This window comes from Choloepus didactylus, chromosome 10, assembly GCF_015220235.1.
Source record: "Choloepus didactylus isolate mChoDid1 chromosome 10, mChoDid1.pri, whole genome shotgun sequence".
Lineage (NCBI taxonomy): Eukaryota > Metazoa > Chordata > Mammalia > Pilosa > Megalonychidae > Choloepus > Choloepus didactylus.
In genome coordinates, this window is record NC_051316.1 from 78,304,896 (window position 1) to 78,376,984 (window position 72,089).

The window sequence follows — 72,089 nt, forward strand, 5'->3', positions numbered from 1 at the left end:
GTCACCACCTGGTTAAGTTTAGGATAATCCATTTTCAACCTCTAAGATACACCTCTTTTCTGCACAGGCTGAATAGGTGAGTTGAGTTGGATGTGGTGGGAATCACCACCCCTGCATACTTCAAGTTCCTGATAGTGGTACTAATCTCTGCAGTCCCTCTAGGAATCCAGTATTACTTTTGCTTTACTATTTTGCTAGGTAGGGACAGTTCTAGTAGCTTCCACTTGGCCTTTCCTACCATAACAACCCACACTCCACAAGGCAGGGAACCAATGTGGGAATTCTGCCAGTTGCTGAATATGTCTATTTTAATTATGGATTCTGGAGCTTGGGAAATAACCACAGAATGGGTCTGGGGACCCACTGGACCCACTGAAAGATGCTCCATAAGCCCCAACTCTGACTGGTGGACCAGAGTGATGTTTTGGTTCTCCTGGTATTAATGCCACTTTTGATCCTGTGTCTAGTAATCTCCGAAATGTCTGATCATTTCTTTTTCCCTAATGCACAGTTACCTTGGTAAAAGGCCATAGATCTCTTTGGGGAAGGCTGGGAAGAAGATTAACAGTATACATTTTTGTCAGTGTAATAGGGTCCTTCTCCAAGGTGACACAGGCTTCCTTTCATTCACAGGGCTCTGAGTTTGTAAACTGTCTCAAGTTTGGAAATTGATTAGGGGGCCATGATTCTCTGTTTGGTAATTCAAGTTAGACTTTGGTTCCCTTAACCTAGACTCTTCTGCTTATACAGATCAAGTAAGATTTGATAGGCATAAACATTCACTCAAAGTGCAGCCATGCTTATACAAGGGATGGAAACATTTTTTAACACTTTGGGTTTTTTAATCATAAAAAAATATGAAAGTACCCACATACATCTTCCTGAAGTTTGTTTTATAATTGATGACAAGGAAGGTGTTCCAACCTAGCTTAGCCCCCAAACTGAAGAACATGCCAGGCATGGAGTTAGAAAAGAGTTTAATAGGACTTACTTACAGGAGTTATGGTTCCATGGTGGCAGCCAGCCAGGAAAGATGGGAGTTAGCACTCTGCAAACGCAGGGGGTGCCAGGGGGTGGTTTATAAGGGTTAGGACAGGAGGGTGTGAGAAGGGAGTCTTGTGGCACAAGGGGGTGGAGATTTGTTATCAACAGTGATCAGGGGAGGAAAGTTTCAGTGCTCTGTTTACAATGCATTTTGTTTTTCCTCCCCTGGGGAGTTCTGATGACTTTTAATGTCTGTCCAGGTCAAGCAAGTGCTATGCAAAATCACTGTGGAGAGGAGGGGGCCAGGGTCCTGGATCCCCACAGAAGGCCATGCAGTTAGATGGAAAAGCAACAGACCAAGGATGCAAGCATTTGAATTGCCATATCTGTTCTTTCTCCTACTTATGTGGTCTGCCTTTTATCTATGTCAACCTCCCCATGTGTAGAACAGAAAATGACATCCAGCCAGTCAATTCTCATTGATGACGTATGTACAAAAGGAAATAAGAGGCCAATCCCAAGTCCTATTGTGGCCATTAATTTCAACCCCCTAGCTTTTTCTTCAAGCCTTTCTTTAGCTGCTTAAAGCAGGGAAGCTGCTACTTCACTATGTAAAGTGAGTTTCTCACAGTTTCTGAAAGTGCCACAGCCAGACAGGGAACTGCGAAGGGAGAAGCAGAGGCAGGAAATGGAACAGACTTGGTTTATTAGTTAAACTGCCAAATGTGGCTATGCCCTTAGTGTGCCTTGCGGGAACATGAATGTCCTCAGGAATGAGAGATTTCTGGGTTGTTGTTCCACTTTGACTGTAATTTCCTTGAGTAAGAATCTGCTTTTAATTCATCATTATGTCCATAATATTCCACTATATGGCACAGTACAGGCACCTAATAAGGGTTGTGTAGAAGTGGAAAGAATATGGAATCCCAGCTCTGCTGTTTGCAGGGGTGAACTTGGGCAAAATACTTAGTTTTCTCCATTGCAAAATGGTACAAATAATATTTATTTCACAGGAATATTTTAACTTTTAAATGCACTTGGCATTTATTTGAAGCTCAGTGTTATTTCCCTTCCATTGATCTTGAGTCAACTAATGAATAAACGTCATTTTAGACAGGATTTTTTTTTTTAAGCAAAGATCCCAATGTTTTAGTGTGCACAAAATATTCTGGAAACAGCAAAAATGTTTGTGAATCCAGTGTAGAATAGTTAAAAAAGGTGATTGACGAAGGGAAATAGGTTAAGGATCAGGCTAGATGGATACAGTAACCTCATGCTGTTAAAGATTTTTAATTTCATACTCAGTAATTTTGACTTTTTCTTCTTTGAAATGGGCAGCATGGAAAGTATTGTAGTTGACCAGGGTCAAACTTAGATTTGTGATTTAGAAATATTCTTTGGTCTCAATTAGAAGGTTAACTTCAAGGGTGTCAGTCTTCATAGCTCTCCAGACAAGAGATGATGAGGGTCTGGACTGGGGCACAGGCAGTGGGGATAGATCCAAGTGGGTGGATGTTAAGGACATTTAGATGATATCTCCGCAGGATTTGATGACATTAAATATGGAAAATGCTAGAGAAGAAGGAGCTGAGGATGGCTCCAAGATTTCAAATTAATGAAACTAGATGAACGACTGGTGTTGGTATTCATTAAGATGGGAATAATTCATATGATTATTTAGCTAAATGAAAGTTAACTGGAGAACAATGACAATGAGTAAGTAAAAAAATAACTATATAACTATCATTTATTAAGCACCTATCCTGCCACATGCTATGTCTTATTTAGCGTTAATGCTGTTGCTTTGAGGTGGGTATTTTCTTCATTTTACATATAAGAAAAAGAGGCCCAGAGATGTTAAGTGATTTGCCCAAGTTCATGGTGCAGAGACAGAATTTGAGTATTTGTCTAATTTTAAAGATTGTAAAGATTACATGTCCTTAAATTCTGTGTTATGTTATGTGTCATTAAAGACTTGGTAAATCAGATTAATGAGGAAAAGCAAAGTGTTTGGCATTATTTAGCCCAGAAAAGTAAAGTAAAGGAGTCTCAGAGTATTGTCAATAATATGAACCTTTTTTATGTAAGTGATGGGGAACTGCTTTTAATATCTTTTTCTAGGAAGAAGTCAATAGTTCGACCTAGGCTGAGGTCATAGTAATATAGTTAAGTAAAAAGAAGTAATTAAAAAGAACTCACAAAGTGAAAGAGCTAACTGTAATACATTCAAATTCAAATGAGAATTCAAGAGGTTGAGAAACAACACTTTCCGGAGTGGTATATCAAAGCTTTAGAAGTGTCCTACTGGATTCATATTCTCTCTCACAGTAGTACTCTATGAAAAATGTAGGAGGGAATACATTGCTATTTTTTGTTTTAGAAATCATTGTTTAATGCTATCTACAGTTTGCTTAAAATCACATGAGAGGTTGTTGTCCTATAGATAAGAAAGAAGCAGCTCTTATGCCTCTCAATAAGTAAAGAAACAACTGCAGCAGAAAAATGAGGCTGAAAAAGACCAGGAGCTGGAAAGCCATAAAGGAGAAAATACAAATGGCCAATAACTATATGATAAACATCCCACCTTACTATTAATCAAAGAAAGGAAATTTAAAGCAACAATAAGTTTATTAAATTTGCAAATGTTTTTGTGATAATATTGTCATCTAGCATGAGGGTAAATACCTTCTGCTGAGGAGAATGTTAATTGGGAATAATACTAAAAAGAAAAACAATTATAATAATAGTAAATCAAACATTGATGAGGGTTTCCTTAATGCTATTCCTTAATACTATTCTGAGTATTTGCATTTAACAAAATTTTATCTATCAAATTCTCATGTGATCACACAAAGTAGTTTCAGGAATTCCATTATACAGAGGATGGTGCCAAACTACATCATCTGAAAGACTCTGTCCAGGGTAACACAGACAGCTTGACTCTGCAGCCTATATTCTTTTAGCTTTCTCCAGAAAGTTACATCTGTCCGGAGGGCACTTAATTGATTAATATGCAAACCCTTTGATTCAGTAATTAGGAATTTCTCTGAAAGAACTGATTAAAGCTATTACAAAAAAAATATAGCCTGATAAGAGACTGAAATCTTGTATATAGAAAGAAATTTTACAACTTAATGACAATAGTACAAATAGCCCGATTATAAAATGGGCAAAAGATATGAAAAGACGTTTCTCTGAAAAGGAAATACAAATGGCTAAAAAAACATGTGAAAAAATGTTCCTCTTCACTAGCTATTAGGGAGATGCAAATCAAGGCCACAATGCAATATAATCTCACACTAATAAGAATGGCTACCATTAAACAAACAGGGAAATACAAATGCTGGAGGGGATGTGGAGAAATTGGAACTCTTAGTCATTGCTGGTGGGACTGTATAATGGTTCAGCCACTCTGGAAGACAGTTTGGCAGTTTCTTAGAAAACTAGGTATTGAGTTACCCTATGATCCAGCAATTTCACTTCTCGGTATTTACCCAGAGGACCTGAAAGTAGTGACACAAACAGATATTTGTACACCGATGTTCACAGCGGCATTGTTCACAATTGCCAAGAGATGGAAACAATCAAAATGTCCTACATCAGATGAGTGTATAAACAAAATGTAGTAAATACATACGATGGAATACTATGCAGCAGTGAGAAGCAATGAGATCGTGATGTATAAGACCACATGGATGAACCCTGAGGACGTAATGTTGAGTGAAATAAGTCAGATACAAAAGGAGAGATGTTGTATGTTACCACGAATGTGAACTCTGTGAAAAATGTAAAACAAGCGTCTTATATTGTAGAATATAGGCGACCCAGGGATAGATAGCAGCTAGTGAAGGGGGAACAATGATCTAATAACAACAGATAAGATATTGAGAGTAATCTTAATGATATGGGAATGCTCAGGAATGACTAGGGTTTGTTAATTTTCTTGTGGTATGGGAGGAGCATATTGGAAGCAATGAAGTTATTTCAGGATATTTGTTTTTCCTATTGCTTTGTTTTGTTTTGTTCTGAAATTTTTTTTTAATTTTTTGATAAATAAAGTTAATAGCTTAAAAAATATGTAAAATAGTAGACATTGCAGCAAGTAAGAAATTGAAAATATCTTCATGCCCAATAATTGAGAATTGGTGGTGATATAGCAATACTGTGGATGCAATCTGTAGCAAAATACTTAGAAGACTATTTAATTATATGGATATGATTATAACATTTAAATGAATAATCAGGGTTCAGAAGAGTCTACACAATATAATTATAATCTTCATAAACACAATCCTAAACAACCTCCCACTCCCACCACATGCACATATTTGTGAAATATTTGGAAATTTGTTCACAGAAATTTTAACCTGTTAATCCCTGGGTGGTTGGAATATTAGTGATATTTTATTGCCTAACTGTGTATTCTAATATTTCTATAGTGATTCTCTGTCACAATCACAAACTCAACACATAAGTTTCTTTATGGTACTTGAGAAAGAGTTGAGCAAGTCCAACACAAACTTTGCCTGGAGTCCAAAAGGAGTATAGCTCAGTCAACTGGGTGAAAACCTGCATCATTTAACAAATACTTGCACTTTTATTCAAGGACAGAAGATTTCTTCCAAGTTGTATTGAAAGAAGTAAACAATAAAAATGTGACGCTTTTTATTTCCCACTAATGTGTCTGTTAACTTTGCTTTTAGTGGTTCTGAGAGTCTTCTCCCTGTGTGTGCTACATGATGGCAGTTTCACAGCTTCCTGTGGTTGATAGTTCTAGAATCTGTTTTAACAGTCAGAGAAATCCTTCCTGAGAATCCATTCTAAAGGTGTCTCCTCAGTTTCCTCATTGTCAGTCTTCCTTGCATTATGCTAATTATTGATTGTCTCTATCTTTTGCACTCTGACTCATTCCTTTAGGTTTTATAGTAGCAGCCTGTTGTCTTAGATATCTTCTTCATAGTATAACTCATTTGTGCCTTCATCACCTTAGTTTGACTTCTCTGTATTTCCTCCAATTGATTCATATTTATTGGTTTCCCATAGTGCTTAATGATCTCATTCCTGGTTAAGATAATTTTTTTTTTAAGAAAATGTGGAGCTGGTCAGACCGCAGCAATTTACATGTTATCAACATTGTGGTTCTGAGAAAATTTCCCCCAAATATGAACATAATTAGTAAGCCTTCACTTTGTTTAATAAGCAGAAATATTAGCAATATATTTTCCATGGATGACTAAAATGCTTTACTGTGAAGCTTATTGACCTTTTAAGCTGATGTTCTGTCAGACAATGTGACATTCTGCCCAAGTCTATGATCCATGAGATTTTCCCCATAGGTTGTCATTAGGAAGAGAGAAGGGAATAATAGTGTGTCAGTGGCGCTAAGGTCTAGTTTCACCTGCTCTTTCTAGCTATGAAACCTCTGCCTACTAAGGAAATAAGGCTACTAGAGCCAGGTAAGCCTGGATGGAAGGGCAAGTCTGCCATTACCAGCTGTAAGGCCATAGGCCCACTGCTTTAAGTTTTTGAATCACTGTTTCTCTATTTTTAAGAAAAGGATATCAGAATCTATCTTATAGTATTGTTGTGATGATTAAATGAAATAATATTTTACAAACTATTTTGTAGTTAGAAGAAGCTCCATGAAAATTTCTTGAATTAAGTAAAGAAGTAATTAATTTTACTCTTCGGTATTATAATGACAGCTCTTAGACACTGATTCAGATTTTGTTGGTAAATGTTCCAGTGATACTTATTCATAAACTTTCTGGGGTTTTAAATGTTTATTTTAATTTGAATGAACATTATGTCTCAACAAGAAATGACATTAACTTATTGTATTTTTTTATTAGCATGGATCATGAAAATAATTAACATCCAATAATCCGTATTGCGAACATGATCTTCGATAAACTAAAATAGACATATAACTGAGAACTTGGTTATTTGTCTTAATTAGTCATGTCACCATATTAGACCTGCCATATGATAATCTCCCACTGTCCTTATCAGAAATGCACCTGTTTACTTTCCTAATGCTGTGATTAAGAATGTCAGCTTGTACAAAATTATATAATTTGACATTATTTCTTTACTTTCTCTAGACTTTCTTATTTTAGGCTATAGATGCCCATTTAGTGCCTTTTTTTGGGGGGGGGGGGGTTGTTGTATGCTAGTACACTCCATGGGCTTTTGGCTAGACAGACCTGAGTCTGCCCTGGTGCTATCACATATTTGCATCCTTGGCTGAGTTACTCACCCTGTCTAGATTGAGATTCTTCACCCATGAGAAGTTTATAGTAATAGTCTCTAAATAGTTTTTTTAAGGATTTGTTTAGATAATGTTAATAAAGCACTTAGCACAAAGCTTGCCACATTTTAAGCACTCAATTTTAACTATTTCATTATCATTGTAAGACAATTTAAAAGGTTATAGTGCATATATCTATTATAAAATAAATGAGCAAGATCTAATATAGGATGAATTCCAAGTTTTGCTATAAAGGAACAGTTTTCCTAAGGAGTATAATGATGTCAAGTGCCAAGTAAAATTTTAACCTATATATGATTTGTATGCAAACCAATCATTCAGTTACTTCTGGAAAAGATATATAAATAAAATATGACATAAGAAACAATGTTTTGTAAAACTTTGGATTGGAGCATGGGAATACATAAAGGATAACAGTATGACAGGAAAAAATATCAAAAGACTTTTTTCCTAGAAAAGCTAGAAAAAAGAAAATTTATTTACAAGAAGCAGAACAAATAAGTGGAAATTTTATGACATAAAAACAAAAATTATTATTCTATCTGGAGGCTTTGAAAGCCAAAGAAACACTTTATATCTCTTTTTTCTTTTCCCAGCCTCCCACCCAGTTCCATTTTTCTAATTACACCCAACAGCATTAGTATCATTACTGATGACTATACATTGTTGATTCCGTGGGAAGCAGACTCTGAGACAGACTTCAGTGTTCAGAAGAAACCAGTTGGTAGATTCTTATAGAAGGGAAGAAAAGGAAGCAGGTTTGGGGAGCAGGATTGGTAAATTGGGCTGTGGAACCTCAGCTAATCCCTCAAGGAGATCTTGAACTAAAAAGGCTGATCAGAGTCCAACATTGGGCTGCAATGGCTGCGTCTTTATACCCATGCCTTGATCAGTAATTGCACTGGGGCTGCCCCTACAAGAGAAAGACCTTGGATGCAACAGCTTTCTGCATCTGGGAAAATTCCTGAAAGGGTTGACAGCTGGCAGTACTAGCAGAAGCTGGACCAACAAGTAATTCCTTGAAGGTGATCTGGATGGTCCTTCTTCATGTTCGCTGTATTAACCCACGAAATTCCTTAATCACCTTCACTCAGAAGACCTCCATAACCAAGCATTGGAGGTGTATACTACTCTAGCTCTGAAATACAGAATTTGGATCTTGATTTTTAGATATATGGCCTAGATTATGCTGCAGTAACAATGTATCTCAGTAGCTCAAAACAACTAAAGTTTATTCTTTTGCTTTGACTGCAATGCATGGAGGGTTAGCTGGGAGTTGTCCTCTACATCAGCCTTAGTCTAGGATCCAGACAGCAGCCACTCTCTGAAACACTGATGATTAATATAATAGAAAGTCAGAGAGAGAGAGAGAGAGAGAGAGAGAGAGAGAGAGAGAGAGGGAGGGAGAGGGAGAGAGGGAGGGAATGAATTACTGCACACTGACTTTTAAAGATTTCAGTTTGAAGGGATACATAGTACTTTTATTCATATTATTTGTCCAAAAAACAAGTCAAAAGGTCACATCTAACTTCAAGAACAGATAATTGCAATAATTCTATAACACTAATATGTGATCAGAAGGAAGAAAGGAAGAAATATTTGGGGGAACTGTACAAATAACTTTTACAAATTCTCTGATGACATCTTTATTTGACAGGTATTCTGTCTCCCTACAACTGTTGAAAGTGCTTTTCCCCTTGATCTCTCTTTTCAGTCTTAACTATGCTAATCTATGCTGCTAACCCTAGCAGACTTTCCACAACTCTATGGCATTTTCATGGGCATCTTAAATTATCCTTATTTATAAAATCAGTTCCCAGACTGATAGCATTCCTTCTTCTACTTTCTCTCTCTCTTTTCTGAGTTTACAAAGTTCCAACCACAGGATCATGCAGAGTTATGCAAATGCATTAAAACAAAACAAAACAAAACTTTCTTCCCAAAGCTCTGTTCTCGATTTCCACACTGCTGACCACTGCTTCTTCACATATGAGGCTATCTTCAGCCCAGGTTCTCTTTTCCCCTCCTCTGTCATCTCTCCCAGTTATTTATCATAAATATCAATACTTCTTATGTTGCATTTTATTTTAGTTTTTCTTCTCTTACCAAGTAACCTGGATTCTATATAACAAATATGGCAGTGGGTAGCTGATCCAAGAAGCAATTTTTTTCACCCATAAGACTCTGAATGGGTGGTGAGGGGACTGTGTGTGTTCATTTATTTCTTTGAAAAACAGTTCTTCCTTGTCATATATGCATCCATTCTCATGTGGACAGTATGATCATTTCACTCAGCTCTAGTGGATTCCATGTAAGTCCTCACAGAGGATCTAGCCAAACTTCTCCTTTCTCCTCAGTCCTTCAGTTCTCTTAAGTCTCTCTTGGAGACTTAAATGATTCATTCAGAATAAAGCTATTTTATATAATATTGTAATTTAATGTATACCAATTGCAGCACATAATCAAATTTATTTTTCAGTGGTCTCTCTAGCCTCAGAGGAACAGTGTTTTCTTTAAACTTATATTCTCCACTGACTTGGTTCTAAGCCTCAGATTGAAAGAGAATGGACAAATGAGAACAGAAATAGAGAAATAACAGATTAATTTTCTCCCCATGCAAGTGACTTGGAGTCAAATGTTTTGCTTACATGGATCCTTTATCCACTTCTAATCCCCCTGAATAAGTTTTAATAATCATTTATCTTTAGAGCGTGTATGATCCTTAACAACTCCTGATGTTCTCAGCACCAGAGGAGCATCATGAACCTGTGCTCCCAGGCGTTAAGGACCCCCTGGCACCCCCAGGGTTAAACTGGTGTTAAGTAATTCCAGTATTTCTATTATAGGAGTAAATCTGAAATGATATTAGAAATTATAGAACCTACATATCCAACTTAATTGAGAATTACTGGGAATAAAATATATTTATAGTTAAAATTTGTTGGTTCAAATACCTGCATCATCAAGAATGGAATTTTGACCTATTTATGGCTAAAATTTCCTTGGCTTTTGTATACAAGTCAGTTTACCACTAAGCAATCTTTTAGTCCTCAGGCAGCTCAACTGTACTTTATAATACTGTTCCTAGAAGTGATAAAGATCAGTATGACCAAATGGAAGGCCATGATAATGTTGTTTGGAACTAGAAGGAGAGTATCCACAAACTTTTGGGAAGAATATGATGATCCCAGGGCAAGATCAATCTTATATTAAGTCTATAAACCATATATAAAAATTCAATACTTACATGTCTAGCCGCTTTTGTGGAAGTTACTTCTTTTCCTTAATTTCCAGAACCCCTCATTAGCACGAGTCCCACGCTCATACAGCTCTAACCCTTTACTACAGTGGAACTGAATTTTTAAAAATGTATCATACCAAATTCTATAGTATTTGAGATTTTCTTATTAGATAATTTTTCGTAAATATACTTATCCATATACATACACTTACCCATATATTTATAGTATGTTGAAATGTTCAATTTAAAATGAAAAATGCATGTAAAGGAGATAGAACTATTGAGTACACAAGTAACTAGACTAATAGTTTATCTCTATGAAATGGAAAATTTAACACTGATGATAGTACATGAACTGGGTGATTTAAATTCAGTTGTATTACTAATGTTACGAACAAAATTTATTTTTCCCTAAAATATGATACTTATATTTTATTATGTTTACTTCTCCATTGGAAACAAGGAGAGCATTCAAAGGCTATTTCATAATAGATTCTAAGATTTCCAACTGGAAACCTTGATGGATGGTCTATGCTGATCAAACTACTATATTTTACTATTTCTAAAATCCCAAATATTTTAAAGGAAGTTTCATTCAATATGTTTGAAGTATTTCATCAGTATCAGTGAATATAATGTGTCTTCTGAGTCTGGAAGAAAAACATTTTGGTTATTTTTTAATTTATTTTTTAAAATGTAAGCTGAGATGGAATGTATCAGGAGGGCTCATAGTTTACTCTAGGTTTTTAACTATTTGTCCATCTATGGCCTACCATGACTTTATTACTGTATCTGAAGTAACATATTCCTTTATCCTTTAGAAAATTTCTTTGCTCCACACATTTGTGCACCTTTCTTAAAATTTGAGGGTTTATGTTTTATTCATGACACAGTTTGGGGAAAATCTTTGATGAGGACTGTGAAAGCTTTGGAAGTCATGATTTAATATAAACATAAGCATTTGCCAAAAAAAAAAAAAACAGACAATTCATATCTGTTTCTAAAGTTGTTTCTATACAGTAAAAATGACTTCAGGAGACACTCTAGCCTGAATGACTTTTCTGACAAATGAACTTTACTTTTAATTATCTCTAATATCATTTTAGATAAGTACATGTCACAGGTAACTTGGTAAAAAAAATGAGGTCTTAATAACTTAAGACCTAATTCTAGCTATGTGTAAATGAATCTTCCTGATGAAAGAAATCATCTAGATTTATTCTAAGAATTATTACATTTATGAATTCATTGAAATAAAAAGTCAGATTTTTTGTTTTTTTTTCTTTTTGTTGAAAATTTGACAACTGTCAGTTACTATAAAAACAAGAAGTTTTATGCAATTTTGAGATTTTATTCTCATGGATAGTGTCAGAGAATAAATTATATAAATGATTCATATTTTACAGTCAATACCAAATTTACTTACATTTTAAAAAATAAATTAAAAAATAACCAAAATGTTTTTCTTCCAGGAAAGCAGGGTCCCTATATCCCTAGTGCCTAGCAGACTCTGACATTTAGTAAATATTCAATGAATGTCCTAGTCTTGTGTGATGAATGAGTTGTTCTTAAAAACTTTTATTGTAAATAGATATCAATTCAAGGACTGGTGTTTAGGAATCTTGGATTGGATTAGTTTTTATAGATAATAGTTTTTGTAGATAATAACTGACACCAAAGGAGATGTAATTATTATGCCTGTATTCATACAGTTCTGGGACAAGAACTTAGATCTCCTCATTTCCAATTCAGAGTTCAGAGTTTCATCTTGCATCAGTTTTTATGCCATATTGGCTTTTTTGGATATGTTCCTTGTCATCAAATCAGTTATCAAATTCCCCACTCCAGAAACTAAGGTTTTAACCCAGGATTTGTAGGTTGTGAAGCTTATACAATTCCAGGTGCCCTCTTTAAGCAAAATAAAGCAAAAATTGCAAAAACAAAATTGGCTATAAAACCGAGTTAGTACAATAGGTGGTTAAATATTCTGGATGTAATTGCTATACCAGGAGGGCTTGCAATAAATTGTATAAAGCAATAAATATTTACTATTTAAAAAAAATGACTGGGAAGATGGTGGCATAGAGAGGAGTGGAAGCTAAGTAGCTCCCTGGAACAACTAAAAAAACCAGAAACAACTAGTAAGCAATCCAGAATAACTGCGGGGGGACAAACGAGACTGTCCACTCATCATACACCAACCTGAATTGGGAGGAATGCCCAAGATAACAGCATAAAATCTGTAAGTAAAACCTGTGGATCCAAGTCGTGAGACCCCCTCCCCCATAGCCCAAGCTGCAAAGCCTCGTGGTGCCAGAGAGAAGCTCTCTCCCAGCAAGTGAATATAGCTCAGCTGAGCTCCACCTGGGGTTTTAAGTAGCGAGTATGAAACTGCTCACTACAGCTACAAATCCCCCAAAAACAGACAGAGGCTTTGAGTGATGACTGACCTTGTAGATCTGGAGGGTCGCTTTGGACTAGGTCTGAAGGGGACTGTCTGTTTCTTTTTCGGCTCAGTGGAGAAAGCCCCAGCCATTACAGTTCCCAGTACTGTGACCCAAAGAAGGGTGGAGATAGCACAAGCAGAGAGAAAGGGACCATTGAAATGCTAATGACCTCCCCCTAGGGGGTCTATCTTCTCTAAGAGGGAAGGAGTGGGGCCCTTTCCATTCAGAACCAGACCCCAGAGCCTGGGGGAACACGGCCATACCTCCTCACACCAGTCAAGAATTATAGGCTAACAGGAGCCACCTGCTGGGCAGAAAAGCACAGTGGCCTGAGGCATCACAGGGTGGAGCAATTTTCTAAGACACACCCTCAGGGAAACCAGACACTGAATATTTCTTCCCTCTGGGACCTGAGCCTGTTCTGGTCTGGGAAAACCTGATTTGGATAACCAAGGAAACCATGCCTAGACAACAGAAAATTACAACCTACACTAAGAAAAACAAAGTTATGGCCCAGTCAAAGGAACAAACGTACACTTCAATTGAGATACAGGAATTTAAACAACTAATGCTAAATCAATTCAAAAAGTTTAGAGAAGATATTGCAAAAGAGATAGAGGCTGTAAAGAAAACACTGGGCATACATAAAGCAGAAATGGAAAGTTCAAAAAAACAACTAGTAGAATCTATGAAATGAAAGGCACAACACAAGAGATGAAAGACACAATGGAAACATACAACAGCAGATCTCAAGAGGCAGAAGAAAACCCTCAGGAACTGGAGATCAAAACACCTGAAAGCCTACACGCAAAGGAGCAGATGGAGAAAAGAATGAAAAAATATGAGCAAGGTCTCCAGGAACTTAAGGATGAAACAATGTACAATAATGTACGTATCATTGGTGTCTCAGAAGGAGAAGAGAAGGGAAAAGGGGCAGAAGCAATAATAGAGGAAATAATTAATGAAAATTTCCCATCTCTTATAAAAGACATAAAATTACAGATCCAAGAAGCGCAGCATACTCCAAACAGAAGAGATCTGAATAGGCCTACGCCAAGACACTTAATAATCAGATTATCAAATGTCAAAGACAGAGAATCCTGAAAGCAGCAAGAGAAAAGCAACTCATTACATACAAAGGAAGCTTAATAAGACTATGTGTAGATCTTTCAGCAGAAACCATGGAGGCAAGAAAGAAGTGGTGTGATATATTTAAGATACTGAAAGAGAAAAACCACCAACCAAGAATCCTATATCCAGCAAGGCTGTCCTTCCAATATGAGGGAGAGCTCAAAATATTTTCTGACAAACAGACAATGAGAGACTTTGTGAACAAGACACCCGCCCTACAGGAAATACTAAAGGGAGCACTCTGTACAGAGTGACGGAAGACAAGAGTGCGTGGTTTGGAACACAATTTTGGGAGACAGTAGCACAACAATGTAAGTACACCGAACAAAGATAACTATGAATACGGTTGAGAGAGGAAGGTTGGGATCATGTGAGACACCAGAAGAAAGGAGGAAAGATAAAGACTGGGACTGTGTAACTTGGTGAAATCTAGAGTGTTCAACAATTGTGATAAAATGTACAAATATGTTCTTTTATGAGGGAGAACAAGCAAATGTTAACCTTGCAAGGTGTTAAAAATGGGGAGGCATTGGGGGACGGATGCAATCAACATAAACTAGAGACTGTAACTAATAGAATCATTGTATTATGCTTCCTTTAATGTAACAAAGGTGATATACCAAGGTAAATGCAGATAAGGGGGGGGGTAGGGAAGGCATGTTAGACACTTGACATTGGTGGTATTGTCTGATTCTTTACTTTGATTTAAGGTTATTTTTCCTTTTGCTGCTTCCTAGCTGTCATTTTTTTTCCCTCTTTCTTTTTCCTCTCTGCCTTCTTTGACTCTCCCTCCTGCCGTGTGGAAGAAATGTAGATACCCTTATATAGATAGTGGTGAAGGTGGTGAACACATAAATATATGACCATACAGAGAACCATTGATTATTTACTTAGGATGGAATGTATGGTGAGTGAACAAAACCATATAAAAAAAAATGGGTTGATGACAAAACCTCGAGGGCAATATACTGAGTGAAATAAGCCAGACACATAAGGACAATTATTGCAGGGTCTCACTGATGGGAACTAATTATAATATGTAAACTCACAGACATGATATAGGACGAGGCTTAAGAATGGGGAGCGGTTGCTTAGTATGAGCAGACTGTTCAACTAGGATGAACTTAAATGTTTGGAAATGAACAGAGGTGTCGGTAGCAAGATGTGAGAATAACTAACAGTGCCAAGTGGTGTGTGATTGAGGTGGAAAGGGGAAGTTCAGAGTCATATATGTCACCAGAAGGAAAGTTGGAGATCAAAAGATGGGAATGTATAAAACTGAATCCTATGGTGGGCAATGTCCATGATCAACTGTACAAATACTAGAAATTGCTTCCATGAACCAGAACAAACGTATGACAATACAATTAGAAGTTAATAATAGAGGGGCATATAGGGAAGAAATATATACCCATTGCAAACTATATACTACAGTTAGTAGTATTTCAACATTTTTTCATAAACAGCAACAAATGTACTATACCAACACTACGAGTCAACAACTGAGGGGGATTGGTTAGGGATAGAGGAGGATTCGAGTTTCCTTTTCTTTTTGTCTTTTTTCATCTTTCACTTTATTTCTTGTGTGGAGTAATGAAAATTTTCTAAAAATTGAACAAAAATTAAGTGTGGTGATGGATGCACAGCTGTATGAGGGTACCCAGGGGCAAGTGATTGTACACTTTGGATCTTTGAATAATTGTATAGTATCTGAACAATCCCAATAAAAATTAAAAAGGAAGAAAAAAATGACTGGGAGCCAGTGGCCACTATCCTTCTTAAATCACAAATCTGCAACTGAACTTCCTGCTAGCTAGATCCCAACAATGCCTGAGGCCACCTCAAAGCCACCTGACCAGACAGGAGGAGGGGACATGTGACAGAGGACAAATTGGAGAAGAAAGAAACAGTGATCTGAATGAATTTTGGTTGAAATAAGTTACATTTGCAAATTTTACAAAATATATCATCATATGAACACATTGTTTTGCCTCCTCCCAGGGCATTGGAAGGAGCCTGGAGAGCCGAGAAGCCTTAAAAATTAAGCTCCATTTAGTTTTGTGATAAAATCTCCTCTGCTTACTTTTTTTGTGTAACAATTCTTGAAGCTTACATTCCTAGAGCTACTCTATTTGTTCCTATTCTGTATTGTGTATTCTCGGCAAATTGAATTTATCAAACTGCCAAGTTCATAACACCATCTTACGAGCTGGTCCACTATTTTCCCCACCCACTATTGATTTTATTTTGGTTTCTCTCCTTGGGGATGTTGTCCACTTTTGGAGAGAGAGAAAAAACATGCCCTGAACTTTGAACATTTAAAATCTTCTCTGGAGAGCCTTTTCACCTGTGAGCCAAATTCAAAGCATTCAGTGCACTTACAGCTTAAACTGGCAAACTAGGGTATGATCAGGGCTCAAATGCCACATATATGTGCACTCAAGGTACAACAGTTAATATTCTAAAAGGCACACACCTCTTTTCATGAGGAAGGTAATTAGAAGTTAGAACAGCCAGAAGATAAGCCTAGCTGTGCTCTTGTCACCAGGTCTTCCTCTCATTTTTTAATGTTTTCCCCTCCTGCAACTATATTTTTCCTCAACGTATTTCTCTGCCCTTGGAGAGCAGTTTTAAAACTCCAACTCCACTTGCATCTCTTCCTATTGCTTTTGAATCATTTTCCATGGACGCTTGCTCATTTCTTCCCCCATACTTACCTCTCTGAAATGCAAAGAACTCATAAGCTTCAGAAATAAATGAGATTAAATATTAAATCCACTGATTACTGTGAAAACTTTGGCAATTTTTAAAACATTTCTCAGTCTCAAAATTCTCGTTTTTAAATGAGGGAAATATTTCCTTCTTCAAAATGGTGTTGTGATAAATAAATGAGTTAATAATGCATGTCCTGGGGGTTCAGTGCTCTGCACAAGTGGGTACTCATTCAATGCAACTTTCCCTTCCTATTTCCTTCAGTCCTTTTATATCTACAGAGTATGTTAGTTCATGCAGAATTTAATATATTTCTGTTTTAAACAAATATGTCTGTGTACCCAGTTCTCTGACACCGACTATAAACTCCATGGGGACACGAGTTATATCCTTTCATCTTTATATTCCTCATAATGTTTGGCACATAGGGTACATTAAATAAATTAATGTAAATTTGAACTGATTTGGACTGTCATTACATTGATGGTTTATTAGAGTTTAAAATTATACCATGCAAGTGCTAAAAAAAAGGACTTTTAAGGTTACTACTATTATTATTACTATTATTAATAAAGACTTTTTCTTTGCCTAGTAAATTTTCTCTTGAGGGTGCATTTTCATCACTCTCTTCTTGATGATCAAATGTCCATATTTTATCTTTTGGAGGTGTTACTTCCTAAAGCATATCCTTGCATAATGCATGCCATTTTTAAAAAATCCCATAATTTATTTATGGTACAAGAGGTAAACTTCATAAAACTTTGGAATCTACAACAGTGGAGCTTCTGTGGAAAATTTGTCTTCCTGTGCGACAACTCTGTTAGATTTCTAACAAAAGGCAGAAAATGACTGACTGAAATGATTAAAATTACAACTATACTCAAAACCTAAAAGAAAGGACAGATATATATTACCTAAAATAGAAAATAACTTGAGACTTACAGTTCAAGATGACAGAGTAATATCACTCACTTATCTTTCTCCTTGCCAAAATTCCCACAGAAATGAGAAAAATATAGACAAAAAAGAATAAATCCATAAAAGTACTGGACACTAGTGAAGAAGGCCAAGAGTGGATTAAAAATTCTAAGGAAATTCTTTAAGATGCAATGAAAATGAAGCTGTTTTGATGAAGGAAGGGATTCCAAAGAACTCAAAATTCACACATGTGAAATTCAAGAAACAACTTCTCCAGTTCAGAAACTAAATCTCTTCCCCTTCACGTAACCCCTTTCAGAGAGCTTTCATTATTAACAGTATTTTAAGCTAATAGTTACTAGGGATGAGAGTAGTTGACTTTCCAGATGTTAGAAGCATAATATAAAAACTTCATTTTATTTAATCTTAGTAATATCCATATGAGTTAATGCCCCATTTCAGAACTGAAAAGAATGAGGCTCAGAGTTTATCCAAATGCTGGAGAAGTCACAGACACAGATAGCAGCCATCTCCCAGTCCTCACCTACCCATGGTGGGGCTGCCCCCAAAGTCACCCTCCTTCTAATTATTTATTGGGGGCTCAATCTCTCACAAAGTACGTTGCTGCCCCAGGGTCTTGGCCTAGAATCTGTCCCCCACTCTCCAGGCTTTTGAGACCATCAGTCATTTTGCTCTATCAGGTTTTATTTCTTGTGAGTAGATGTTTCTGGGGAAGGTTTAATATCCTTATGAATGGAGGAAGAGGATGAAGGACCAATTGGTCTTAAGGTTAAGTTTCTTCAAAACAATATGGAGGGAACTAAGATGGCAGCTAGCTGAGACAGGGCGAAAAAACGCCTCTGTGAAAAACACTAGCTAAAAACCAGAAAGTGACCTAGAATACCAGTTACAGCGATGCACCAACTGGATGAGGGCTCCTAGCTCCAGAGGGGCCGTATACTTGGTGAAACCGGGAGTCGGCATTCTGAAATGAGTGAGTAAGCTGGCTGGAAGACCCACAGCCGTGCAGCGGGCTGGGGAAGCCAGGGTTCAGCATATGGAGACCAGCTGGCTGTTTTTTTTTTAAAAAAAGGAGCGGCTCCAGTAGCAATTGTGGGAACCATGAGGTGAAACACAGCAAGAGGGGCTGGGCTGGCCTCTTGCTGTCTGGCCGGGAAGATAGCCCACAGCAGATACCCTTGGGTTCAGGGGAATGGAGGGGAGAGCCGGAAGCAGAAAGAAACCCCACAGCTAGCAGCTGCCCCCCCGGAGGGCTGGATAAACTCCTGCCCGGGGCCGTGCCCACAGCCCAAAGCCCTGCCAGTTGTCCTGGAGCTGGGAAGGAGGAATGGTGCAAGGAGGAGGGGGCTGAAACACCCCGCTTGGCCATTTTTGCTTCGGGCTGGGAGTGTGCCACTGCACGGCCCGGCGGCCTGGGGCTTCCCTTGTGGGACGGTGTGCACTGATGATGTAGCACAGCCTTCCCTTGGCTGAGCTACTGGAGGAGCGCGGCTGGTGGGGGGGATCCACTCGGAGAACCCAAGGACGCTACACCAAGTCTGGTAGTTTATGGATAAGCGAGAGAGGGAGGCTGGGGCTGAACTGAAATGAAGGCTTAGACTTTTGCGGCGGCCTTGAATCCCCGGGATCCTGGGGGATTTGAACATTAGAACTGCCCTTCCTCCCTGGCTACCCGTACACATGCCCCACATTCAGGGCGGACAGCTCCAACAACACACCCAAACTGAGTTCTCCAACTGAACCCACAAGAATCATTTCTCCACACAAAGTGGAAAAAAGGTTGAGAACTGACTCGAGGGATATAGGTGACTCACAGACGCCATCTGCTGGTTAGTTAGAGAAAGTGTACATCACCAAACTGTGTTCCTGAAAAATTAGATCGATATCCCTTTTTCTTTACAACTTGAAAGAGCCCTATCAAGCAAAACAAATGCCAAGAGGCCAAAAACAACAGAAAATCTTAATGCATATGATAAAACCAGAAGATATGGAGAATCCAACTCCAAACACACAAACCAAAATATCGGAAGATACAGTATACATCGCAAAATTAATCAAAGATCTACAATCAAGGAACGAAAACATGGCAAAGGATTTAAAGGACATCAAGAAGACCATGGCCCAGGATATAAGCTACATAAAGAAGACCCTAGAAGAGCATAAAGAAGACATAGCAAGAGTAAATAAAAAAATAGAAGATCTTATGGAAATAAAAGAAACTGTTGGCCAAATTAAAAAGACTCTGGATATTCACAATACAAGACTAGAGGAAGCCGAACAACATCTCAGTGTCCTAGAAGTCCACAGAACAGAAAATGAAAGAACAAAAGAAAGAATGGAGAAAAAAATAAAAAAAATCGAAATAGATCTCAGGGATACGATAGATAAAATAAAATGTCCGAACTTAAGACTCATTGGTGTCCCAGAAGGGGAAGAGAAGGATAAAGGTCTAGAAAGAGTATTCAAAGAAATTGTTGGGGAAAACTTCCCAAACCTTCTACACAATATAAATACACAAAGCATAAATGCCCAGCGAACTCCAAATAGAATAAATCCAAATAAACCCACTCCAAGACATATTCTGATCAGACTGTCAAATACTGAAGAGAAGGAGCAAGTTCTGAAAGCAGCAAGAGAAAAGCAATTCACCACATACAAAGGAAACAACATAAGATTAAGTAGTGACTACTCAGCAGCAACCATGGAGGCGAGAAGGCAGTGGCATGACATATTTAAAACTCTGAGAGAGAAAAATTTCCAACCAAGAATACTTTATCCAGCAAAACTCTCCTTCAAATTCGAGGGAGAGCTTAAATTTTTCACAGACAAACAAATGCTGAGAGACTTTGCTGATGAAAGACCTGCCCTACTTCAGATTCTGAGGGGAGCCCTGCTGGAGGAGAGACAGGGAAAGCAGAAAGAGATATAGAGAATTTTAACAGACATATATAGTACCTTACATCCCAAATCACCAGGACACTCACTTTTCTCTAGTGATCACAGATTTCTCGAGAAGGGACCATAAGCTGGGACATAAAACAAGCCTCAAGAAATTAAAAAAAAAAACATTGAATATACTCATAGCACATTCTCCAACCACAATGGGATACAAATAGAAGTTATTCTAGTTTGCTAATGCTGCAGAATGCAAAACACCAGAGATGGATTGGCTTTTATAAAAAGGGGGTTTATTTGGCTACACAGTTACAGGCTTAAGGCCATAAAGTGTCCAATGTAACACATCAGTAATCGGGTACCTTCACTGGAGGATGGCCAATGGCGTCCGGAAACCCTCTGTTAGCTGGGAAGGCACGTGGCTGACGTCTGCTCCAAAGTTCTGGTTTCAAAATGGCTTTCTCCCAGGACGTTCCTCTCTAGCAAGCTTGCACCTCTTCAAAACGTCACTCACAGCTACACTCTGTTCAGTCTCTTTGAGTCAGCATGTTTTATATGGCTCCACTGATCAAGGCCCACGCTGAATGGGTGGGGTCACACCTCCATGGGAGTATCCCACCGAAGTCACCACCCACAGCTGGGTGGGGCACATTCCAAGCAAATCTAACCAGCACCAAAACGTCTGTCCCACAAGACCACAAAGATAATGGCATTTGGGGGACACAATACATTCAAACTGGCACAGAAGTCAATAATTTTTGAACTGTAATTCCACTAGTTACTTCCTACATGATATAAAATACACAAACTCTAAGGACAAATCAGTGGTTTTGAACTCAATGTAAAATATGTAATTTTAGACAACTATATAAAGGCGGGGGAATGAAGGAGTATAGGAACATAGTTTATGTGTCCTATTGAAGTGAAGGTGGTATCAAAGAAAAACAAGATTGATATGGATTTAAGAGGTTAATTTTAAGCCCCACAGTAAACACAAAGAAATTATCAGAGAATATAACCATAGAGATGAAAAGTAGAATTTGGGTTAAGAGAAATGGGGGAAGGGGCAATGGGGAGTTAAGAAATGAGTGTAGGGTTGCTGTTTGAGGTGAAGGGAAATTTCTAGTAATGGATGCTGGGAAAGAGCATTACGACATTCTAAACATGATTAATCCCACTAATGAAAGGCTAGGGAGGGAGCGGAATGGGAAGATTTAGGCTGTATATATGTTTCCACAACTGAAAAAAAAAAAAAAAAGTCAGTCTAACTAGATCACAATTGAATACTAAGGATGAACTTGGATGGGACAGGAGGATAGAGGACAGGTGGCTCAAAGGGACACAGTTGAGACATAAGGAAAAGGAAATATAGAATGTAAGCTTTTTATCATTGTTGAATGTATTGTACTTCTTAGCTGCGCTTAATGGGATTGCATGAAAGAATGTTCTTGTTCATGGGAAGTGTATTCGTGAATTATAGTGGATGCTCAGGGATGTGTGCAGCTAACTCTCATATGTTCGGATGACAGAGCAATAGATGATGGATGACAGGGAGGGAGGGAGGGAAAGAAATAGCGATGTGACAGCATGTTAAAGTTGGTGGATTGAGCTACCGGGGGAGGGGGAGTCAGGGTATGATGGAATTCTGTGTATGGGGCTAGTATTGTTTTTGCAACTGTTCATATAACTTTGAATTTATTTCAAAATAAAAAAAAGAAACAAACAAAAAAAAAACAATATGACATTCATACTGTCTGATGAGATCTATTAGCATGATATTTTTGTGATCTTATGTTAACAAAATCTGTTTATTATCCTACATTGAAATCATTACAAAAGGTCCCATACATTATTCAACATGGTGTAGACCAAGGAGATTGAAAACTCCCTCTTCATTTTATTCATTTTCAAACTTTATTAATAAATAAGACATCCCCACTCAAACACCCTAAAAATGTAGAAAAAGGAATAAGAGAGTGGGATTTTTCTTTCACATATATGGTTATTTGTTCTTCAACTTGCTTTGACTTTCTGTCTTATTAGGATATCTTCACAAACAGTCTGCAGGAAGTGTTCTATAGGATGTTAGGGAGAAATAGATCTTATGTGTGTCTGAGGACTCACGTTGTTACATTTAGCATTAACCAAGTATGATACGTTTTCTGATTTTCTGAAACATCATCATTACAATAGAAACTCCTATTAATGTAGAATTTCATGCTAACACAAATCTTCTTATAGATGAATCTCACTGTACAATTGAGTGTACCTCCATGTCATGTGTAATGATTTCTTTTTTGCCAACTCCATATTCTAGCTGCTATTGATTGTCCATGTTTTGTACATATTGCTCATAACCAAGAATGCTTGGTTGGATAATTATGGTGCTAGATGCTGGAAAATGGAGCAACACAAGTGGCTTGAAAGAAAGCTAAACCCACCTCAAATCATCACAAACCCTGTTGGATTCCCTATGCAAACATGAAGGGTCAGTCTCAGAAGGTGGAAGAATAATTGACACCATAATTGCTTTTCTGTTAGTTGTCATCAGTACAGAAAGTTGGTTAAGAATTAAGTGTGCTCTTTACCAAAATGATTGGGCTATTAACTCTTCAATATTTTTTTGGAGCTTGTTTTTATGATTATTTGATAATTCAATTCTTATTCTATTTCTGGGGACATTTAATTTATGAGCTTTTTCCCCACCTCTACAAGCTGAGCAAAATAAAGTATTTCCAACCTTCAATTGAGTTAACTAAAAATAAAAAGTCTTACTGAGTTTTAAAAACTTGTTGATTTTTTTTATTTTTTTATTTTTATTTTTTTGTATTTAGATGCATTGAGGAATAATGGATTTCTCCATAAAAACAAAGTTATGTATATTAATCAGTGTTCTCCAGAGAAACAGAACCAACAGGATATAAATATACATACATGCATACACACACACACACACATATGTAAATATTATGAGATTTATTATAGGAATTGGCTCACAACTACTGGTATTTGCAACTCCAAATTCCATAGGGCAGGCTGGAAGTTGGGAAATCTGATAAAGTTTTCGACGAATTTCGCAGGAGAAGCTGCCTGGCTGAAGTAGAGATAGAGATTCTTTCTGACTGCTGAAATCCTCAGCTCTAGTTTTAATGCTTCCAAATGATTGAATGAGACTTCTTTAATTGCTGAAGGTAATTTCCTTTGTTTGTACATGTAATCAGCCATAGATGCCATAGATGCAATCAACTGACTAATAATTTAAATCTATAAAATACCCTCACAATAACAATTAGGCCAATGCTTGCTTGACTAAACAACTGGCCACTAAAATCTAACCAAGTTGACACATGAACTTAAGCATCAAAGCACTATAATTTTAATTTTCATAAACAATGAAGTGGTAATTATATTATTATTCTTGTTGTAATGGCCAATGATCTTAAAAAAAAAATCACTGAATATTAGAAATCTCTGAATACAAACTACCCAGAAGACTCACACTGTTTAAAAAATCAGTTGAAGACTAAAAAGTTTATCTGGTTAGAAAACTTTTAGATGACTAATTTTTATTATAATTATCAGCTTCTTATTAAAAATAATTATATTACATTTAGTTTCCCTATTCAAAAACATAATGGTAATTTTCTTTCTCCCCTTTTCACATTATTTCAACATTGAAATGAGTTCCACTTAGAAAAAATCTACTCTCTCTGTATAAATCGAAACAATTTTGCATTGGCTTTATCTGTACATATAATCAAAATGGAATTATTTTCTGTGGGCTTCAGTGCCGTTAGTGTGGACTGGTAGGCTTAAATTCAGTTGCTATATTTGATAAAATGGTGATTTGCTTTTGAGATTTTCTACTGATATTGGATTGAAACAAAGCTTATCAAGTCACAGTACCTGCCTTTTCAATGGCTCTCATTGAGGATAAACGCCATGCATATCTAATTAATGGACTACATCTGTAAGAGCACATTTTCCTCTTTCTTTTCTTTGTAGGATTATTTCTGCTTTGTGTGATATTAAATATAGGCCCTTGACTTTTATTTCCTATGATGAGAAAGTTTTCAAGGTTTTAAAATCTCACTGAGTGCTGGCTTAAATGTTAAAATAATAATATAGCTTTTCTACATTCTTCAGAAAATTCTGTTGTTAAATAAGAGAGAATCACACATGCTTTATAGTGCTATCACAGAATGCAGCTAACCTTCCGTGAACCAGTGGTCTTGTATTACAGGAGATAGGATAATAGAAGAAGTTATATATTTAGTACACCCCACCCATGATAATCTTCCCTCCCCTCTGTCCACAAAATTTCCCCTAGCTATTAATAGAGAAATGAGCATGTTAGGAAAAATAATATCAAGCTCTCTGGTTTGGCTGCTGCACTACTAAGTGGGTGGTAATAGAATTAAAAACAAAAAATCTAGGTCTAATTCTACTTCTTATTTAAATTGAAACTTTATTTCATTTTAGCCTGAATCTGTTGAGAATGTATGACATGAACCTCTACATTCTAAAGACTGCTACAATCAGTGCAGCTACTGTCATTACCTACTTCCAGGCTATATTTTTGGGAGCCTGGAGATTGACTGAGAAAACCACCTTTGGAGGTAACTCACAGGACTAAGAAATGTGGGATTTCCCCTTCCTTCAGCAGAAGGGTCCTCCCCCTACACAGAGTGAGGAAACCCCAAGAAAATCACTCAAAAAAGTAGGACTGGTGGCCAGGGTTAGGGATGGTGGGGAGGGCAGAGTGTATGACCATAAAAGGGCAAAGGAGATCTTTGTGGTGATGAGACAGTTTTGTAAGATGACTTCAATGGGTTTACAGGAATCCATACATGTGATAAATGTCATAGAACTATGCACATACATTGCACTAATTTCACGGTTCTGAGATTGTCCTACAGTTAGGTAAGAATCAACCACGGGGGGAGATGGGTTGAAGGGTACAGGATACCTCTCTGTACTATCTTTTCAACTTTCTGTGAATCTGTAATAATTTCAAAGTAAAAGGTTAAATAAAAAATGGGCTGTCTGCAAGAAGGGGGCAGACATTCTGTTTCTGGAATGGATGCCTGTGGAGATACCTGGGGCAGCACTCCTAGCTAGTTAGGGTTATGGGTTGTCCATATACTGTCTCGATGCACAATAAAGCTATGTTCGCTCTAGAGTTATGGGACAGATGCAGTCGTCTACATAAGACTCCCCAGGGTACACAGCTGTCTGGAAGCATGACAACACTGATCATGAGGTCCATGATTGATGCACCTCCAGCAGAGGACCAAAGATGCAACAACATTCTGCAGTGGCCACAGACATCTAGGACACCTGGAAAAACCACATGTGGTTTTTATACTGAATTTGAAGAGATGGTGTTCATACTTGATACCAAGTCTTTCCCATCTCATTTTCATAACAGACTATTCTGGGTACAATAAATGGAATCTGAAATCTATATACATGCTTTAACTCTCCCAAAAGATGAACTTGTACCTATTTTATACCTATACTTTTGCAGTTAATTGAACTTAATTTTCAATAATAGTTTTGGTTAACTTTTCTGACCTGTTTATGGTTGACTCCAGAGATAAGGAGATTGTTGGGTTTCTATAAGAAGCTGCACAATTTGTTTTATACTTTTCATTTAAATCTGATGGAAACCTTTATTCAAAAATACTAAATAGCTACTTAACCAACTTTTTGTTATTTGGAGATCTTCCAAGTTTTATGACAATTGTCATAAGGTAGTCTTTACCTTTATCGATGATTAACTACAAGTAAAATGGAAAACAATAGCCCATTGTTGCAGCCCAAGAGAGCCATGCCAGTTCAAAGGCCAAAGAAGACAACGACCATTTTCTGATAAATGAACTTTTATTCAGGGCTTACTTACAGGGGGAGAAGTTGTGGAGAGATCATGACAGCTCTCTCAGACCCGGCAGGCATCGCATTTGCAGGGAAGACAACCAACCGAGTGATGCAAAAAGGACAGAAAGCCTTTTATAAGGGTTTAAGACAAAGGCCTTCTTAAGGGTGGGGGGACCATAGATGCAGGAATAGGTCATTCTGACTTGGGGGATGGTGCAGAAAGGACTAGAATAACACTTAACAATTACATTTTGCTCTTTTTGTGAGACTAAGAGCCTCTCACTTCCTGCCTGCTTGCATAAAGTTACATTTTAAGGTCAATTTAGCCTTTTTTTTCTTTACTGGCTTAGAAAGACAATAGGTTACACTAGCTGCCTAGGTCATGCAGACTGCTGTGCACCAAGGATCTGGAGGCCTGTTTTGCTCAGGCCACGGGTTGCCACACCATTTAAGGGTATAGGCACCCACATTTTAGCATCTGCTTGCATTGTCTTAGCTCTACAGATAATTTACCATTTTAAATTTTCCTGCAAGGACTATAATAGGTAAGTCCTCTATAGATCTTTATTAATCTACTATGAATGTGCTTGCCATTAATGTTTGGTGAAAATTTCATATTTGTTAAAAAACATATATGCTAAGAATTTAGCAAATTGAGTTGTTAGTTGTGCCTCATATTCCTTTAGGGTAACAGGGAAATATAGATTTTATTTATTGTAAATGTTTAAAGTAAAGCTTTGCCGTTTAAAGGGGGAGCTTTACATATCTAGAAAATACATTGAGGTGAAGCCTTCATTCCTTAAAGGATTACTTAAGATAACAATGCTACATAAATTTATAGGTAGGAAGGGATGTTAACGACTTAGTCTAGTCCCTTATTTTATAGATAAAGATCTTAATGCTGAGAGGATTGTATGGTCTGCCTAGGAATTCATAGGTAATCTGACCAAATTTTGGATGAAGACTAACTTTCCGAGCCTATTGTTCCATAATTAAGGATTTGTGAAAAATATTAGAATACATTAATGGGTGTCTTACATTGGCTCAATATGTCAATATTTTTAATGTTAAATTTCACTTTTCCTGAACCAATGAAATATTTAATAATCCTTTGAATCAATGTAATCTTTCATTTCTAAATGTACAACTAAATTTTCTAACTTGTACAACTGATGATGATCTTACTTATGAAGTATTTCCCCACCCACAAAACTAAAAGTTTGCTCTCTTTATTTGAGCTCTAGTAAATGATGCTTTAAGAGGAACAGCAAAAGTGAAATATTTTCCTTTTGTTCATTTATAAAGTTTAACTGCTTTTTACTTTGCTGTTATGGTAATGGGCAGAAAATTACATGAAACAATATTCTGAGGGATTTTTCTTCTGGTTGATTTTAAATCATTGTGCTTTCTGAAAAGTTTTAATTCTTCCCAAGTTATTGTATTCACTGATATCTGATGATGCCATGTGGATATAAAATGTATTGAAGGATAAGAAATGGATACTATGATTTTTATAACCTGAGCAACTAATGAATGTGACAAGATTTTTAAAGGAAGGGATAGAAAAGTCTTCTGCCCTATCATCGCAATACTGTCTTCTTATGTAAAAGTCATCATTTTCTAGCACTGTGAAATTTTTACATGAATATGTTGAAATGGAAGTTTACTATAACATTTTATAAAATGTTTGCTGTATGGCAATAATCTGAAAACATGGGAGAAATTTGTGATCCCTGACTCAATTTGGTTTAACAGAACTGGATAAAATGTTTGCTAGAGTCTGCTGGGAAATAAACTTCTGTCTTTCCAGGAAGTTTCTGGAAGTGAGTCTCTCTCTCTCCATTGATGTGTAGCAAGAAGTGTATAGTCCCTGAACTGTAACTGAAAGGGGAGGTGGTTTTAGGGTGAAGCTAACACTACTGAAGCTAAGGCAAAATGATGCAGAAAAGCCTATGACTTTGCTGTTGCCCCTGAAACAAATCAACCCAAAGTGCTGTCCTTTCTGTATTTTTTTATATAAGCCAATTAATCCCCTTTATTTTTTAAGCAACTTTGAGCTGGGATTTCTGTTGCTTAAAAATGAATGTCTAATCTATGGTAGAACATTTTAAAATCTAAATTTGTTCCATATTTGTTGTTACTGATGTGCACTTTTCTATGCATTTCTATGCAATGATATAAATTGCAAAGCCTGAAGCTATGAAGTGTATTCATTTATAAGTCAAACAAAATAAATAACCTGTAGGTATGAAAATGTCCTCAACAGGATCATTATAAAATTCTCTTAGGAGTATCATGAGGAATAAATATTAATACCTATTAATTGCTTTATAATTTGTACTATTGCCATGTGGTGTGAAGACTGGTTTTAAAGATGAGAGCAGATAAGTGTTACTCAAGAGAATAAATCCAAATACACACCTATGCTAAAGTAATTCTCTAAATATATTCATTTGTGTCCTATGCTTTCTTAGGGGATGAATCTTTTATTTGGGGCCACAGTAGTGTGGAAAGTTTCTTTGTAGGAAACTTGGTGTTTCAGTTTGCTAAAGCTACCAAAATGCAATATACCAGAAATAAATTGGCTTTTACAATGGGGGTTTATTACTTCACAAATTTACAGTTCCAAATCCGTGAAAATGTCCCAATTAAGGCATCAATAGGATGATACCTTCTCTGAAGAAAGGCCGATGGCATCCGTGGTTCCTCTGTCACATGGGAAGGCAAATGGCCAGAGTCTGCTGGACCTTCTTTCCAAGGGTTAACTTCTGGTTTCCATGGCTTTCTCCAAAATGTCTTAGGGTTTCTGTCTTAGCTTCTCTGAGCTCTGTCCAAAATGTCTCTGCCTTTTGTCCTCTCATAGAGGACTCCAGCAAGGGAATTAAGACCCACCTTGAATGGGTGGGGTCACATCTCCATGGAAATAACCTAATCAAAAGGTCTCACCCACAATAAGTCTGCCCCCACAAGATTGGAGTAAAAGATCATAGGCTTTTTTAGGGTACATAACAGATCCAAATCAGTATACTTAGCTACCCAAACATGAACTTTATAGGATAGTTGGAAAAAATTAATAGAGATGAACAGTCTAGAACTGGTTCAAAGTGCAACATTAGGAACCTTTGGAACAAATCTCCACCCCTGACTATAATGGGTATGCCCAGGCCTCTTTAGAGCCAGTCTGGGCTAGTTTGGTAACAAGTTATGAGGCTATTTTGAGAACCTCTATTCTGAGGCTCCACCCTGCAAGGATAGTATATTGTGGGCGGATAAGCAGGGGGACTGACTGTGGATAGTGGGCGGATAAGCAGGGGGACTGACTGTGGATTACAGTTTCTCTTTCTAACCTTCTACCAATTCCTTAACTGCCCTACCCTGCTAGGCACACCTGTCCTGTGTGAAAGCTAAACTTAATCTCATTCTCACACTATGAGGGAGGTACTGAAATTATTTTCCCATTTTGTAGATGAGAAGACAGATATATTTAGTGCTTTGCCCCAGATCATTTAATGTGTGACAGGGCAGGAATTTAAAGCAACATATTTTGACTCAAAATTTTTTGGATTGTGCTTTTTAAAGTGATTGGAATTCCTATAACTTGTGTGAGTGCTTCTGTCATGTTAGTTGTTTGCTTCAAGGAAAAGATGGATTTTGAAATTCGGGTTTATTTAATGGGTTCACCATAAAAGTTTGGGAAATTAAAGGAATGAATATACATTTAGCTTGTGTGTAAAATATTACCATTAATTTTATTTCACTGGGCAATATTATTGTAGACATATCTTGGGGATCTGAGTAACTTCCCTCCCTTCAGGTTGATGGATACATTTGTTCATTTTTCAATACAAAAATTTGGTTTTATTTGTCTGTCTGCCTTCACCAGACAGTGTAGTAGGCAAAGGGATGCAGTGGTGAACAAAAAAGAATAGAAGATCTTGGGGAAAAAATTACTTTGTAGCAGGTGAGTAAGCACTTAAACAGCTGTAAACAGTGGTTAATTGATTGATGACAGATTTCAGAGTAGTGTTTTGAGGTATTAAATATTCTGTGACTCACAACTAAAGAAACTAACAGGAGAAGACTTAAAGGATAATTACCATATACTACAAGATCTGATAGACCTCTTATTCCTTTCTATTTATGTTCTGTTTTTATTGTTTTATCTTCCTGTGTTTGTCACCCATACTGTTTTCCTCTCTACTACCTCTCTTTCTTTGAAAAATGTAATCAACTAGAATGTAGCTAAACTAAGTATCCTTATTTGTTTTTCTTTTTCACATTGACCCTCAAGGCTAAGCTAAATATTTTATTTATTTATTTATTTATTTATTTATTTATTTATTTATTTATTTCAACTACTGAGGGCCACATAACTGTTTTGAAGAAGAGACCTGGTCTTCTTCAGAAGGGGTACTGCCAAATGGCTGGGCAGATGGAATGGGAAAGGGCCAGACATAATGGGGATAGCTTAAAGCCAGTGAAAACATCCATGAAAGAGTCAGCTTTAAATATGTTCCATTCCAGAGAGAACTAAAGCCAAATTTCCACATTACCCATTGTCTTAGTTTCCTGGCTGCTAAAATAATTAGCATACAATGGTTTGGTTTAACAACGGGAATTTATTACCTCATGCATTCAGAGGTTAGAAAGCTTTCTTCCTCCGCAGGTTGGGATACCAGGTTGGTATCTTCTGGCTGGCCCGCCATCTGTGGGGTTCCTTGGCTTTTCCATCACATTGCAATGCATGGCGGCATCTCTGCCTTTCTCTTCTGGGTTCATCTGATCCAGCTTCTGGCTGTTCTCTGTGGCTTCTCTTTCTATGTCCAATTTCCTTTGCTTATAAGGACTTCAGCCATATTGGTTTAAAGCCCACCCTCATTTACTTCTGGCCCACCTCATTACTTATCTTCAAAGGTCCTATTTACAAATGGTTTTCCACCCACAGGACCAGGGGCTGGGACGTGAGCATGCCTTTTGTTGGGGACATGATTCAATCCTCAATATACATCAGTGAAAAAGTTATTAACTCATTACTTTTATACCTCTTTTAGCTTGTATTTTTACTGAAGGTTGTCAAAGATAAACTGAGGCATTTAAAACTTTTTGTTAAAGTTTATTTGGGCAACAAACCATTATCAAACTGGCAGTGCCAAACTGTAAGTATTAAGGAGCTCCACTGAGGAGTGGAAAGCAGAAGTTTATATGGGAAAAGTGCAGACGCAAGTAAGGAAATGTTCTGATTGGCTGACATTGTTTCTGTTTTCGTAGGAGGATCTTAAAGTGAGAAGCGGATATCGGTGGTGTGGTATGCTTGTCTGTTCTGATAAGTAGTCTCTATTGGATCTAAACTGGTATATCACCAGGTATTGTTTATCTGCATCTCTGTAGGATGCATTCTCAGAAAGCCCCTGCAGGTCAATTGTTTTTGTCTTCTAGGAAATCCTTTTTTGGAAAGGGGTCACACACTCCCAGCAACTCACAATGTAGGTCCCTATTTTGTTTTACTTGACAAGGTGAAGAGAATAATAATAATCCCCTGTCTCAAGGGAAGAGAATGGGGAAGTTTTAACTCTAAACCAAGATAAAAGTTTTGACTTATATGGAACAGGACATTTCAAATTACTAAATTGAGACTGAGTTATGCAACTGAAAATGGCCTGAGAATATTTTATATTGTTCAGAGTTATCAGAAATTCACATAGCTTGCCTAGGTCTTCATAACAGGGCAGAGGTGAGCTGGCCCAAAAGACCAGATGAAAGGGGCAGAAAGACAAAATAATTTTGCTGTCCGTTTTTTTTTTTTATGGTTTTACTCCAGAAATCACAATAGTTACTTTTGCACATGTGTGGAAATATCTCTGGAAATATAATTTGCTGGGTCATAGTTTATAAAAATGTTTAAATTTTAATATAATGACAAAATGTTTTCCAATTATCAGAAAGATATGATAAATTCTGTTTTTCTAATTTCTTGTTACAAATTGGCATTGTCAGGCTATCTAATATTTTTCAACATGGTGGATGTATAGTTATCTCATTTTAAGTATAGTTAGCATTTCACTGATATTAAATTGATCATCCATGTTTTCATATGCCTAGTGAATCTTCATAGTTCATCTTCTATGAAATGTTTGAGCAAATTGTTTGCTCATTTCTGCTGGTTATTTTGATGTTGTTGAGTTTAGACTTTACAAACAAATTTAATATACCAACCTTTTGTTGACTATGTGTATAACAAACATCTTTTCCAGGTAGAGTATGTCTTTCTGCTCAGTATGCATGTCTTGTGAAGAACAGAAGGTATACATTCAAGGTAGTCAAATTTATTTGTACTTCTTATAAGTTTGTGATTTTGTATCTGTTTGAGAAATAGTCCCTTGCATTGCAGTCATAATCATGTTCTATATTTTTGAAATATTAAGTTCCTATATGTCTTTAATCACTTAAGTAGTATATGATGTACAGAGCTAATTTCATTTTATTTTTTCCCACATAGATATTTAATGTTCCTGGCACCATTTCTATATGCCAAACAACAAATAGTCAGTTGCAGTGGAATTTTTGAACATATTGAATTGGGGAAAACTATCCAAATCCTATAAACAATATAAGCACAAAACTTGGGGATGTTGAACACTTCAAATATGGTGAGAAACTAACTGAATTACATTGTTTTATGACAAAAATAAAACTTAAAATAATCGATTATATATCCTAGGTACAAAAGTTCTATCGAAGTAAGATACCTCATCAATTTACTAATAACCTTTTTTCAGGAAAAAGAGAAGAAAAGAAACATCGGTATATTTAATAAACGCATTAATTTTATGACCCCCAGAAAAAAGAATTATTAAAATGTGAAAAAAAGTATAATTGTGGAATTTCAAATAATGTTGTTTTATAAAAGTTGAAATTTGGTTTAGGAAGCATTAGAATAATTCTAGATATCCACTTTTTCTCTATTAAAAAAATTATCAGTTGATATTAAATATTTTTAGCCTGTAAAAATCACTCAACACAGTGCTTAGGTATTCACAAAATGAAAAATGCTCAGATATTCATAAAAAAGGTTCATATAATTATAGAAAATTCACAGATGCTGTAAAGGCAATATATGGCCTCATAGGAATATATAGACTAGACTTCAGATTAGAAAAAATAATTTAGTTTATGTTTTGGTTTATACTTATTGTAAAAAAAGTAAGATTTAATTCTTGGTAATATTCAGTTTTTTATGAAAGGTAAGTACATATTTATAAGAAGAGCATCATTGACTGGATCCTATGCTAAATGCTCTCACATTAGGGGAAAGCCAAGAAATCATCCTCGACATTCTAACAGGCACTTTCATTCACCAAAAATCCCATACAATACCAAATATTATTTATTGTTACTTATATATGGATGCAAAAGCATAAAAATAGACAGAAAGTATACTCACAAATTTCATTACAGTGGTTGCTTCCAAGAAGTTTTTAGAGAACAGGTTTGGAATTGAGGCAAAAGGTAATTTTATTTATTTATTTGTTTGTTTATTCATTCATTCATTAATTTTTAAAAAAATTATTCTTGAGGTGTATATAGTATGCAGTTAACTATAAGATATTAATTTTATATTCATAGGTATATTATTCTTCATACCATTTTATATTTAAATGTCTCAGTGAAAAAATGTTATTCCTTAAAAGTATATAGCAAAGCATGACAATCTCTTCTCACTGATTTACACAAGAGCAGAAGAATTGAAAACTGGCTTCCGTTGAAACAGGAAGACATTGAATTGTGCATTTGATTACAAAACTGGGGCAAAATTAGAAATGAATTGTAGTTTCATTCAAAGTGTAGGGATTAAAATTCAGACAGAACGAGGCTGACATACTGACTCTAGTACTTAATCTCTCATTATATTGAGCATGATAATTTATTTCTCAACGTTAACTGTAAAATGGGAATTATAATTGTATTTACCACATATAGTTATGATTAGTATTAAATGAAATAATGCATGTGAATGTATTTAACACAATGAATGCAAAGTATTGTTACAATTTTTATAGCATATCTAAAAAGATATGCTCAAAGTCCTAACTCCCAGTCCTGTGAATATGACCTTATTTGGAAATGGGGTCTTTGAAGAGCATACTGGTTAAAATGAAGCCAAACTGGATGAGGGTGGGCCCTAATCCAGCATGACTAGTGTCCTTTTAAGAAGGGATTATTGGACATAGACATTCAGAGGGGAGAAAGTCACATGATGATTGAGGAAGAGAATGCCTTGGATGGCCAGCATTTCAGCAGCCTGGAACAGGTTCTTCCTACAGACTTCAGAGGATGCACGGCCCTCCTGATACCTTGATTTCAGACGTCTAACCTCCAGATCTGTGAGACAATAAATTTCTGTTGTTTTAAATCATCCAGTCTGTGGTACTTTATTAGGTCAGCCCCAGAAACTGAAACACGATTGCTACTCAATAGTGTTCCATGTTGCCCCCAAGATTCTTGAAGCTGTTTCTTTACTGCTTTGGTGTCTGTCTTCTTTACCAACATGTGGTTTTAGTGCATCGATGTAGTTACATATATTGGTAGTTCATCTTTTTTTGGCTTAGTTATGTTCCTTTTAATGGGAATATTTTCATTCCCTTTTGTGAATATACCACAATTTGTTTATTCATTCTTCTGTTAGTGCAGTTTTGAGAGTTCTTCCAGTTTTGTGCTATTATGAATAAAACCACTCTAAACATTCACATACAAGTCTTTTTGTTGATGCGTATTTTTATTTTCTTGGGATGGAATTCCAGGAATGGAATTGCTGTGCCATTGTTTTGTGTATGTTTAACTAAATCATTTTCAGTTTTGCAAATAGTTATACATTTATACTCTCACCAATAATGTGAGGGAGTTATAGTTTTTCCATTGCTGCGCAATATTTTGTATTCTTAGTCCTTTTAATTTTAGTCATTTTTGTGGTTGTGAGCTGATATTTCATTTTGATATTAATTCTGGAAATCTTGATGACTAATGCTGTGCACTTTTATGTGCTTATTGAGCATGTTTTTATTTTCCTTTGGGCCTGTTCAAGTATTTTGCCTATTTTTTTCTGTTCAGTTGTTTGATTTTTATTATTGATTTTATCAGATCTTTTAATATTTTGAACACAAGACTTTTGTCATATATATGAATTGTGACTATTTTATCTCAATCTGTGGCTTGCCTAATCATATTCTTAATTGTATCTTTTGAAAAGCAGTTGTTTAAAATTTGGTTGTAGTTCAAGTTACTTTTTTTTTTTATGGTTAGTAATATTTATGATGTCTCTCTTTAAAAAGCTTTGCCTATTCAAGTTTGTGAATCTGTTCTCCCATGTTTTCTTCTATGGGCTTTATAGTTTTAGATTTCCTGTTTAGTTGTATGTTCTGAGTTGGTTTATTGTTATTACATTTTTGTATTGCAAAAAGTAGTTTTCAAGATTCATCAATTTCCAGTTATTTATCTAGTAATTCCGGCAGCTTTTGTGAAAGATTTTCCTCTCCCCATTGAATTACTTTGACTCCTTTGTAAAAATCTCAATTGATTGTATTTATTTGGGTTTCTTTCTGGACCTACTTTTTTTCTGTGAGGAAATATCCCTATGCTAATACCACACTGACTATTGTGACTTAATAATATATTTAAAAACAGATGTTGTGAGTCTTCTGTCTTCTGTCTTAGTCTCAAGATTGTTTTAGCTATTCTACCTGATTTCTATATATATTTTAGAATCAATGTGTCTCAAACTATGTAGTCTTCCAATCTGTTTCTATTTGGTCTTCATTATTTCACTTGCAAAGTTTTTAAATTTCATTGAAGTGATCTTGCACAGTTTTGTTAACTCTGTTTCCGAATATTTTATTGTATGCTATTGTAAAAAGAATGTATTAAAATTTTCATTTTCTCACTTGTTTTGCTGGTAGTGAATAGAAATAAGTTTATCTTAATATTGGCATTGAATCTTGTAAATTCATGAATTAGTTCTAGGTTTGTTTGTTTTTTTTAGATTCTTTGGGAATTCCTATGTAAGCAAACATGTTATCTCTGAATTAAGATTGTTTTACCTCTACCTTTCCAAACTTTATGCACTCTTCTTTTTCTTGCTGTGTTCAATGTCTGAGTATTCCAGTACAATGTTCTCTAGATGTGTAAGAGCAGATGTCTGTGAAAGAAGGGGAACACACTCCGTCCTCAGTGTCCATGCAAAAAGAAAGTTTTATTCTACTCATTTCTACAGGTCTTTATGGCATACAAGGTAGTTTCCTACGTGCCTGCTCTCAGGTACATTTTTTCTAAAGCCATGAGGTGTATTTACATATCTTTAGTCTTAAGAAACAATTTCTTTGGGGGCTAGACAGGAAACAGCAGGGGCAGGGGGCAGGAGACAGGAGACGGGAGCACGGAAGGAGCCCAGCAGGAGCTCAGAGATTATTCCCTCATCTAAATTGCAGTCTGCTTTCAGACGTGCAAGTCTTTTGGCCTTTCCCTAGCTCCAGTGTCCACCTTCAGACATCTGTAGCTTTGAGGAGGCCCTGCTCTATAGTTTGTTAAGCCAGGGGGCCTTCCATGTCTCCACAGACATCTTTGTCTTTTCTGCAATCTTATGGAAAATGTTTCATTTTTTTACCACAAGTGGTGGTATTAGCTGTAGATTTTCCACTGATGCCTTTAATAGATTGTTCTCTTCTATTCTTAGTTTTCTGGGAATTATTTTCATAAATGGATGTTTGTTTTGAATTTTGTCATGTGATTTTTTTTCTTTCTCTTTTGATTTGTTAATTGGGTGGTGTGATGGTTGGGTTCATGTGTCAACTTGGCTAGCTGGCCTAGCTGTCTGGTCAAGCGGGCACTGGCCTGACGATTGCTGTGAGGATATTTGAGGCTGGTTAATAAACCAATGGGCTGGTTTGTTGGATCATCAGTCAATTGACTGCAGCTGACTGATGACTCATCAAGGGGCGTGCTTCCACAGTGAGAGAATGCAATTGGCTGGATTTGGTCCGGGTGATCAGTTGGAGGCTTATAAGCCGGACGGTTACAGAACCTTCACTTCTTCTTCAGCTGCTCAGTGAAGCTTTTCCTGGGGAGCTCGTCAAAGTTGCCAGTTCGTTTCCTGAGGAGCTCGTCGAAGTTGCCGGTTCGTTTCCTGAGGAGTTCGTCAAAGTTGTCGGTTCGTTTCCTGAGGAGTTTGTCAAAGTTGCCGGTTCGTTTCCTGAGGAGTTCGTCAAAGTTGTTGGTTCGTTTCCCGAGGAGTTCGTCAGACGTCTTCCTTGGAGTTGACAGCTTGTTGACAGCTCTGCAGAATTTGGACTCGTGCGCTCCCGCAGTTGCGTGAGTCACTTTTACAATTTGATAATCAGAGACATCTCTCATTGATTCTGTTTCCAAGGAGAACCCTAACTAATACAGGTGGATTGCTTTGATTGATTTTTAATGCTGAAAGTATCCTTTTTCTCCTGGGATAACCCCACTTCGTCATTATGCATTATGCATTATTGCTTTATAATTTGTGGAATTCATTTGCTAATATTTCATTAAGGATATTTGTGTTTATAATCATGAGAGATATTTGCTTCTAAGTTTATTATCTTGTGATTTCTTTTCATGTTTTGTTTTCAGTGGTTTGTTGACCCAATAAAATGAGTTGGTGTGTGTTGCCTCCTTCTATAATTTCTGAAATAGTTTGTATAAGACTGGTATTGTTTCTTCATGAAACAATCTCATACAGAGGTTTTTTATATGGGAAAAAAATATTGTGGATTCAATTTCTTTAGAAGATTTTCTATTTCTTGTATTCATCTTGGTAAGTTGGGATTTCCAAGAGATTTGTAAACTTCTTCTAATTTTTAAAGTTATTGTCCATAAATTGTTTGACTTTTGCCTTATTATCCTTTTTAAGATACTTAATGACATCATCTCTTCTATTCCTGATAGTGGTGATTTGTGTCTTCCTCAGATGTGTCTTTATAAATAGTCAACTTTTGTCTCTGTTGATTTTGTGTGTTTTTGTTTTCCTGTCTTCTACTTGACTGATTCCTTTATTATTTTCTTCCTTTTACTTACTTCAATTTATTATGTTCATTTTCCATTATTTTCTTGAGGTAGAAATTACGTTGTTAATATGAACATTTTCCTCTTTTCCCTCTAATCACTGCTTTTGTTGCATTCCGTAACTATTTTTTCAATGCAGTTCTATTGAGATACATGCACACACCATAAAAACATCCAAAGTGCACAATCAGCTGTCTGCAGCATCACCACATAGCTGTGCATCCATCACCACAATCAACCCTTCAAACACCTTCACCACTCCAAGAAACGAAAATAAAACAAAAAAAATAAAAATAAAAACAAGAGCAAAAAAGAACACCCCAAACATCTCATACTCTCCCTCCATTATTCATTTACATTTTGACCCCCCTCCTTCTACTCATCTTTCCATACACTGGAAAGAGGAAGTGTGGGCCACAAGGCTTCCACAATCACACAGTCATCCCGTAGAAACTGTGTAGTTAGATGATCGTCCCTAAGAATCAAGGACACTGGACCACAGTTCAACAGTTCCAGGCATTTCCCTCCAGCCACTCCTACACACCAAAAACTAAAAAGAGATATCCACACAATGCATAAGAACAACCTCCAGAATGACCCCTTGTTCCAGTTTGCTAATGCTGCCAGAATGCAAAATACCAGAAATGGATAGGCTTTTATAAAGGGGGTTTATCTGGTTATACAGTTACAGTCTGAAGGCCATAAAGTGTCCAAGGCAAGGCATCAATAGGGTACCTTCAATGAAGGATGGCCCATGGCGTCCAAAAACCTCTGTTAGCTTGAAAGGCACATGGCTGGCATCTGCTTGCTCCCAGGTTGTGTTGCAAAATGGCATTCTCCAAAATGTTGCTCTTGGGGCATTTTGTCATCTCTTGGCTGCAGCTTCTCTTCAAAATGTCACTCTAAGTTGCTCTCCAAAATGTCACTCACAGCTGCTCTGAGTTCCTTCCCTCTGTGAACTCCTTTATACAATTCCAGTGATCCAATTAACACCCACCCTGAATGGGCAGGGTAACACCTCCATGGAAATTATCCAATCAAATGTTTCACTCACAGTTGATTGAATCTTATCTCCATGGAAACACTCAATCAAAGAATGCCAATCTAATCAGTACTAATGCATTTACCCCACAAGATTGCATCAAAAAACATGGTGTTTTGGGAGATATAATACATCCAAACTGGCACACCCCTCGACTCCACCTGAAATCTCTCAGCCACTGAAACCCTACTTTATTTTCTATCTCTTCCCATTTTTGGTCAAGAAGGCTTTCTCATTTCCATGATGCTGGGTCCAGGCTCAACCCTGGGGGTCATGTCCCGTGTTGCCAGGGAGATTTACACCCCTGGAAGTCATATCCCATTTGGGGGGGAGGGAAGTGATTTTACCTGCAGTATTGGCTTAGAGAACCACATCTGAGCAACAAAAGAGGTTTTTCTGGGGGTGATTTTAGGCACAATTATAAGTAGGCTTACCCTCTCCTCTTCAGTAACAAACTTCTACAATGGTAGTCCCCAGTGCTTGCAAGAGTATGAGAAATTCCCCAGCTGGGGAGGTTTAATATTTCCAGTTTTCCCCCAGTTCCTCAAGGGGGCTTTGCAAACACTTTTAATTCTCTGCCCTAATTACTCTGTGTTGTATTGTGCATCCAATAACTTTTGACATGTATTTTCATTATCATTCACCTTAAACTATCCTCTGATTTTTCTTATGATTCCTTCCTAACACCACTACATGGTGTTGGGAAGAATATTATTTGATTTCTAAAAGTTTTAGCTTTTCTACATGCCAGATTTCAGGGATTTCTAAATGGGTTCAGAGACTATATATGATAGATTTAGCACACTTGGAGGTTATTGAGAATTACTTTGTGGCCACTTGTTATGTTCTACTTTGTTAAAATCCTATAATCCTATGTGCTCTTTAAAGGTTTTTTTTTTGTTTTGTTTTGTTTTTTTTTTTTTTGCAGTTGTTGAGTACAGTTTTCTGTAAAGTCAATTAAGTCTAGATAATTGGTGATGTAGTTTAAATTGTGTATATACTCCCTGATTTTTTTTTTAACCATATCTTTATTAAGGGTAGCATTAACTTAACCTAGGTAATAGGTTAACCAAATTTTGCATTCGATTTTAAAAGTATGGGCACAGGCCTCATGAAAATGTGCATTTGAATTGTGATTACTAGATGATGTGCCACTGGTTGTGCCAACTACTGTTGTATAGTTTACTTGTTAGCAAGAGGGATATACTGAATCTGCCCAGGTTACTTCCCCTAAGTAGGTGTGTCGTTCTTCCACTGGTGGCGCTTTGTAGGTCTGTGACCACCTGTTCCTCCTCTAGTGTCCTCCTGATCTGATCAGAGGATTTTCATGTCAGACAGATCCCCTGCTGAGAAACCTAGGATCACTAGATGCAGAGCAAGTCTGCCAGTTTGCCTTCACTGCGTGGTGACGTAGAGCAGTGACCCAAAGTTGTATAAAGGTGCAGAGGCAGTCAGCAAGCCTGTGAGGCTGCTGTTTTGTTTGCATCATCACTTGTGCTGGGAGCAGCTTTGTTTACTCTTTAACCTCTGATTAATGAGAGGAGATTCATCATATTTTGCTTAATGGTGTAATTTTATTAATTAGATTTATAAATTTTCTTTACTTCTGTGAGTACATATGGGGAGGACAGTTGGGGGTAGAGAAAGGCAGAAAAATGTTCAGTCTTCTATTACAAACTAGATGCTGCTGACTTGGAGTAAGAAATATATAAATGGCTCGGCTGATCCCTGCCAACAACCTGATGTCCACTGTTGGAAAGCAAATTGGTACATTGTGTCTGCACTGATGCTTCTGTTTGCAACCAATGTTTTGTTGTCTATCTCAGGGATTTTCAATATATTTTCAATAAGACAAATGTCCTTGGTAAATTTGAGCTGTTTCACAAAATTCCCAATACTAAAATAAATGGTAATTTATAAACAGTCAAGTCTATGTGCTTGAGAACCTTCAGGAGATTTCCAGGTAATGGCAGCCAATGGAAAACTCATTCTCAACATTTAGCCACTTTAAATTGAAATGGTTCTAAATATACTACACAATTCCATATGGTCTTCATCAAAATATTTTGAATATAATACGAGAGGGGTAGGAAGACAATGATCATTGAGAAATTAATGCATTTTAACTTGAAGAAGAGAACATTTAACTGGAGTATTAAATTGGATCATATTGAATCATATTTAAATTTAATGTAATGAAAAGAATCTGAAGTGAAATGTTTGAAACTCAAGTATTTTCTTTAGAAGAAATGTTACTTACTAAGATCTGTCTGTTATGTTATGATATAATGAAAAAATATTAAGATATTATGCTATGCTTTTTAAAATAAATAATTTAATTTTAGTTAGTGACAATTGATAAATTTGCTCTTTTCTGTGAAAGATGGAGGCCTTAACTCTCTTAAATCCTTCTCATTTCTTCTACCTCCCTCTTACTTTCAATTGTTTTGTTAGCCATATTTTTATATTATCCCAATTTACAGTATTCAGAAATCCTAATTCCCATGGCTATCTACTAATAGTAGGTCTACATTTGATAGATTTAATAATCATCCCTAGTCTTTTGTACCATCTCTAAACATTTATTTTAATTGGCTGAATTCCATTATTTAAATTAAACTCTTAATTTTGAGATAATTGTTGATTTACATGCACTTGTAAGAAATAATGCACACAGATGCCATGTACCCTTTACCCAGTTTTCCCAATGGTAGCACCTTACAGATCTATAGTACAATATCAAAACCAGGATATTGACATTGATGCAGTCACAATATAGAATGTTTGTCACCACAATGGTAACTAATGTTTCCCTTTTGTATAGGCACAACCACTTCTTTCTCACCCACCCTGCTCCTTAATTCCTAGCAACCAGTAATCTACTCTCCATTTCCATAATAACGTAAATTCAAGAATATTAAGAAACATTCTTTTCTGAATTTCCTGATAGATTTTTAAAAATTGCATTGTAGTGAGGGAGGAAAGAGAAGCTAAATTGGGAGTGGATTGAAAAAGACTTTTTTAATTGAAGTTTTAATTGATATAATTGTAGATTCACATGTAGTTATAAAATATAATACAGAGAAGTCTCTTGTACATTGCCTATTTCTCCTGAATGGTAACATTTTATAAAACTATAGTATAATATCACAACCAAGATAGATATTGATGCAATCCACCAATCTTATTCAGATTTATCCAGTTTTACTTGTACTTGTGTGTGTGTGTGTTTCTGTGTGTATTAATTTCTGTACAATTTTATCACCCATGTAGGTTTCTGTATCCACTGCCACAGTTAACATACTTAACAGTTCCCATACCATAAGGATCCCTTGGGTTCTCATTTTATAAACACACCCACTGTTCCGGTTTGCTAATGCTGCCATTACGCAAAATACCAGAAATGGATTGGCTTTTATAAAGGGAGTTTATTTGGTTATAAATTTACAGTCTGAAGGCCATGAAAATGTCCAAATTAAGGCATCAACATAAGTTGGCCTTAAGGAAGGCCAATGGCGTCCAGAAAACCTCTGCCAGCTGGAAAGGCACATGGCTGGCATCTGCTGATCCTGGGTTATGTTCCAGGTACTCTTTCAGCTCCTGTGCATTCTTCAAAATGATGCCCTTGGGTCATTTTGTCCTCTCTTAGCTTCTCTGGAGCAAACTCTGGGCTAGTATCTTCAAAACGTCAGTAAAATTCTGCTTTCAATGGCCATCTCCAAAATGTCTCTCTGAGCTGTTCTGAGGTCCTTCTGTCTGTGAACTCTTTTATAGGACTCCAGTGATTAAATCAAGACCCCTCCCTGAATGGGTGTGGTCCACATCTCCATGTAAATAATTTAATCAAACGTTTCACTCACCCTTGATTGAGTCACATCTCCATGGAAACAATCAAAGGATCCCAACCTAATCAACACTAGTAAGTCTGCCCTCACAGGATTGCATTAAAGAATATGGCTTTTGATGGCACATAACACATACAAACCAGCACACCCACCTACCTCCTGCATTTATTCCCTCCACCTCCCATTCCCTGGCAACCACTTATCTATTTCAAAAATGTTATATAATGGAATAATACAGTATGTAACATTTTGGGATTGGATTTTAATGGTTCTTACAGCATAATCCTCTGGAAATTCACTCAGGTTGTTGTGGGTATCAATAGTTTTAACCTTATTATTGCTGAGAAGTAATCCATAGTATGGATGTATCAATTTGTTTAACCAATAACATGTTGGAGGGCATATAAGTTGTTATCAGTAATTGATTATTAGAAATAATGCCACTCTAAACATGTTTGTACAGATTTTTGTGTGAACATAAGTTATCATTTCTCTGGGATAAATGCTTATGAATGCAATTACTGAGTCATATGGAAGCATGAGTTTAGTTTTGTAAGAAACTGCCATTCTCTTTTTACACCAGTAATGGATGAGTGATCCAGTTTCTTAACATCCACACCAGCATTTTGTGTTGTCACTACTTTTTATTTTAGCCATTTTGATAAGTGTGTAATGATGTCTCTGTGGTTTTAATTCATGTTCCCCTAATTGGTAATGAAATGTAACGTCTTTTCATGTGCCGATTTGTCACCTGTATATCCTTTGTGGTGAAATGTCTCTTCATGTTTTTTGCCCATTTTCTTATTGGATTGGTTTTTTTTCATCATGAATTTTGAGAGTTCTTTATACATTCTAGATATATAATTTGCAGATATATTATTTGCAAATATTTTCTCAACTAGCTTGCCTTTTCATCCTCTTTTCCATGATTTTTTTTAATACAGTAAGAGTTTTTAATTTTTGGGGTCTTTTGCAGAATACTTTTTTAAAAAAATTTGATAAGGTACAATTTATCAATTTCTTCTTTATTGATCATGCTTTTGGTGTCAAGAATAAGAACTCTTCATAAAGCCTTAGATCTTAGAGATTGTTTTCTATAATTTTTATAGTTTTACATTTTACATTTATATCTGTGATCTAATTTGTGTTAATTTTTCTATTAAGTATGAGATTTGATTTGTGATTTATTATTATTTTTGTTGATTGCCTGGGTGTCCAATTGCTCCAGACCATTTTTTGAAAATGCTATCTTTCTCCATTAAATTGTTTTTGCACATTTGTCAAACTTCAGTTGGGCATATGTATGTCCATCTATTTCTGGGTTTTCTGTTTTGTTCCATTGATCTATATGTCTATCACTTTGCTAATAACACAGTCTTTAATACTGTAGCTTTATAAATAAGTTTTGAAATTGGGTAGACTGATTCCTCCCACTTTCTTCTTTATCAAAATTGGTTAGTTATTTTAATTCCTTTGCCTTTCTATATACATTTTAGAGTAATCTTGTCTATATCCACAGAAATTCTTGCTGGTATGTAGACAGGAATTGTGTCAAACCTATATGTCAATCTGGGGTGGATTTACACTTTTATTATATTGAATATTCAAATCCACAAGCATGGTATGTTCATTTATGTAGATCTTCCTTGATTTATTTAGTCAACATTTTTGTCATTTTTAGCATAAAATTCCTATATGTGCTTTGTTAGATTTATATCTATTCACCTCTGTTTTTGAGTAATTGCAAATATTATTCTGTTTTTAATTTCAGGGTCCAGGTGTTCATGGCTAGAATAGAGAAAACATTTTTTTTTTTTGCATGTTTATTTTGCATTCTGCCAAGTTGCTGATGTCACATAGCTTCTGGGAGTTTTTAGTACATTCCTTGGGGTTATCTATGTAGACAATAATGTCATTTGCAAATAGGGAGACTTTTCTTCCTTCCTTTCTGATATGGATGCCTTGTATTTCCTTTCTTGCCTTATTGCACTACCTAAGATTTCTGGCTCTATTTTGAACAAGAATGGTGATAGCAAATATCCTTTTCTTGTTACCATTCTTAGGGGGAAGTATTTAGCTTTTCACCCTAATATAATTTTAGCTGTAATTTTTTAGATGCTTTTTGTCAAATTGAGGATGTTCCCCTTCTAGTCCTATTTTTCTGAGAAATTTTATCATAAATGGATGCTGAATTGTGTCAAATGCTTTTTCAGCACCAATTAACAGATCATGTGATTTTTCTTCCTAAGCCCGCTAAATGGTAGATTACATTGCCTGATTTTCCAATATTGAACCAGCCTTGCATCCCTGGAGTAAGAATCATGTAGTCATAGTGTATTCTTCTTCTTATATATTATTGGATTTTATTTGTTAATATTTTGTTAAGACTTTTTGCCTCTATATGCTGAAAAGATTATGGGTTGTAGTTCTCTCTCTCTCTCTCTCTACTGTCTTTGTCTGGTTCTAGTATCAGCTTTATAAAATTTATTGGGAAGAATTCTTCCTCTTCGTTTTCTAGAAAAGATTGTGTAGAATTAGTTTACTTCTTCTTTAAATATTTGGTAGAATTTTCCAGGGAAACCATCTGGACCTAAAGATTCCTTTTTGGTAATTTTAAAATTATGAGTTCAATTTCCTTAATAGGTATAGGGCTATTTAAATTATCTGTTTTACACTGAGTGAATTGTGGTGCATCTATTTTTTTGACAAACTAGTAAATTTAATATACGTTGTCAAATTTGTGTGTATAGAGTTTTCTGTAGTTTTCCGTTATTAACTTTTCTGCTGTCTGCAGTAATGATAGTCTGTTTAATTTGGATATTGGTATTTTGCGATTTCTCTGCTTTTTAATCAAACTTCACAGAAATTTGTCATTTTTATTGATCTTACAAAGAACTGTGTCTTTGTTCATTGATTTTCTCTCTTGTTTTTCTGCTTAATTTTATTGATTTCTGGCCTTATATTTGTTATTTCCTTCTTGATGCTTGCATTGGGTGTATTTTGCTTGTTTTTCTGAGTTCTTCAGGTGGGAGCATAGAATATTGATTTGAGATTTTTCTTTTTTAAAATGAATACATCGACTTAGACAATTGTATAGTTATGTAAATTACACATTGCGATTGTGTGATTGTGAAAACCTTGTGGCTCACACTCCCTTTATCCAGTGTATGGACAGATGAGTAAAAAAATGGGGACAAAAATTAATTGAAAAATAGGGTGGGATGGGAGGGATGGGATGTTTTAGGTATTCTTTTTTACCTTTATTTTAATTTTTATTCCTATTTTAATTTTTTTGGAGTAATAAAAATGTTCAAAAATTGATTGTGATGATGAAGCACAACTATACAATGCTACTGTGAACAACTGATTGTACACTGTGGATGATTGTATGATATGTGAATATATCTCAATAAAACTGAATTTAAAGAAAAAAATGAATGCATTTAGTATTATAAATTACTCTCACAGCACTGCTTTAGCTGTTTCCCACAGATTTTGACATATTTTTACTTTAATTTAGTTCAAAGTATTTTTTATTTCCTTTGATACTTCCTCTTTGACACATAAGTTAGTTAGGAATGTGTTTTAGCTTTGAAAATGTCCAGAGATTTTCATGTTATAATTCTGTCATTGATTTTTATTGTATAGAAATCATTCTGTATAATTGCAATTTTTTTAATTGCTTGAGGTTTGTTTCATGTCACAGGATAAGATCTATTTTGGTATATGTTCTGTGGGAAATTGAAAATAATGCTTATTATGCTGTGTTGGGTGCAATGCTCTATAAATGTTGATTAGATCCCATTCGTTGGTGGTGTTGAGTTACTTTATAGTTTTACTGAATTCCTGCCTACATTTTCATCAACTGTTGAATTAGGGTTTGAATGTTTTCAGGTGGGTTTGTCTGTTTTTGCTTCACATATTTTGCAGCTTTGTTGTTTTATGAACAAACATTTAAAATTGCTAAGTTCTCTTGGTGCACTGACCCTTTCATCTTTATTTAATATCCATTTTTGCCTTGGGTACATTTCATTTTTCTGAAGTTGACTTGATCTAATGTGAATATAGTCACTCCTGCTTTCTTTTGATTAATGTTTGCATGATATAAATATATATATATATATATCCTTTTACTTTTAACCTACCTATGTTGTTATAATTGAAGTGAGTTTCTTGTAGACACCATATAGTTGTGTCACAGTTTTAGTCTTCTCTGCCAATATTTTTCTTTTAATTGTCATATTTACATCATTTGCATTTAATGTGATTCTTGATATATTTGGACTTAGGTCTGTCATTTTATTAATTGTTTTCTGTTTGTTCTCTCTGTTTTCCCTTTCTCTGTTTTATTTTTCCTGTCTTCCTGTGGGTCACCTGAAATTTTTGTAGAATTCCATTATGAGTTATCTATAGTTGTTTGAGCATATCTTTTTGTATAGCTTCTTTTAGTTATTGCTCTAGATATTACATTATATATACATAACTTATCACTGGTGTCATCATTTTATAAGTCCAGTTTAAGTGATTTGTATAAACCTTACCACCCTTTACATCTCTTTATCTTTCCCATTTATAATATGATTTCCTTAAATTTTCCTCTATATATGTTTAGAATAGCATCGCAATTAATATAAATTTTGTTCCATTATCAAACATGAGTTAGAAGACTCAAGAGAAGAAGGAAATTATTTTGCAGTTAGCCATATATTTGCTTATTGTTTTCTTTATTCCCTTCTGGTGTGTCAAGATGTTTTCTTTTAACAATTCCCTTTCTCCTTAGAGGATTTCCTTTGGCCATTTTTTAAGAGGAAGTCTGCTGACGAAAAATCCTCTTAGTTTTCCTTCATCTGAAAATACTGACTTCCCCTCTATTTCTGAAGGATATTTTTATTGGATTTAAGATTCTGGTTTGGTAGGTCTTTCCTTTAGGCCCTCAAAATCTTGTGCCACTTAACTTCTGACCTTCATGATTTCTGTTGAGAAAGTCACTGCCATTCAAATTGTTTTTCATTTACAGGTAAGATGACATTTTTCTCTGGCTGCTGCTTTCAAGATTTTTTTTTTTTTTTTTCTCTTTAGGTTTCAGAAGTTTTATTATCATTTTCCATCTTATGGATTTATTTTGGTTTATCATGTTTGGGGTTTGCTTAGCTTTCTGATTAAATAACTATGAGTCTTTTGCAAGTTTGGGAAGTGTTCAGCCATTGCTTCTTTGATCTCTTTTTTTTCACCCCCATTCTCTTTCTTCTCTTTTTCCAAGACAGCAATGACATGAATTTGAAATCTTTTGTCATTGTTCATAAATCCCTGAGGCTCTTCATTTTTAAAAATTCAGTATATTTTGTGTGTTAGGAAAGTGGGTACTTTATATTGTTCTATGTTTTAGTTCGTTAATTCTTTCCTTGTCCCCTTATGATATTGAACCCATCCATTGAATTTTTCTTTTATATTGTATTTTAAGGTCTAAAATTTCCATTTGATTCTTTTTTTGTATATTATATATCCTTTCTGAGAATTTCTGTTTCTTTGCTGAGACTCCATCTTTTTTTCATTTATTTCAGGCATGCTTGTAACAGCTTATTGAAGCATTCTTATAATGCTTGCTTTATTCTCTTTGACAGGTATTTCTAAAATATCTGTCATCTCAGTGTTGATATCTACTGATTGTCTTTTTTTAATTCAGTTTGAGATTTTTCTGGTTTTAGGTATTATTATTACTGATTTTTCATTAAAACGTGGACATTTAGGGTACCAGTGCATGAGACTCTGCTCTTAATTAAACCTTGTATTTTAGATGGCTTTCTCTGAAATTGCTCTTTCAAGAGAAGGACGGGCTTCCACTGCCAGGTATGGGTAGATGTCCAGATTTCCCACTTGGCCTCCATTGACACCTGAGGTGTGCTCATCATTACTGCTGTACAGGAATGGAAGTTCTGGCTCCCCAGTTGGCCTCTACTAATACTTTCTGTTTGGGAGGGGTAGGAATGCCTCATTACTGCTCCCCATGTACTCCCATGGACAGTGCTTGGGGTCAGGTTGTCTTCTTTACTGCTGAGCAGTAATGAAATCCCTGAGTCTCCACTGGTGCTTCTCTGACATGTTCCCTGTGAAAAAGGGGATGGGTGCCTTCTTATTGCCATCTAATTATTTTCTAGCATAATGCATTAATGTCCAAATGTTTTTATTCTTATTCTCCTATAATTAGTTAAACTGGAAAATGTCTGAGGGTGAGACATTTGAAGAGATCATCCCAGGTAGATACTGTGAAATTTCAATATGTGATTTCCAAGAGTGTTTTGAAAGAGAGTATAATGCTTTTATAATTATGTTTTTTTTTTTAGTATTTATTATGTTAAATTGCTTAGTTTAATTTTCCCCCCACTGGTACCCAGTTCATATTGGATTGTCTATCTTCTATATCTGCACTTTCTCCAAAATCCTTTGAATCTGTTTCTACATTTCTTTTTGACTTTTAAAATTTTCTTCTTTCCATCTTCTATTTCTTTTACGATCTTATACATTGTCTGTATTTGTTCTTGTGTTCTGTTTGGTTTCATCTTTCTGTCTGAAATTTTTAGTTTTAAAAAAATATACTTTGAATTTCGGAACAGTTTTAGACTTACAGAAAAATTGCAAAGATAGAGCATTCCCTCATGCATACATCCAGATTTCTCTATTAGTATCTTACATGAATATAGTTACAACTAACAAACTGACATTGATATATTGTCATTAACAGAAGTCCATACTTAGTCTTATGTCCTTCTTCAGTTCTGGGATTCTATCCAGGATACATTTAGTTGTCATGTCTCCTTAGGCTCCTCTTGACTATGACAGTTTCTCAGATTTTCCTTGTTTTTGATGATCTTGCCAGTTTGTAGAATGTCCCTCATTTGGGATTTATCTGATGTTTTTCCCATTTTTTGACTGAAGACATGTGTTTTGGGGAGGAAGAACACAGAGGTAACATACCATTTTCTTTACATCTTATCAAGAGTACATGCAATAATTGTGATGTATTACAGTTGATATTAACCTTGATTACCCAGCTGAGAGAATGTTAGTCAGTTTTCTCCATTGGTTGCTATCTTTTCCCCTCAAATTTTCTTACTATATACTTCGGACGGAAGTCACTATGGACAGCCCACAATTAAAGAGGTGGGGAGTTATGCTCCACCTCTTTGAAGAGCCAGTGTCAAAATTAATTATTGGAATTGTTCTGCTAGGGAGACTTATCTATTTGCCTCTATTTATTTATTTACTTTTTAATGTATTTTTTATTGTGAACATAAACACAATATACATAACAGTGATAACCTTCAAAGTACAATTCAACAAGCAGCTAGAGAGCAAATCTCAAAGAATGTCATGGATTTACAGTTCCACAACTTTAGCTATTTCCATTATTGTAAAATATAACATACATACAGAAAGATGCTAACCTTTGATGTATGGCCCAACAAGCAGTTATATAGGTAATTTCAAAAATTGTTATGGGTTACACTTCCACAGTTTCAGTTCCTTCCCCATTATGCAATATAGGGTGTATGCAGAAAGGTGAAGACTTTCAAAGCACAGTTCAATGAACAGCTCTTGAGCAAATTTCAAAGGATGTTATAGGTTACAGTTCCACCATGTCATTTACCTCCTTCCAGCTATTCCAACACCTCAGCATCTAAAAAACGTATCTATTTATATTGTTAAATCTTATTTTGTTTGTTGCTACTCCTTTCTCTCACGTAATCTCTTTCTCCATCTTCAGGGGTACGTAATCTCTTTCTCCATCTTCAGGGGTGTCTAGGCAGTGAGCACCCTAACTTATTGATATTGAAAGGGGGTATTGACAGTATGGGGAAGGGGGCTGCATCCGATTGTTGATCTTAAAGAGGCTGTTGCCTCTGGGTTTTAGGAATCATCTGGCATAGGAACACTCTGGTGGATTTAAGTTTCTGAGAGATAAAACTTAGTGAGTGCATCTTTAATAGAAGAATCTCAGATAGTGACCTGGATATTTAGGGACTACTTTTGGTAAGGACATGGCATATTGTGGCCATTTGGGTTGTTTTAGCTGGAGCATGCATAAGAGAAACCTCCAGAATAGTCTCTTGACTCCACTTGGGATCTCTCAGCCACTGTGACCTCAGCTTGTTACCTTACTCCCCACCCCCTTTTGGTCATGTAAGTATTTTCAGTCCCTCACTGCCAGGGCCAGACTCATTCCTGGGCATCATGTCCCATGTCGCCAAGGAGATTCATCCCCCTGGGAGTCATATAACTCATGGGGGGGAGGTTAATGAATTTATTTGCTGAGTTGGGCTTAGAGAGAGAGAGAGACCACATCTGAGCAACAAAAGAGGTTCCCTGGAGGTGATTCTTAGGCATAATTACAGGAAGGCTCAGCCTCCCATTTTATAACCCTAAGTTTCACAAGAGCAAGCCTCAAGTTGAAGGCTTGGTGTATTGAGTAGCGGGTTCCTAATTTCACTTAATATAATTCTATCCCAAGCTAGAGAGTTTCGTACATTATCTTCATACAATCCTCATCATTCTCAACTTTAAACAATTATCATAGCATAATACATCCCAGAGCTCTTATCAGCTGCTAATTAATTATCCCTAGTATTAGTATAATGTTGGTAAGATATTTCTATAAAACATAGTATTTCAGTTTGCTAATGCTGCCATCATGCAAAATACAAGAAATGGATCGGCTTTTATAAAGGGAGTTTATTTGGTTACAAAGTTACAGTCTTAAGGCCATAAAAGTGTCCAGGCCAATGCATCAACAATAGGAAACCTTCAGAGAAGACTGGCCAATGGCGTCTGGAACACCTCTGTAGTCTGGGAAGGCATGTGGCTGGAGAACGTTTTCCTTTGCTCCCAAGTTGTGTTTCTCCAGGCAGGGGGCAAGATGGCAGCATAGAGAGGAGTGGTATTTAGTTAGTCCCCTGGAGCAGCTAATAAACAACCAGGAACAATTAGTAAATAATCTGGAATAACTGCTGGAGGATGACTGTGACTATTCACACATCAACCTGGACTGGGAGGAATGCCTGAGATATATAAAATCTGTAAATTAAATCTGTAAGTAAAAACTGCGGAACCATGCCAGGAACTCCCTCCCCCTATGGCAGGCTGAACTGCAAAACCTCACTGTGGTAGAAAGCAGCACTCTCTGAGCAAGTGAATATAGCTCAGCCCAGCTCCAACTGGGATTTTAATTAACAAATATGGACTGCTGAATACAAGCTGCAACCCCCTAACAAGCAGACAGAAGCTTTTAATGATGACTGAACTTAAAGAGCCAGAAGACTCCTGTGTCCCAGGAGGGGAAGCCCAGAAGAACAGGTGTTACCTTTTGCTGATGGGTGAAACTGGGGGTCTGTGGACTTGCTTTGAAAGGGGGCTTTCTGTCCCTTTTTCTCTCTTTCAACCTGGGCAGCTCAGTGGAGAAAGCCTCAGCCATTTTCAGTTTGCAGTGCTCTGACCCAGACAGGGGTGGAGATAGCAGAGTCAGAGAGACAAAGGAGCTATTCAAATGCAGATGATAAGTCTCTAGGGGGTGTATCTTCCCTAATGAATGGGTGGGGCCACATCTCCATGGAAATAATCTAAACAAAGGTGTTACACACAGTTGGGTGGGTCACGACTCCATGGAAACAACCTAATCCAAATATTCCAACCTAATCAACACTAATACTCTGCCCCCACAAGATTCCATTAAAGAACATGCTGTTTTGGGGGACATAATAAATCCAAACAGGCACACATAGTTTTTAATATGTAATGGGTAGGTCTTCCATATACCATTCTGTTGTTAACCCTCTGCACCAGTGTCATACCTTATAAGTGTATCATGCTATGATATACATATTGTTCTGGTTTGCTAATGCTGCCATTATGTAAAATACTAGAAATGGATTTGCTTTTATAAAGGGGTTTTATTTGGTTACAAATGAATAGTCCTAAGGCCATTAAAGTGTCCAAACTAAAGCATTAACAAGAAAATACCTTCATGGAAGAATGGCCAGTGGCATCCAGAGCACCTCTGTCAGCTGGGAAGGCACGTGGCTGGCATCTACTATTCCCAGGTTGCATTTCAAAATGGCATTCTCCAAAATGTCTCTGGGCTTGTCCCTTTTAGCCTCTTCAGCTCCTGTACATCTAACCATCTGGGGAGTCCTCTCTTAGTTTCTTCTGAGCAAACTCTGGCCTAGCATCTCTTAGCTTAGCATCTCCAAACATCCTTCTGTCTGAATCTCTAATATCAGCTTCCAATGGCCTTCTCCAAAATGTCTCTCTCAGCTGCTCTGAGCTCCTTCTGTTTGTGAGCTCTTTTATAGGACTACAGTAATTAAATTTAGACCCACCCTGAATGGGCAGCATCCATATCTCCATGGAAATAATTTAATCAAGAGGTCATTCCCTGATCAGAAATATTAATCAATCTGCCCCCACAAGTTTGCATTAAAAAATATGGCTTTTTCTGGGGGACAAAATATATCCAAATGAGCACATTTTTTTTTTTTTATTCAATCCATTCATTTTTTTATTCAAAATTTACTCATATCAGTATGGACCAATGGCTATATAGTTTATAGTTTGGGTTATACAATATTTCTAATACTTTCAAATATTATTTTTCACCAATTATCTCATTTTTTTAGTTTTTTCTATTTTTGATTTGTTATTCTTTTAAATTTCTATTACTTTAAAAATTTCTTTTAGTTTGCTGGTTTGTTTAACCTTTCATAATTTTTTTAAATATTTTAAGCTTATTTTGAAGTATTAAGTTACAACTTTCATCTGTTATTAGTAATATGTCAATGACATGCTTTTGTTATGTGTAGGAACATTATTCTTCTCGCTGTTCTTTTTTATTAAAATAAAATTTGTATGAGATTCTTCAGCAAACCTCTGTTAAATTTTCATTAGCAAGATGAATTATCTTGTTATTTTAGGAGAGAGTGGTGAGCAAGTATATTATGATTTCCTCATTTTAGAGCCTCCTCTTCTATTTGTTTGACCAACTAATTAAAAATATGGCTTCAATTTTCTGAGAACTTTTACTTGTCTCTATCTCCCTCCTGCACTTCTCACTCCTTATTTGCATCTTCTTTTTCCTTTGCCCCTACTGATCCTTGCCTGTTCAATTTGTAGTCTAGTCCTACCTATGTCTCCTTCATATAGGACTTTGACCTGGAAGGGTGCTTTAGTTTATTGGAATCTAGATTTCATAAGGCCCAGACATCTACATAACTTTACCATATCAGTCATTCCTAAGACTCCTTACATCCTTACCCAAACTGGTGCCCACAAGGGACCTTCCAGTTTTTGTTACTGTTATGGATTGAATTGTGTCTCCTCAAAAAAACATGTTTAGTCCTAATCCCCAGCCCTAGGACTGTAAACTTATTTGTAAATAGGGTCTTTGAAGATGTTATTAGTTAAGATGAGGCCCAACTAGATTAGGGTGGACTTTTAATCCAATATGACTGGTGTCCTTATAAGCAGAGAAAATTTGACAGGCAGTAAGAGAAACATACAGAGATAGACAACTGTGCTGCAGAGGCAGAGATTGAGTTATACCAAGGAGCACCATGGCTTGCAGGCCACTCACCAGAAGCCAGGGGAGAGGCATGGAATGTCTTCTCCCCTTTGAGAGGAAGCTTTGATGAAATATGCAAAGTAAATACAGAGGCAACAATGTAATTATGTATTTGTTTATTTATCTTTTATAACTTCCTCAAACAAATGTGAGAAGGCTGTATAATAATCATTTTAATTCGTTTGCACTTTTCACTGTTTTCAAATTCGCTAAACCCCTTTGGAATTTGGGTTAAGTGAAAAGGGAATGAAGTATGCAGCCTCTTGTCTACTTGTTTCCTAGTCACTTTTCTTGCTTTTCCCTCTCTTCATTCCCCCTTCAGTGTTTCTTACCACGTTCCTCTTTTTCTCCCTCTTTCTTTCTCTTCTCGTTATGGAGAACTTGACTTATATGGTCACAGATGCTTCAAATCTAGTATAACATAGATTTTGGAGAAATAATAAATATACTTTATGACAAAATTGAGCTCTAAGTCTATCCTGGTGGATTTGATCTTTAAAAAATGAAATTCAACAGTACCAAATGTGAGGAAGCAAACTGGAACACGAAGCCAACTGCATAATTTTTGGGTGAGAGTAAAAGGCTCTGTGCAACAGTGTTTTATTCAGTAGTGACTATGACTGTAGTCAACAGTATGAAATGATTGCTAACATGCTAAAGACCATTAGCCTGTAATGATTAAGGGGAAAAACCTAGGGGAGATTTTCCTTGTTGGTGAGGGCAAAATTGTGTTCAATTTTCAAGGTTTTTATTCTTGCCAGATGTGTTCCAATCATAGACACCAGAACAGGGAAGGTGCTCAAAACCTTTTGCTATGATTTAATGCCCAGGTTTGTAGCTTGAGGATGAGCAGATGTAAAGGTTTTCCTTGAATACTGACAGTGTTATGTGAAAGAATTGTATATGGTCCCAACTGGAAGAATTGGAAAGCATAAGTCAATATAAGAAAGAGTTCAGATGAATGTGAGAGACTTTTCTAAAAAATCAGACAAAGGCAAAATAAGCTGTTTTGCTAGTTGGTGAGGTGTTTAAACTAAATTTGGATAACCATTGGTCAACATATTATAGAAAATATTCTAAAATCTGAAAGGTGATTAGGCTTCTTAGAATCTTTTTAGCTGATGCCTTTTAGAATCTCTTCAAATTGTGAATACCTAATTTTATGAAAGATCCATCTCACCTCCAAAGAAATAACAAGTGCCATTCCCTATTGAGATTTGATTAAATCTTCAAAAGGAAACAATTTGAACTATACTGGAATTTGGATCTAATTGTGGAACTATTTAAAATATAATTTAGGCCTATTTTACATTGTACTATAGTGAGATAATAGAAACTAAAAGATAATTCCTGAAAATAAAATTAAAAAAAAAAAACTGACTTCTTGCTATTTCATAGCTTTTATTAAGCATATAAATCCTGAATTGACACCTCTATTGAGGATTAAGATAAGACTCCTAGGAACTGTTTTTCATTTGGAAGTAAATAGATAGAAGAAGCATCTAGAGTTTCAGTCCTCTAAAATATAACAAAATGGCCAAAAATTGGTTATAAAACAACAACAAATAGCAAATATATGACAGCATTTTATTCAAGAGTCAAGGTCACAAATAAATATTCTCAAACAAGGAACATAAAACCTTTTGAAAATAATTAATTTAAATGAAATTTATGGTTCCACTTTTGAAAGATGGAGAAGATATACTTTGCTCTATCCTCCTGCTAAGTACAACTAAAAACTCTGGATATTATATATAAAACAAACATAAGAAGGTTTTGAAAGGTGAAGAGAACAAGCCAGACTGGCTAGAGAACTCAGGATCCAAAGGACAACATGGTATTGTGTTTCCAGGGCTTTCTTTTTGCCTCATATATCCCCAGCTCAGAGCTGAAGAAGACGGCAACCCAGAAATGCCAATAGATGCAGACAAAAAAGCTCCAACAAATATCTTCCCTCCCTGGCCAAAAAACTAGGAAAGAGGTAGCCTAGCAAAGTAGAAATATACACTATCTGTTCTTCTCCAGCCAACCTCCACAGAAAAAAAAAACAAAACATGTGGCCCTGCCTGACCAGCAACGCCTGACAGTAAAGCCTAGACTTTCACCTTTGCCAGGCTGTAACTAGGCAAACCCCACCAGATGGTGTCAGGGAGGGACACTAAGGGAGCCAGGACTTTAATCCCTGCTGGTGGTGATGAGCTCCCCTTCCATGGGGATAACTGTGGAATATCATGAGGATCTTGGAACTCCAGAATAAATTGAGTCTTATTTAAGATAGTCTAAGAAATAAAATGTCACCCAAGGATTTTATATCCAGCAAACCTATTTTTAAAATATAAGGGCTACAGAAACTATCATGAACGACAAGAACTCAGAGTATATTTTTCCATTAGCATGTCTGATTTATCTAGTGAGAATACATTCCAGAGTATCAAAATGACTGAAAAAAATGACTTAAGGAATAGGAGTGGGTATTAAAAATATATTTACTTACAGAACTAAAACTTAATGATGGAGATAGACAGGCAGTGTAGCAAATGAAGCCAGTAGTGGTCTGGTAAATGTTTAATAACTGGCTTTATGGGAGGGGAAAAAAGCTCCGATTTGTATTGATTTGTGTAGTGTAAATACTCTCATCATAGTTGATTTCAAGGTACCAAACTTAAAGAGGTTCCTAATGGCAAAAGATGGGGCAATTTAAGCATCTGTAAGTAAACCTAAAGCAGTAAACCAAAGCATATCAAATGTGTTTAAAACCATGAATTCATTTTGATGCTAAAAAAGTGAACCCCCCACACATACTTCATTGCTTACCATTGGAGGGTGCTCTAAGTAGTTAACTCATTTTGAAAACTTGTTTAAGAACAAGAAAGAAGTGTTTATTCTTCCTTTGCTATGCAAACTGTATCTCAAGAAACCAAATAGTAGATGAAAGGAGGTTGGTCTTTATAAAAGCATCCCTGCCTATACATAAAAAAGGAATAATTTAATTAAAATATAAACATTTTTACAACCCCTAATGATATAGGAATGTAAACACTGATCATTAGTGACTGCTGACATCATGAAAAGAGGTAACCTGATATTAAGTACCTCCTGAAGGAAATAAAAAAGGTTCCTCTTGAAGTTTTCTGCAAGTTTTAGATCTAACCACCAATTTACAGGAGAGATGAGCATGTTAAATAATACCGTGGAATGCAAGCAGCACATCCAAAGTATAGGAAAACCCACAGGACAAAAAAAATCTGATTACTTCAAAGTAAATTATAAAAATAAAAAGCAGATAGGGTGATTACTGTAAATAACAACAACAACAACAAAAAAAAAACAGATAAATTAACCAATCAACATATTTGAAGCTGTTTTGAATCCGAATTTGATCAAACATATTATAAAGTGAAAAAAATTATAGGACAATCAATATATATACTTAATATATAGTGATATTAAGAATTATTTTTGAGATTTGATGATATTTTGGTTGTGTTTTAAAAGGCATCTATTGTGTTTTCGACATACCTATTGAAATGTTTGTAGATAAAATAATATTTTCTAGGATTTGTTTCAAAATAACTCAATGGAGGGTGAAAATGTGGGGTTATGGAAAAAAGATCAGTTATGAATTTGCTGAAGCTGAGTGATGGTATTGGGTGTTCAAGATACTATTTTTCTTCAGTAATGTGTGTTTGATATTTCCTATAATAAAAATTTGAAAGATGACCTTCTGGCTATAAATTATGAAATCCTAAGGCACCAAAGTAGACTGAATATGGTTTACATCTAATAATTCTGGAGAAATTTGAAACCAAGTATTTGGGTAACAACAGTGACTATCACAGAATATTCTTATTAGATATGCATATTCATATGTGATCTCTCAAAGTTCTTTCTATTTTTTACTGTACTTCATTTCTTTAGAAGCAACATTATATTTGTCAGCAGTTCTATGGTGCTTTTTAAGATTTTAGTGCCTAGGAACTTTTTATTATGGTGTATTTCTTTTTAAGGATGTCTCTCTTCATAAATCACTGCAATAAGATAACTACACTTGAGACTATCCATTTTAGGTCACTTTCTCTCAACTAATGGTTGGAAGATCAATATTATTGCAGTAGGACAGAAATCATAGAAGATTCTAGGTTCCAGGTATTAGTGGGTAGAGTTTCTGAACTCAAGAATATTCTGTAATAGTCACTTCCAATTTTTCAAGTGGAAAGGTAAACTTGTTACACTATTAGAAATAAGTAATTCTTGACCTCAAGACTATATGTTGCCATGCCATTGATTTCACAGCTCTTAAGGCAGTTCTAATATGTATGTTAGTTTGTTTTTTTTTTTTTTTTTTTTTAGGTAGAACAAACTAATTTATCTTTTAATTATTTATATAGCTCTTAAGGAAGATATTTCACAATTACTTAGGTTTTATATTTTTTAATTGTATCATTAAATATTAAATATATAGAAAATAGCATTTAAAACAAATGTGTAATGTTAAAAAAAGGAGCATCTGTGTACCATCTTAAACAATAGAATATTACCAGTTCCTTTGAAGTCCGTTGTGTAAACTTTGCTTAGACCTATCAACTTCCTACTCTTGCAAAAGTAACCACGATCCTGAATTCTCTTTTTATTCACTTATCCAGGGAAAATGCCTTAAAATACATGTACAATTTATCTAGAATATATGCCCTGTTGTGGAATGCTTATGGCAGAGAGTAAGTGCATATCCAGCTTTACTGAAAAAATGCCAAACTATTTACCCAAATTGTTGTAACAAATCCACCGGTAATGCATACGAGTTCCAATTGCCATATACCTACATTAGCAATTGATATCGACATACATATGCCAATCTGGTGGACATAAAACCATTGTGGGTTTAATTTTTATTTCACTGATTACTAGTTACTAATCACTTTGGTTTTATATTTTTATAAATCATCGAGCATTATTTCCTGTTATTTGGGTAGCTGTATTCATACTGAATTGTTCATATTTTTTACCCAGTGTTCTAGTTGGTTTTTAATATTTTCTTATTGATTTCTTAAAACTCTTTTGTGTTCTGGGTACTATTTCATTGTCAGTTAATGAGTTGTAAGTATTTTATCTTAGTTTGTAGTTCATGCTTTCACTTTATTTATGTAGTATCTTATGAAAAAGAGAAATTCTTAATTTTTATATGGTTTATTTTATCAATCTTTTCCTTTATAGTTTGTACTTTTTGTGTTTAGTTAAAAATTCCTTTCTTACCTGTAGTTTCTATAGATATTTTCCTATATTGTCTTCTAAAATTTTCTTAAACATTAATTATTATATTCTATATTCTAGTTTTTAAATATTCAGGAGTTAATTTTGTGTAAAGTGTTAATCTTCTATACACAGTTTCTTTGTTCTATTTTTCTACTGCATTGAACCTATTACTATACCACTGTCTTTCATTATCAGAGCTTTAAAATAAACTTTTTGTCTCATAGGGAAGTGTCCCAATTTAATCTTATTCTTCAAGGATGTCTTAGCTCTTCTTGGCTCTTACTTTTTTATATAAAAATAAAAAAAGCAACAAAATTTTTAAAAAAAGAATTATATGCATTTTGATCAGAATTTTACTGCATTTATGGAATAATGTGGAGAAAATTGATATCGAAACAATATTGACATGTCTATAAACATTGTTTTTTCCATGTTTTATAGTGTTTTAAAATGTCTTTCAATATATTTTTTCATAAGTTTTATGCATTTCTTTAGGTAGATTGATTGCTAGGTTTTTCAGTTTGCTAAAGCTCCTGGAATGCAATATACCAGAAATGGATGGACTTTTTTAATGGGGATTTATTAGGTTGTAAATTTACAGTTCTAAGGCCATGAAAATGTCCAAATTAAGGCAAGAAGAGGTAGATTCCTTCTCTGAGGAAAGGCTGGTGGCATCCAGGGTTCCTTTGTCACATGGGAAGGCACGTGGCTGGCTCTGCTGCTCCTTCTTTCCTGAGTTTAGCTTCTGGTTTCAGTGGCTTTCTCCAAAATGTCTCTGCCTTTTATCCTCTCATAGAGGACTCCAGCTAGGGGATTAAGACCCAACTTGAATGGGCTGGGTCACATCTCCATGGAAGCAACCTAAATAAAAGATCCCACCCTCAATAGGTCTGCCCCTTCAAGAGTGGATTAAAAGAACATAGGCTTTTCTGGGGTACATTAACAGATCCAAACCAGTACACTAGGTATTTACATTTTCGGTGGTAATTATAGATGTTTTCTTTCATTTTAATGATATGTTTTACGTATTCATTGTCGATATATAGAAATGCAATTAATTTACAATATTATTTGACAAATAAAAATTTGACAAATATAATTTTCTTATGAATTATAATACTTATATATAGGTTCTTTCATTTTCTATGTAGGCAGTAATTTTCTCTGAAAATACTGATATATTTTTTCCTCTATTTCTAATCATATACCTTTTATTTTCTTTCCTTCTCTATCTTCCAGGACTTGCCAGGACTTCCAAAAAAAAAGTTTAAAAGTAGCAGTGAGAGCAAGTATCATATTTCTGTTCTTGAATGGGCTACTTTACTTTTTACCATTAGGTATGATGGATGCTGTGGGTTTTTTGTCAGTTCTTGTTTTCAGATTAAAGCAATTCTCTTCTGTTCTTTGTTTGCCAAGCATGATGGCTAAATGTCATATTTTATATATGCTTCCCTGGCATCCATTGAGATGACTGATGTATTTTGTTTGCTAACCTCTCATTTACAATTTGTATGTCTGTAATCATAAGTGTGTATTTTGCATACATAATAGACTATTTTTAACAATGTTTTCTCTATCAGGTTCTGCTTTTAAGGTAGGATAGCAGCATCATAAAATATGTTGGAGAGTTTCCTCTCTTTTTCTTTTTTCTAGAAATTTTTGTATAAGCTTGGATGTATCTGGTTTTTTAAATATTAGATGGAACACATAGATAAAATTATCTGGGTCTGGTGTTCTGTTTATAAGAAAATTTTGATTTCTTTTGCAATTAGTTTAGTAGTTTAAAAAACCATTAAGATTGTCTATTACTTCTTAATGCCTTGTATGCATGTTTTAAATATCAGCTAGAGGGCAAAGAATATTTGATTCATATTTACAGTATCAGATTTCCTAAGATTTTCTTGGTAATGAAGTTCATGCATTTCATATTCCTTCACATTTAACTTGCTAATGAAGTGCTGTACTCATAGTGCACTTCTCTCCATGCATTTTTCTTTTTTCCTGTTCCATGCGAAACCATGCAATCAAAATTCACACCTAACTACATGAAGTATTTCATAGAAAAGCATAATTAAAAATAAAAACACATATATCCTATAAAATCTGTGTAAAATCAGTAAGCAGGATGTCCATTTTGCTACTAATGAAACTAAGGTGCATGACATGAAGCACAACTAATATTTAAGATGAATATTAGAAGGGTTAGAATATGTGATTTAAGTAAGAAAATCTTTAAATTAAAGGAGCTGAAGGGAAAAGCTTTGTGTAGTTAACATTTTCTGGGCAGTAACCTGGAAGATACGGCATGCTAGAGCAAATGTCACTGGTGTCCGCTTCAGGTGCACAGAGGCTGGACTTCCAACTGCTAGCACCTGCATTTTTTTTTTCTTTTTCTGTCTTCTTTACCCACCTGGAATTCTGGAAGTATCTGGAGGTTAATGTTCCCTTCCTCCCTGGGTGTCCTTAGGTAATGCTATTTGGTATATAATTTGGTGTATAAATACCCCAGCTCCCTTTCCAATCTGATGAGGTAACTCTGAGGTAAAAGTTGTCCAATGGCTACCAGAATTCCCCAGTTGGATTAGGGTATTGTTTCCCTACATGATAACTTGATTTAAACAAACACCCATTGCCTGCCTTCTATTCTCTTTCTCATTTTCACACTCTCTTACCTGTGTTTTGTGGAATCATCTTTTAAATAAACCAATTGCACTTGAATCCTTTTCTCAGGATCAGTTTACTTGGAAATCCACACAAAGCGATAAGTGTCCTAAGAAGCAGAACTTCAGGGTGGGTTCCTGTAATTGGATCACTTGCTGGCCAAAAGGGCTAATTGTTTCATTGCTGGTGCTAAGTGGAATGCTGATAACCTCTGGCATGTTTTTGCATCACAATTACTAAGATCCTCACCTAAGATGAATTGGAATGAGATGCAGTGTAAAGGGATGAACTGGTTCATGCTATATTTCTAGCATTTGAGAGTTACTGAAACAATATTAGTTATAAGGCTTGTGGAGTTGGTTGTTCTTTGTCAAGTGCCATCAATGAGCCAAAGGAAGAAAATTATTGACTCATGTCAATCAACTCTAGATTCAGGACTTGCTGTGAAAACCAGACTCTAGCACTGTTGAAATAGACCCTAGTCTCCTGCAGCCAGGGGGAAGTCAAAAGTAGTAGCTGACAGCTATTAACTTACTCAGTCTTTAGGTCAGCTGGCACTTTCCTTGGTGAATTTATACAATCTTACTTCGCTTTTGTTAAAGAAATGAAATTAATTTCAGACATGAAAAATCAGGTACTTTAGAGTACAACACAGGAAACCATCTTGTGGTGATAGTATATATATTTCTTTGGACCTCTACTTAGCTGAGCCAATAGATGGTTCATTAGTCTGTTAAAGCAGGAGATCAGTAAAATAAGATACAAGCAATTCTTACATATTTTAACTTAAGTGTATATGAATATGCTTTCAAATATTAATATACTTGAGGCCAGGACCTAATTTTTGAGGATGTCTCTAGTTATATTTTATCATTTTACATAGTCTTTAACTTAGTAAAGTAAAATGCCACTGCCTGAAAGTAGCATACTTGCCTCACACACATTCAGCACACCATGGGTCAGTGCTGTTAATTACACAGGCAAATTGCTTAAGTAGATGTCAGTGAAGAGATCTATTGTTTGACAGATGAATTTCATTGACTTCTTAAAAGGAATATCTAATACAGTTATGGTATAATACTCTAGAGAATGTGTTAGAGTGTTTGTAACTAGAAACACTAGAGTAAGATGGGGAAATGTTAGTATGTTTTATCAACAAATGCACATAATTATATAGGAAGATGATAAAAATCTAATGTTCTTTAAGAATTTTCCTCTTTTGCTTTCCTTTCCCTTCTTATTTCCACAGTTCTGATTCAAGTTCTTGCTATTTGTTTCTGGGCTATATGGGAGACATTACTGAAATAAGTCTTTGTTGTTTTCTAGTTTTATGACCATGTGGACAAACTACTAAGTTGTCTGTAAGACTGTGATTATAATAATTCTTAAATATTAGAATTGTTATAAAGACTCTTAAATGAGGTAATATATGTAAAGAGCTAAGTGTAGTGATTGGTTTATTGAATCTACTCAGTACATTTTAATAATAATATTAATGAAAATAATTGTTTTAACATAGTTTACTAATCTAAATAGTGCTATGTTACTTTTCTGAAATACTCGTGTTTGTGTATATGTATTTTATGTATACAGTTATATACATTTGTGACAACTGGTTCAGGCTGTGTGTGTATTATATGCATAATACATGTGTGTGTATGTGTATATTTATGTGTATGTATATACATTTTGTGACAACTGGTGGAGGCCGTATAAGAGGCTAAAGTTTTTTGTGGTGTGTTTTCTTCTATTTCAGGAGATTTTAAGAAAAAATACACATCTTGGGTTTTGTTTACCATATAAAGATAGTTCTAAAACAAAGAGCAAGTTTAGAAAGAAAGAGCTCCATGATATGTTGTTAATACTGAGAGGGTTTAGGTGGGAAAAGAAAGGTGTGGATTAATGTGGATAGTATGAACTGATTTTTTGTAAAAGTAAACAGTAACGCATCTCTTTATCTAAAATTAAACTACAGACATTTATGTGAGCATGGACATGTACAAGGTATTTGTTACCGTTTAGCTCCAGGCTTCAGGTGGGAAAGGGCTTAGAGGTGAGATTAACTTTTTCTTTATATAACTTTGCAGTTGTCCACAAGTTGCTATGATGATGTATTATTTTGGTGATTAAAAAATATATTTAAATTTTAAGCAGATGAAGGATCAAGTCATTTTAATCATTCACATGTGTAGATATTAAATTAATCATGCATTGTTATTTTTAGTTTGTGTTAAGAAAATTGGATAAAATTTTTAAAAATCAGGAGGAAGGTCCTTGCCACCAAAAATTATTTTCTGTGGCATTTTCTTTCTCTTTCAACAGTCACAATTGGCTGTTGTCAACTGGAAGTTCAAACCAAATTTTACATCATGAATGCTAATTTAAAAACTTTCCAGTAATCATTTTAGGAAGTGATTGGCTAGAAGCAAGTATCTTTCTAAATGGCTTAAGTATTTACCAGTCTGGTCTTTCTTTTAAAATGTACAATTTTTTTCTAGATATCAACTTTTGAAAGGATGCAAATGTTAGCTTTGCTCAGCATTTGCTTCAAAACTTCTTGGACTAGTGGGACCAGTTAAAAGTAAGTGAAATCATCAAAGTGCAAGCTTTTTAGCTGTCAGCTGCTCTCTTCTATGGATTGCCATAAAGTAATGAGCCACGTCCTTTGGGGAAGCACATTTCTTCCATGAAATAAGTCACTGTATGATTTATTAATATTTTTAGGTCAGTGCAAATGTGGAGTCAATAACCAAACAAAATATAATGAAAAAAACTTGATAAAATTGAATTAAAATGACATTTTTAAAATAAAAAGACTATGGAAATATTTATTTTTATCATAACTTAATATCCTTATTTAGAGAATAATTTTTTAAAACTCAAGGATTTTTATTAGTGTATTTAGTCACACCCTTAGTCTGTCTCCATACAAAATATAATCTATTTTGACAGTTCAATTTGATTTCTAAAGGAGGCTGTCAGAACAAAAGTCACACTGTTTGACTGAATTGATTAGTTGTTGTTGCTCATCAATCTGAAGTAGTCAAATGAGTACAATAGGACATCGTTTTACATGACCAAAATATTCCAAGTTCAAAATTGCGTATAATAGCAAATACAAGTATTTCTTGTACAAACATACCTATCACACATTTTTAAAATAAATGAGGCAAGTAAACACTCTAGTAGCAATAATTGTACAAATTAGCCATACAAATAATTTTAAAAAAATTTAATTCTCTCTCTGCCTTTATTTTTTTCAATTGCCAATCGCGTATGCCTGAATTTGCATGTGTTGAGTTCCTGTAAAATGAGGTCCTATTGTGTACACATAAGAATGACTAGACTAGATTGTTCAAGCTATATCTTTTACTGAGTAGGCCTTGGGGCAATGATTTGCTCTATTCCTTGTCTCAATTTTTTTCCAACCTTCAGAGTTCAGATTGCTAAATCCCCAAATATAGGTTCAGCTCTACCACAGGCTTAGGGAATAAGCCTGCCTCTAATGCCAGGGGTTGGAGGACTGGTGGAGGGAGAGGAGTAAAACACCTTGGGTTAGTGAATTCTGTGTGAGAGATACCTTTCAGACCCATTCTCCCATGTTTGGAACTGGCCTTCTGGCTAGCATCTGAAGTCAAGTGTCACCTAGTATTCCTGTTCGGAAGTGCAGCCTTACTATTCCAAACCCAATTTTTGCTTGCCAGTCTGCCCCATACCTGTGTTTCTCAAGGAACCAGAGTATTTTTGTATAATTACCATCAGTCCAAAAATGTCAAAGGCATCCCTCTACCACTGTCTGTCATTTTGTGCAGCAATGCCTTTATGATGGGTCATTTCTGCCTCCATGTCTCCCGTTGCCTGCTTTCCAATGTTATCTCTTGTGGAGTTTACTTACTGCTAAAAATTTCTTATCATGCTCCCTAGCTGAATGCTCCTTTCATTTGACTTGATGGACAACATCGCCTGCCAAAAATTAATACACTTAAATCAATTCTGTGCAAGAAATGTGCAAAGTATTTATTTGAGGGGAGGAGATGCACTGATAAATGAGAGTTTAAAGATTACTTTATTCCATATTAGTTTATGTGGGTGTATGAGAAAAATATTTTAATTTAAAAAGTATGTTACAGGTACTCAGTCAAAAGTAATGTCCCTATTTTACTACTGGTTTGTTGCTGCTTCTTCTTTTTCTTCCTCTTCTACTTGTTCTTCTACCATTGCTGCTTTTATTTTGCAAGTTCTTTTGTCTCTGCATAGTTTCTAGTGGTTTCCTAAAACTAAATCCTCTACTTTGCTACTGGACATTTAATACAAATACCCCAGAACGTTGTGCCATATTATGTATCATGCATTCCAATGACCATACCTAAGTAGATGATTCTTAAATCAACAACTTAAGTTCTCTTCTTGCCTATTGATTCCAAATTGTCTGATTTTGTATTAAAATTACCTGTTATTCTAGGGCAGTGCTCAAAAATGGGTATTTTAAAATTTTCTATGTGTAATTCTGATACTCAGCAAAGTTAAATAATACTACCCATATATCTTTTTTTCCTATGACATACCCTCTCTAGTATATTATACTTATACTTAAAACTAAGCTAATCAAAACACACTTTCCTTTTTTTATAATAATTTAAAAAATCTAACTATTGTCATTGACACAATTGTCATCTCAATAGGCCACACTTGCAAGCTTTGCTTTTATCCCTCCCTGGTGACCACAATCTTATTCTAATCACAGTTATGCAACAGCCACCTAGTGACACTTTGCTTTTTCCTCTTCTAATTATGCTACATGTAAGAATAAAAATCAAATCTTTATTTCATTTACTTGCCTCTCATTTAAAAATAAAATCCTATTCATTTACTTAAACATGTGGCCAATTAGCCAACTTTTGTCTAACAGAATAAATGCCTTTTTCCAATGAAGCTGATGCTTACTATTGAAGTCAAAAAGCACACTCAGCAAGCAGTTTTCAGCTATGAAGTCAGGGCATTAGATCAGTTATAGGGTGGTCATAATCAAATTGCTATAATTATAGAAATACTATGCTAATAAAAAATAATAGCTTAAATTTATTAAACACTTCTACAAATTAGGTGCTATGCTATATGCTTTATACTGATTTTTTAAAAACTCATTTTTTTTTGCTAAATTAATTTGCCTGGACAGAATTTTAGACAGAGCCCAGCCTCCTTTATGCCCTTTTGCCCTTATGAAAGTTTTCTTTGTTTTTAAATTTTGTATTTTATCATTTTATTTGAAAGTTTCTGCTAATTACTGTAAAGAGTCAGTATGAGGCCATCAGCAGAAAGGCCAAGAAATATTAGAAGTAATAATAAGAGCTTGTCTTCTCTTTTGACTGAAATGTAAATAGCATTTTAGACTGTGAGATTATGGGTGTTCATTTTTTAAAAACATTCTTTAATGAATTTTTATTAGATGTACTCTCATACTCCTTCCCTCATTCTTATCTCAGTGGTACTGGCAGGAATGATCCCTAAATATTTTATGCATCTATTTCGAAGTTCATTTTACTGTTGGACCAACCACTAAATTCTGAGTTCTCTTTATAAGGATGCTTAAATTTCTTATTGATTTTCAAAGTACAGAAGATTGATAACTGAACCAAATGAATAAATCCTTCCTTCCCTTATTTATTTATATATTCATTCACTCAAACTTTATAATAAGCATTTGGGTAAGCCTGAAGATATATATTTGCAGGAAGCCTATTTTCTTGATATTCTCACAGTCTAAAGTTTGTTTGCTGATTTGTAAATAAATAATTAGGATACATTGCCCTGAGTACTATGGGAGAAAGCTATGACATTGCTAATCGTGAAGCACTGTGCCTATCAGGGGGGCTCCATCAGTTCTAGGGATTGGAAATGGGTCCCAATTTGTGAGCTTGGAAAACTGATTCTGCCCACTGATACAGGTGCCTGGGTTGTTTCATTCATTGTTTATATCTTTCTACCTGCTGCAATTTCTCTTCCAGAATTCCTCCACAACCACTTACTAGCCACATAGCACATGCTTACATAAGAGGAAACACACTGTTTATTTAACGTTTATGTCTAGTTAAATTGCTTCCAGGGTAGGTATCTCTTCTTTTACTTCCTTTATGCTCAGACTTCTTCAGCCCTGCTGATTTATAGCTATGATTTATACCTCATAGGTGCTGAGTATGGAAGCCTGGTGCTAAGAGTGTAGGTTTAAGAATCTTGACTTGACCATTTGCTAACTTGGCCATTTACCTAACCATCCTGAGAATCTAGTTATTCATGTGTAAAATGAGTTAATACTCACCATTCAACATTGATGTGCAAATTATGCAACTAAGCAGGGATAGAAGAGGGAAAACAGTAGGAGCAAAGTATGTGATCCTTAGCTCCTCTGTTTCACTGATTTAACAAAACAACTCTGAAATGGGTGTTCAGACAAGTAGAAACCATATTCAATACACACATTTATTTAAAACTCAGTGGAACTATTTTAGGAATAATAATAATATTATTAGTAATAATATATCTAAACTAGGATAGGTAGGGGAAATCAGAAAGCAATTCTAATTTCTAATTATTTTTCAAAACTTGGAGAAGTTAAAACAACAAAAACATACAATGACAAGGAAAGTGGGATTAGTTTTCACAAATCAACAATATTTGCCTCTTTTCTTCCTTCTGAAACATGCAAGAAAATTTATATGGGTTTGAGCATTCACTGTGGGCTAGGGACATGCTATTGCAAAATGTTAGGCTTAGCCTGCCTATTATCCTTTAGGCTAATGTATTATTGAACACATGCACATAGAGCAGAAGCTCTGGGGTAGTTCAAAGAGCCAGCAGCACATGCATTTGCCTTTAGGAAAAGACAAGGATGATTCAAAGAAAGTCCACTGTTAAGAACTCAATCTTGGGAAGTCATTTGAAGATGGACACTTCAGAGAAGCAAGGAGAAATTATCGCATGTGAGAAAACACAGGCAGAAATAAAAAACTGAAGAAGTGAGGAACAAGGGAGAGATGACAGAAAATAAATCCTAAGGGGCAAAATGGTGTGAACTGACAAGCAGAATGGATTTGCCTCGAATTTTGAAACAACTTTTGCACATACAATCTTCTAATCCTCATGGAGTTTTCTAAGGCAAAGGAAAGGCAAATGTGAGATACCAGTGCTTTCTTTCTATATATATATATATAAAAAGAAGAAGTTGTTGAATCTGTGCACATCAAAGGATCTTAGAATCAATGAAGGAGTTTAACAAATGTTATTATGTCCCAACTGTGTGGAGAAATTGTTGCAGGTAATGAGGATTCAAACATGGGTAAGAACTGGCCCTGACTTCAAGGAACTTACCATCTAGTGAGACAGTCACTCAGGTAAGCATATGTTGAAAATCTTGTTATATATATCTTATACGAAAGGTAAGAAAAATATGAGGCAGGAAATAGTGGAGAGGATTTATTCCAGGTTGAGGACTTCAGGAAAGCTTTCCTGAAAAGCTGAAAAAAAAAAAAATTAGTTTTTTGTAAAATTTGAGTTAACCAAATGTAGACTGTTGGTAAAGATTTCTAGACAGCATTTGCCAAGTTACAAAGATATGAACTAGCATAGTGTGTGTAAAGAAATTGAAATTGTTTTTTGCCTCAATTGGGAGATAGGAGTTGAACTTGGTAGAATATAAGATATAGAAGGCCTTATAAGACAAGATAAGGAGCTTGGACTTTATTCTGTAGATAGAGTCTTAGAAGCATCCATAAATTCTACAGTTAGTGGTGTTTTTTTGTTTGTTTGGTTCACATTGAATAAATAATAGAATTAAAGATTTCACACAAAAGTCAGGTATTTGACTTCTCTTGATAAAGTAGCTTTTCTGGTGATACCTATTCTTCATTTCTTCATGAACTACCCAGAGATGAGAAGGATTCTCCTCTGGACATGCACTCTCTGTTGTGCCTTTGTGGCCCCCCACACAAAGTTTATATGTGCACTTATACCTGCCTATTTTCATTTTCATCTGGCCCCAGTAGGCATTTTACTCTGTTTGTCATACCCTTGATATTGGGTATCTACGTGATGGAAAACTATTGAAGTATTTAATCTGCAGCATGACACCTTCAAATAGGGTAAGACGGAGTTTAGATAAATAGAAAAGTCTGAATAGGAGCAAGAATCAGGAAGACTCTTTAGGGGGATTATAATCATCAATGTGAGGCCTAATGGGCTGTGCTAAAATTAAGCAAGATTCAGTCATTTGTTAGATGTGAGGAAAAGAGGGGAGTCTAGAATGAGAACCAGTTTTGTGGAACAGATGATTACGTTGATGACGGGTGCCCTGACTAATATAGGAAACACTAGACTAGCTTTGAAGGAGAAAGGTAGAAGATGCGTTCATTTTCAAACAAGTTGAGCATGAGGTTCTTAAGGATATTCCAAGAATCAGGTTATAAGTAAGTTGGATATACATCAGAAGCTATGCTGGTTTGATTACGCTGTGTACCTCATAAAAGACTGTTCTTTTAATCCACTCTTGTGGGGGCAGACATATTGTGGGTGGGAACTTTTTTTTTTTATTCCTAAAGCCTTTTTTTTTAAAGAAATTTTATTTTGAGATGAATTTAAACTTACAGGAACAGTTGCAAAAACAGTACAAACCCCATACATAGAACTCCAGCATACCCCAACCCCTCTCCCCCGATACCTCAATCCACCACCTTTACCATCCTGTCACACCACCATGTCTTTCTTTCCCTCCCTCTCTCCCTCCCAATCTATCATCCATCATCTATTGCTCTATCCTCTGAACATATGAGAGCAAGCTGCACACATCTTTGAACAAACAATATAATTCAAATATACCTTTCCCATGGACAAGAACATTCTTTTATGCAGTCCCATTAAGTGCAGCTAAGAAGTTCAAGAAATTCAACATTGATACAAGGTTTATATTCTATATTTCCTTTTTTTTATTTTTTTTTCTTATGTCCCATCTGTGTCCCTTTGAGACTCCTCTCCTCCATCCTCAGATCCCATCCAGGATCATCCTTGGCATTTAATTGTCATCTATTTAGACGGTCTTTTTTTTTTTTTTTCACT

The 72,089-nt window shown here is 35.6% G+C and overlaps 1 long non-coding RNA gene across 1 annotated transcript; it reads left to right on the forward strand.

Moving 5' to 3' along the window:
• Positions 1-31,557: 31,557 nt before the first annotated feature.
• On the forward strand, positions 31,558-33,213 carry LOC119504921. Its single transcript, XR_005210655.1, has 3 exons — positions 31,558-31,863; positions 32,752-32,813; positions 32,997-33,213. It is a non-coding gene; the product is annotated as an uncharacterized LOC119504921 (long non-coding RNA).
• The last annotated feature ends 38,876 nt before the right edge of the window (positions 33,214-72,089 follow it).